General features: G+C 34.3%; 1 protein-coding gene across 1 annotated transcript; it reads right to left on the bottom strand.

Annotated features, from left to right (window-relative positions):
* Window positions 1–38,774: 38,774 nt before the first annotated feature.
* LOC128551795 (interferon-induced protein 44-like) lies at window positions 38,775–64,838 on the bottom strand. Its single transcript, XM_053532708.1, has 3 exons — window positions 64,643–64,838; window positions 63,066–63,241; window positions 38,775–38,990 (listed from the first exon to the last, which is right to left on the bottom strand). The coding sequence occupies exons 1-3, from the start codon at window positions 64,836–64,838 to the stop codon at window positions 38,775–38,777; spliced, it is 588 nt and encodes a 195-aa protein (XP_053388683.1).
* Between the last annotated feature and the right edge of the window lie 34 nt (window positions 64,839–64,872).

The following is a 64,872-nucleotide window of genomic DNA, read 5'->3' as shown; positions in this document are numbered from 1 at the left end:
CTAATACCAATAGCTCCTCAAATGCATTTGCAGCCTAGATAAAGGCTGTCGAGGAAGATGTAATTTGTCAAAAGTGTGAAATGCTCTGCACTGCCTTATGCAAGTTAACTAAAGTTGTCGACAATCTCGTGCTTGTGTGTTCTGAAATGAGTATCTGACATGTACATTATTTCAGATTTCAGCTCATTGTGCTGAGCTGAGTAATATATTTCACAGAATAGTTAAAAGCAACTTTAATATTTTCAGCCTTCCTATTCTTTGTTACACAGTTAGTATTTCATAATCAATTATTATGTGATCAATTTATTATGCAGATATTGTGACTGCGGGTGCATAATAAGGAACCTTGTTTCTTTTGATCCTACTATCCCGTCGCTAAATTCTATTCTTGCATTTCGAAGTCCTAAACCAAAGGGTAGTTGTCGTATTTGGTGTCATAGTAACTACAATCTTATATAGAAACTAAGTTAATTGACCTTTACATTCTCCATATTACCTACCATCTATAAACATGATTTCATAAAGAAGTCTTTAGAATTTGTATTTTTGAAGTTATTGAAGAATCCACCATTTGCGAATGATGGATGGACATACAGACGGACAAAATGATGTACAAAAGGAGAAAGTAAGATAACTTGAGCATGTTTTCAATTTTTCCTCCTCTCCTATCTATGTACAATTTATCAAGACACAATCTCTCCTAATTTTGAAGAAATGCAGGATGACACTTTTTGTCATATTTGTACACTATTTGTTGCCATAGCAACAACATTTGTTGTCATAGCAACACATTTAAATGACATTGGCATGGTCCACATTGCCATCTATCCATGTACCACGTACATTTTGTATCATGAAAAAATCTGCTGCAGTTTTAAAGTTATTGCAGTATCCCATTTTGCATGGCTGATGAATTGACATGCATATGGGTGCAACCCATAAGCCCCCTCTGGCTAAACACTGAATAACAATGTTTCAGTATGCTGCTGTGGAGGGAATGCAAGTAAAATAATGTTAATTACATATAGTAAAACATCCTTTAGAATATGAAAAATCACAATAATAATATTAAACTGAGTTTTAAAGGCTAGATTTTAGCCGTTACCATGGAAACAGAAAGAAATTAACATAATTTGAATGGTTATTTTTGGATTTGATGCAGAATTATGATTTATATCATCATATACGTTTATATTTGGGACATTCTGGTTATGAATGTAATACAATGACCTTTAATTAAAGTCTTGTGAGGTAAATATTGAGTTTTGGCGGCCATTTTGGAAAATGGCCGCCGTATCCGCCATCTTCACAGATATCAAATGGGTCCCATGAAAAAAATGTTTTTTATGCTTTCATGAAAAGCTGTGTTAATTTTGGTGCTTTTCCCATTTTCTGCAGTATTTACGAATTGATCGGACTATTAATGGAACGTAGCGCAAGATACTGTCATTAGAGGAGACGGGCATACAGCTATACAATCGAGAAATTTCTTTTGTCCGGGCCTTTTAGTACCGAAATTCAGATACACCCATCCCCATTTCCCAATTCAATGATGAACGTTATGACTATGCACATGCAGGAAGAAGTCAGTCTAGAGACTGAGAAGAAGAGAAGAAGAATCATTATAAGTAGAAAATAAGTCGGTACACCAAGGCTACGAAGAATATACCAAACAGTACCATAACACAGGCAGATCGTATGAGATTGGACAGTACATTGCAAACTTACCCTGGAAAGAAAATCATCCATTTTGCTCAGTAATGAGCTGATAAGCCGACGAAGAACTGTTTGTTTAGTCAACAAACTTGGAAAAGACCCGGAGCTACTTCAGAAGTGTAAAAAGATTTTAAGTGAACAGGAGGCTTCATAGAAAATGTTACAAACATTCACTCAACTCAGCGAAAATATAAATGTTCATTATTTTCCCCACCATCCGTAAAGAAAGACTCGGCGACCACACCCATACGTATTGTATACAACATGCACACCGTTACTTAAAGCACAGTCACGTATTTTCGACAGAAATTTTCGATTCCGATTATTCGCCAGCGTGTTCAGAAAATAATTCGACCGAGCGCTTCGTGCCGTAAGGTAACAGGAAGACCATATCGAGTACCTGACCCCCACCGTTAACTAACGAATGTTTTGAGATCTAGTCAAAACTCCATAAGGCTACACTAAGAGTGTTCATTCACCATATCATATTTAAACTGAAATACAAGACAAAATGCACATTTATATGTGCATAAATTGTTTTGTTTTCACCATTAGCTGATATACATAAATCTAAAATCCCTTATTATAGTTTCATGTTTCCTGTTTGTTGAAATAATAAAGTGCTAAATGTCACATTTATTTTCAAAATTACTGACATTTACCTTTATGAAAATGTTGTATACATAAGGCTTCTTCGTAAATATAGCATTCGTGGTCGCATATTTTTTCTTGGATCAATTTACATCTTCATCATGTTCATCTGAAATAAGTAAACTATTAAAAATTATGTGTATAAGGAAATTAACATTATCCTAGGAATTACTGTACAATCTTGATAAATCTGAATGGATGTATTTTAAAACTACCCTTGCCGCTTCGCGTTTTTAATTAAACAAGTTTATTCCGTAGGTCTACTGCAAAAGAATAAGTTGATGTACAAATGTAGTTTGAAAATTAATGTATATCAAGAAAAATGATTATTATACCGTTTATTATAGAAATCTGATGTAACATATGCATTGTCATTCAACTTGTATATGGTGATATTTTAGTGACATTGCTTCATTCAGACTCTTGTCAAGATGTTTTGAAGTTTTTTTTTATTTATAGCTGACCAGCTGGCACTATTCGTTTTTAGAAAAGAAATTTATTTCTTTTCAAATTCAATGTCAATTAGAATTAATGAATTATACATGTCCTAAACAAAAGTAAACTAATGAAATTTGCTATGGCAATGACCCATTTACTACATGTATGAAACAACCCGTCAATTCTCAATCTAAGATATGTCTTTTTTGACAGCACAGTTATATAAAGATTTGAAGAAAATAGTTAAAAATGGCTCCATTTACTTCCATATGCAATACTGTCGTGAATTATATCCATATGCATATTTTTTTTCTGGAAAGCCTGGAGCAAATTTTCAGTACGTGTTGTTGTTGTTCGGATAAGCGTAAGAACTGGCAGATTTATCGATCTGAGGATACATTTTGACAATGGTGGCAGCAGCCACAGGAAAAAGTAAGACATGAATGAGATAAAAAGAAAACAATTAGGTAGAAAATTAAAAAATCTTATGAAAATTAATTAATTAATAGGGACTACTTTTAAATCAGTCAGATATCAATGTATCATTATTTGTTTATTACTCAAATATTACTCAAATATCAATTTATGATTATATTGGTAAATATAGTACTTTTGAATTAAAACAAAACTGAGAGGACCTAACTGGGATACTACAGGTCAAGTTTAGCGATGATCAATCAAGCGGTTCCAGAGAAGAAAGGGTTTTATTTTCTTCTATTTTTGAAAATCATTCAAGTGAAACAATTTAAATAAATCTGATAGAGAACCTTACAAAATACTTCTGGCATAATTGGTGAATATGTCATTTAAAGATTGATCTGTTTTAGATCAGGCGGCACCATGAATCAACTAAGCTGAACATTTGGAACAAATGTGAGCGAGTACTTTACTACAATGCAACAGACCAAGTTTGGCGATCATATATAAGAATAAGTCGTATAATAGATGGACAGATTACTGAAACAATACTGCATTTGGTGATGCAAGCTTGAAATTTGGCATGTGTACCCGTCTGGGCCTACTTTTTTAAAAAAAAAAAACAACAACAACATAAGCCACTTGAAAATACAAAATGACGGCCGTTTTTCAAGATGGCCGCTACAGGAAGTCGATTTTTTTTACTTGAACAGATCTATACTGGGTCAGTCTTTGTCAGTTGGGAGAAAAAGATATCTTTTAAGATGTCTTGAGTGTGCAAAACCAAGTTTTGATACACAGAAGACTAGTTTCAAAATCCAATATGGCTTCTTTTTCCAAATGGCCGCCATTTCATGTAAAAAGTACGAATTTGCCATTAACACTGACGTTTCTAGTTAGATTGATTTTAATTTTATAGTCAAATAACATATTTAGAGTCTTGAAGGACATTTTTTGTCTCGCCTTCAACTTTAGGAACTGACGGATGACTCAGGCGTAACTTTTCAGGCGGCGATGACGACGGCAGCCTCAACATTAAGTTTACATGTTAAAACTCTTTTTCTCAGAAACTACTAAGATTATTGGGTTGAAACTTCACACATCCCCTAGTGGTCATATGATGCTGTACCAGGCCAGGTCAAAATAACTCAAACATACATTTTAACAAAAGTATTCCCCCTTTATAGAATTTGAAAATTCAACGTTATGGTTTCGCATTGATTTTCGTCTTTTCTTCTCAGAGACTACTAGGTTCAATGGGTTGAAACTTCACACATGATTGTCTTCATGGTCATTAGGCATTGTACCAGACCAAGTTTCATAACGTGACATGAATTTTTACAAAATTATACCCCTTTTAAAATCAAAGTTTTCGTGTTTCTACATGGAATATTCTTTAATTATGTCCTTTTATGACTGTCACTGTTTGATTGAACTTGTGGTCAAATTTTAATTAACACGGACATTTTTAATATTAAAGAGCATGTAGCAATTCACGTAGACACATCAATTTTGATAAACAAAAGACTTTCTTTGTGTCATAGGTAAAACAATGCAGATCTACTGCAGTTGTTTCCTCTGGAACGCATATCTCAAGACTTTATATTTTGGCATTGTCCAGTGTATCTTCCAGAGCTCACATTTTTTTCTCCCATCCCCATTCAGCAGGATATACGATTTCCATTTGGCAAAACAGTGACTGTCCCCATTTGCAACCAGCTTGGTATGCAGCACGCTTTGTGTGTTCGGTATAGGCTGCTTGAGTTGGAGGAAGATCATCATATGGCCTAGGAAATAAATATTCAGTCTGACGCCATAAATATTTGCTACAGAACTTGACCTGTCATATATAAAGATGACACAATTTTCAAAACCTCCCTTGTCCTCAATTAATTTAGATATCTTTGGCCGATATACACATAGATGTCTTATGACATATGTCACTTCTGGACAAACATTCCAAGATTTCCAAACTTTTTAACCTTTTCCCCGGAAACCAGACACTATGATCTCATCCTGTAACGGCATGAAAGAAAGCAATACCATTTGCTTTCTCATGGCCATTTGTTTGAATGACATCATGTATGGAAATCCATCTCAAATTTGTTCCCTGTCCGCAAACTACCCTGCTGTTCAAGGCCAAGATCTTTTAGCTCAGAAAATACATGAATAGTGACGACAGCAACATCTGTGTCTGTAGCTTTAATAACATGTTGTTTATGACCCTCCACAACAGCATGTCTTATATGCATGAACATCAGTGTATCGGCTTCCTCATGATTGCATGGCGTCAGAACTTCAAGACTGATTTCCTGATTGCATACAGCATTTTCCTCTCTGTGTGTGCATTTCAACATGTCTGTCGGCCAAAAAATTAAAAAGATCAGTCTTGTTATCGTTATCCCCCAGGAAACTGCACCAGTTATGTGGGATTTTTCCGTTGCTAGTAACCCTTTGTCTAGCGACATGACCTTGACAGTGTTTTGATCTGGTTTCACACTTCAGACTACATTACAAAACTACTGTAGAGGAAAATGTTGTATGCAATCAGTCTTGAACGTCCGATGCCATGCAATCATGAGGAAGCTGACACACGGATGTTCACGCATGCAAGACATGCTGTTGTGAATTGTCATATACAGCTTCTTATTAAAGCTACAAACACAGCTGTTGTTGTCATCGCTAAGATTTTGGCTTTGAAGAGCTGTGGGTATTCTGCAGACGGGATAGACTCTTTCACGCGTTTGTACTACATATTAACTGTATTCGCTAAGACATATCAGTGTAACAGACTACGGACGGGAAACACATTTCAGACATCCCAGACATGATGTCATTCAATCAATCGGCCATGGTACTGCTTTCTTCAATGCGTTTACTTGAAAAGATTGTTATCTTTCTGTATGACAGGTCAAGTTCTATAGCAAATATTTATGGCGTCAGACTGAACATGTTTGCCCGAAAACAGAGGCCATACAACCCCAACTTAAGAAGCATAGCAGAACTCACAAAGCGTGCTGCATGCCGAGATGTTTGCATATGGGGACAGACACTGTTTTGCTAAATGGAAATTGTTAATCCTGCTGAATGGGGATGGGAGAAACAAGGTGGTGACCACCTCTGGCAGATACACTAGACAACATTTCCACCAATTGCAGATAGTAAAGAACTGACCAGATGTGTATGTAAAACGGAATGTTGTGGTAGGTGTAAATGCTATCGTTTTGGACTCCCGTATCCAGATCTATGCAGCTGCAAATGGGACAATTAATTGGTCAAAATATAAAGTCTTGAGACATGCGTTCCAGAGGAAATACCTACAGTAGATCTTATCAAAATTGATGTGTCTACGTGGATTGCTACATGCAATTAAAAATTAAAATGTCCGTGTATAAAGTTTGACCACAAGTCAAACCACTCGGTATTGGTCTGTTTAAGTCAAAAATCAACTTCCTGCGGTGGCCATCTTGAAAAATGACCGCCATTTTGAATTTTCAAGTGTGTTTTATTTTGCGAACATTAGGCTCAGACAAGTAAACATGCCTTTCATTGATTTCAACTCATTTAGATTTGAAGATTGAATACTGCTAAAGCCGGTGCTAGGGGGCGTGGGCAGTGTTGCATTTTCCATTACTGCCCATGAACAGACTCAATCAAACCGAGTCTGCAATTTTCACTGTTTGCCTTGTTCTCGATGCTTTCGAGGGATCTAATTTCCAGATTTTATTTCATGCTTGCATCACCAAATGCAGTATTTTCCCGACTAAATGACTTAATCTGCCTAGCTATAAAGAAAGAAACCCTTGACACGATGCTTTTGACCAAGTTTGTTGTAGTTCTTGCAAGAAGTGTCAGGGAAGAAAATGTTTGAATAAATAGTTGACGCCGTCTACGACAGACGACGGACGACTGACGACAGATGATGAAAACAGAGAAATCACAAAGTCTCAACTGAGCAAGATGCTCAGGTGAGTTAAAAAAGATATGTAATTGAAAGACAAATGCAATGCAATTAATAATGCAAGATGAACTGACTTTTGATTGACATAAGTGGTAATTTCATTTTTATCCTACAACTATGCATTTATTATGTCGATATCAACCTGCAGTGTAAACTTGAGCTTTACACGGTCAATTCAGCTTGAAACCGTCAATGCAAATGCTCCCATTTAATTTTGATAAAGCTTAACATTGCTTAAACGTCGCATTTAATTCAGTAAATCAATACTAAAAATTAGATATTACAACTACAAACCCGTATTTTGTAAATTATATAGGAATGGACATTTTGTTTTACATTTGCAGTACGTGCAGAATTTAATTCAGGAACTTAAGCAGTTTGTGATAGATGAGAAAGAAGAAGAAGAGGTACAAAAAGAAGAAGAAAAAGTTACTCGAGCTAAATGTTTGCTACTTGGTCCAATTTCTGTTGGAAAGTCGACATTTGTCAATTCTGTAATTAGCATTTGCAAAGACCGATACTCAAATGTTACTTACACTGCCGGTGAAAGTTGGGGAGCTGTTACAACTGAGGTAGGTGCATAAGGTTAAATATTAATGTATGAATGTGTTTGGTCGAGACGGTGAGTATTTTCGCGTGAAGGAACGATTCTAGATATTTGTATTTTCTACATTTAAAAGAGGTATTTTCCGGGCAGAATAAAGTAAGCGGCAAAAATGTAACAACATTAGCATTAGTGATACTTGTATTACGGTTGATAATAACAGCAATGTTACTACCAATACTTCTTACAGTAACAGACATATAAAAAATATAACTGCTTAAAGGCTTGTCCCTCACTGTGAGATGGTTTCAGATTCTAATTTTTTTACGACGTTCAAATCAATAATAATATGAAAATGAGTCGAAGGAATCACAATCAAATTATATAACTAAATCTATTTCGAACAAATATTAAACTGAGATGTAACAGCATGTAAAATAAGGAAGAAAGGTGATTTCTAAAATATAACATTATGGCTTCTTATACAATCATTTTCGTAAAACTGGACATTCGGTTAAAGATGTTTCTGTTCAAGCTGTTGAACAATTAAAGTATGAGGTAAACATGCCTTCTGGCTTCAAGGCAAAACTCAGACATGTCTCTGAACTTAAATGGATTAAATTTCTACAAACACCCTTTCCATTCGGTTTAAATATTTTAATAACATTTATCAAAAGGGAAATATTTCAAAAGATTCCGGAATTCATATACATATATTCTCGAATTGATATATTCTCTGTCTATTCTCCAAGAAGACGCAGTACTCGTTCTCATGGTGTCCGACGAAATGGGAATATCAAACGTAAACTTCGCAAAAGAAGTGTTGCTGATTGTCATATGATACTAAAGCGCTCTGGTAGACATGCAATGTTATTGTGTTTAACCTCTTTACCTGTTTCTTCGTTGAGGCAAATTGATCAAGAAGCTGATAATATTTATATGCGTACACATCCATTTTACGACACTGCTTCATTGATACAAACTTATACACAACATTTTCTTAGAACCTATATTGATTATGAATCCGATCATAAACGAAACTTTCTAAGATTTATCTAGTATTTTGAGAGACCAATCTATAGTTAACTCTATTCCTAAATATTTCAAGAATTCAGAAACATCTTTTATCTGGTATAAATAAATGGGAATATCAAACGTAAACTTCGCAAAAGAAGTGTTGCTGATTGTCATATGATACTAAAGCGCTCTGGTAGACATGCTATGTTATTGTGTTTAACCTCTTTACCTGTTTCTTCGTTGAGGCAAATTGACCAAGAAGCTGATAATATTTATATGCGTACACATCCATTTTACGACACTGCTTCATTGATACAAACTTATACACAACATTTTCTTAGACCCTATATTGATTATGAATCCGATCATAAACGAAACTTTCTAAGATTTATCTAGTATTTTGAGAGACCAATCTATAGTTAACTCTATTCCTAAATATTTCAAGAATTCAGAAAAATCTTTTATATGGTATAAATATAATAAACCAGTTAGAAATGTTATATATAATTACAATAAAATTGTCTCGGATTTAGATATTGAACGTAATGTTTCAGATAGTTTTAACTGTAACGAATCTAAATACTGTTACCAACCAGCTGGCCATGTCATAATACGTGCCTGATTTTAATGATAAACGAATCAGAAGTATTTTCACCAAAGGTCCAAAATATAGAATTCCCTCGTCCATTAGCTTTGTAAAACGTCTCTCTGAAATAACTCGGTCTATTGATGACTATATTAAAAATGAGGTCGGAAGAAAAATGCAGAACAGAACGCTCTCACTGAATGGAAAAAGAGTATATTTTAAATCATTAAAACTCGAGTTAAATTTTATGACTCAAATCCTTCCTTATTACCTCCTTAACCCAACTTTTCACTTCGAAGTTTAAAAAAAGCTATAATCAAGGTACATACGAATTAAGTTTTCACTCCTGCAGACAAAGCTTCTAATAATAATATTATTATATGACGCATTTACTACACAGAAGTATTACAAAATGAACTGAAACATACACAAACTTACCAGTTATCACAACTTGATGAGGAAACTATTGCAAAAAGTCATCCAAATCATTGAATAAATTTTAATGTCGCACTTGACGACAGTCAAATGAAGCTCCCTACCTTTTATTGGATTCCTTAACTTTACAAAACTCCATATAAAACTCTATTCATTGCAAATTCACAAAAAAAAACAAAACAAAAAAAAAACATTTCTGTACATTTGACTTCTTGTTTTACTACAATTAAAGACCACGTACGGAAGAATTGCTCCAAGGTTTATGAGAACTCGGATGTTAATCTGTTTTAGTCCATCATGAACTCTTGAGATGTTATCAGAAAACTAAACAAGAGGGCCATGATGGTCCTATATCGCTCACCTGAGCATCTTGTTGATCAACTTTTGACATAGATCACATAGGTATACACACTAAATATAATCAGGATAAAAATATTCTCTTGTAAAATCTAAAACCAATTTTATTAGATGCTGCTGAAGTATATTCATTTACACAAAATAAAGGGAGGTAATTTGTCTTAAATTCGGTCAAACGTTTTCTACCCTGATTGTCCGAGTCCATCTGATAGCATAAATGACATTTCAAATCAGTATCTTCATTGGTTACTCAGATACACCTATCTTAATTTGAAACAAAGGGAGGTAATTTGACATAAAATTATTCCGTTGTTATCTACCCTGATTGTCTCAGTCCTACTTATGACTATAATGAAATTTCAAATGAAGCCTATCAATACTAACTGAGATAAATCCATTTGTATTACAATCAAGGGGGGTAATCATGCATATGTATACGCATATAGATGATACAGAGTACACGCCTTTACAACAAAATAATAGAAAAGTGTTTCTTTCGATAAAGGTTCAATAAAGAGTTATCTAACGTGATTATTTCTTACCATGGAACACATAAATAACGTTTCAAAATCAATCTCAGAAGCTGCTAGGTATATTCATTTACATACAAAATAAATGAAGGTAATTTGTCATAAAATGGAAATTTGTATCTTTGTTGATTGTCCAAGTCAATCTGATTGCATAAATGAAATTTCAGATCAATATCTTCATTAGTTCTGGAGATATACCAATTTTTGTATCACATCAAACCATAAACAAAGTCTCCATAAGGCTGCAAAAACACTAATAGCAAATTTTGGACATTTAAGGGGTCATAACTCTGGAACCCATGGTGGGATCTGGCCAATTTTTACATGGAACCTAGATATTATGCCTAGACATGTTGTGTGTCAGTTTATTTAAAGTTGATTGCAAAATGTGGTCTCTATCGTGTTCACAAGGCAAAAATTGCAAATTTTAAAGGGCCATAACTCTTGAACCCATGATTGGATCTGGCCAGTGTTCGAAAGGAACCTAGATATTTTGCCAATACAAGTTGTGTGCAAGTTTGATTAAAGTTGATTGCAAAATGTTGTATCTATCATGTTCACAAGCCAAAATATAGCAAATTATGGACCTTTAAGGGACCATAACTCTGGAACCCATGATGGGATCTGGCCAGTTTTCGAAAAGAACCGAGAAATTATGCCAATACAAGTTGTGTGCAAGTGTGATTAAAGTTGATTGCAAAATGTGGTGTCTATCATGTTCACAAACCAAAAATGGCAAATGTTGGCCCTTTAAGGGGCTATAACTCTAGGATCCATGACCAGTGTTCGAAAGTAAACGAGATATTATGCCTATAAAATTTGTGTGCAAGTTTGATTTAAATCAAAAACAAAATGTTGTCTCCATCGTGTTCACAAGGAAATTATGAACGGACGACGGACGACGGACGAATTGCGACAACAAAAGCTCATCATGTCACTACGTGACGGGTGGGCTAAAAACAAACACTTCAAATGTTTGAAGACAAGTACCTATGATTTTTCTGCTCTTTATACTAATTTACCACTTAATCTTATTAAAGACAAACTAGTAGCTTTAATTGAGAAAACATTTGCAAAAGAAAACGTTAATTATCTGGCTTGCATTGAAACTAGAGCATTCTTTTCTAACAGTGCATTTAAGAGATTCAACCTATGGAGTTGTGATCAGGTTTGTGAAGCTCTAAAGTTTCTACTTGATATTATATTTATCAAATTTGGCAATGAAACTTACAGGCAAGTTATCAATATCCCGATGGGAACCAACTGCGCCCCCACCACATCATTGCTGAATTATTTTTATACTGTTGTGAACGAGATTTCATGCTTAGTTTATCCACTGAAACACAATTTGAAATTATTGAAGCTTTTAATGGAACCTCAAGGTATCTTGATGATATTTTAAATATGGACAACCAATTTTTTTTGAGAAATATTGAAATATATTTACCCTAAAGAGTTACAGATTAACAAGACTAATACTCTAGATTTAGAAGCGTCAGTTTTGGATTTAAATATAAGAATTGTGAATAATAATCTAGAAACGAAAATATATGATAAAAGGGACGATTTTAACTTTGAAATTGTCAACTTTTCCAATCTTGAAGGAGATGTCCCTTGAGCAACATCATACTGTTTCTATATATCACAGCTTATTCATTTTGCAAGAGCATGCTCAAAGATGATTTTAATGACAAAATTCATCTTCATATCACCAAGAAATTGTTACAACAGGGTTACCGTTATCATAAGCTACGGAAAGCTTTTAGTAAATTTTACTACAGATCGAAAGAACTGTTAGAAAAACACAATACCACCCTGAAAAAACTTTTAAAACTTAGACTTACACACCCGGAATACTATGGAGATGTAGTTTATAAAATTCGGAAAATTAAACATACCCCTTATTTTAATCAAATATTCGTAAAATTGGTTAAAAAAATTATCAAAAGAGGATACGATGCGAAAATCGTGAAGCACGGTGCATGTTTAGTGATTAACTCCTCTAAAGTTAATTGCTACACATTCCTATTGGATAGTGCAATAACTAATAAAGTGTAGGACTCCATGATGCTTTTCTTCTAAATCCTACATATAACGGACGTAGGAAGTTGATTTTTGTCTTACAGTTTTTTTAGTCGTGCCCTTAAAAGTTAGGCTCTTGTTGCTCTGACTTCAGACAAGTTGTTGAGTACATATGTGTAATTATACCTTAAATGTACCTTAAGTTTATGTTTTGCTTCCTTTGTCTGTTATTTTAGCGCTAAAGTTAGAGCCTTTCTCAGCGGAGATTTTATCGTGTTGTTTAACTTGTTGAAAATAGGGTAAGTGCGAGGTTGGCATGCCATAAACGCGTTTTAACCCCCAGTTTCCATTATATAGGTTACTGACCGTTCCAAGGCGGTGCCCCTATTTTCAACTGGTTGTTTTGCTTGTCTTGTTTTGTCTGTTGTGTCCGTTTTCTTCCGCCTCACTCCCCCTATTGTCCTCTCTTTTTCCTTGCATTTGCGCTACTTTTTGCATCCCCTCCCTCTTTACTTTCAATAAGTTTTCGTGGCATTGCTTTGTTTTGGCAGGAGAATCCTAAAACGGTACTTCATTTTTTCCTCCTTGTGTGGGTGCGTTTGTTTGCTTGTGAGTCTATAACGGTGTCCTACTGTTTTCTTATATATTGCTTGTTTGTTTTTCTATGTTATTCAGTTAATCGTAGCTGTGTGTTTATCTTTGGTACATAAGTGTCTGGGCTATTGTTGTTTACATTGTAGTGCGACTGGTTTTGAAGAACATGACATACCCTTGTATATTCGTCCTTGTTCAACTTTCTCCTACATTTTTTTTCTGGCCGTAACAGCTTATTTTAAGTCAGGAGTTAAAAATGAATAGAAAAAGTAAATTTGTAAATTCAACTAGTATACGTTTTGTAAGAATAATATGCTGTCATTGAGGTAAAGTAGTTAAATCTAAATTGGGGCAAGTTATGCAAAAAATCTACGTATTTTGGTATTTAACGGTTGATTTGGGTTAAAAACAGACGTTATTCAGTGAAAATTGGGATTTGTACGTGAAATATATGCTTTGTGCATATTATATATAATACTAAATTAAAAAGTACATGTGTACGCAATAACACTGCCTGTATTAATGTGGTATGTAAAACGTTTAAAGACATTATCGACATTATACTTGTTTAACAGTCCGTCATTGCATTAATAGGAATTAACTATGGGAATACATTTATCAAAAAACCTGCTATTTGATTATCTATTCCATAAGACGACTTTGAGTTGTCTTTTCGTTCATATTAGACAGTATCATTGCTATCATGATAGTTTAAAGTGTTGCTCAAACTTTTTAAGTTCATTTATGATTAATAACTCGATGAATAGAATTTATCGACATAAAATGAATTTGACTTCGGACAGTTTTAGCTAAACATTTGTATTTGTTTTTCAAAAATACAGAGTTGCTTCCAGTTTGTTGATGCCGGATTATTCGAAATTAGTTGACATTTATCTTTACTATTACATACGCTTGTGAAGTTAAACGGAAAAGAAGAATACTGCTACATTCTGTAGCTACATGGCGACCATTTGCATAATATGACAGATAAAGGTTTTTATCAATGTCACTTTATAAAGTATATTACAATATATAGAGTATTTTTCTTTTATTGCTTTTGAAATATGTTTGTTACATTTCAGTTCAAATATTTGGTGCTAATAAGGATCTTGGTAGAAAGCTGAGCCTTTGTGACGTACCGGGATTGTTTGGTATAACAGGTAGTGGCTTTAACGTCGATAACATTATTGATCTGATAAATGGAAACGTGATGTACGGTTACCAGGTAAGTATGTTTTCTGCCAAAAAAGTATAGATTATGTTAAATCCGTATCTAGCATACTACAATTTGATAAATATTATTTTATTATCCCCCGCCGATGAAATCGGGAGCGGGGTATTGAAATGACGTTGTCCGTCCGTAATGTCAGCGCGTCTGTCCGTTGTTCCGTCTGCAGCCATTTCTCAGTAACTAGCAGGTAGAATTTCATGAAATTTGAAATAAACATGAACCAACACACTGAGATGATGCCCGTCAAGTTTTCTTTTGATTGGTCAATTTTCCTTAGAGTTATTGCCCTTGATTTAATGAAAATGCCCAAAAATGTCCGTCCACAGTCATTTCTCAGTAACTATCAGGTAGACTGTTGTTGACATTTTTAAAATGTCAAAATAATTTGCAATTAAAGTCGTTCTTAATTTAGATCTTTGCGACAAGTACAAGTGAAAAATAAGTGTTCAGTTAACTTAACTCTATTTTGCGACTAAACCAGGTGGCTTCTGCGTTGCTTCCTGTTGTGTAATTTGACATATAAGAAAACTAGTTTTCTGACAAGTGTCAATTTCAGTTATATAGTACCAGTAACCTAACTGAAAAACCAAACTTTTGATCTGTTTTTTATAGTTGGAGCTTTCTTTCTATTTTATAAATATTTAGTGAAAAAGTGCTAGTAAACTACACACTAACGATGTTGAATATATCTCACATCTGGCATATAAAGGACTTCGGACACTTTCTCTATCAATTTGCCTTCTCCAAGAAATAACTAATCAGAACTACTCAGAAATATAATATTTAATTACAAATACCATCAGATTATGTTAAATCCGTATCTAGCATACTACAATTTGATAAATATTATTTTATTATCCCCCGCCGATGAAATCGGGAGCGGGATATTGAAATGACGTTGTCTCCAAGAAATAACTAATCAGAACTACTCAGAAATATAATATTTAATTACAAATACCATCAAAATATATACTTATTTTTAAAGTCAAATTTCCAGTATTTGTTCCATAAAACGGTGATTTTTTGCTCTAAATAGAATTACGTACCCTGTTATATACATATAATTATACATATAAAAGCTGTTTTTCTTTTTATAACATTGCCCCCCTCTCCCGTGCATCAAAACCATATTTGGCCAGCACATGTAGATACTAATTATACACATTTTCTGTAACTATTATGTTGATGCAAGAGGGGGAACATATTTTTAAACCAAAACTAGAATGTGTCTGTAGGACACAGGGTGTGCCCCCCACTGGTACATTTGTCACAAATAAGGGGCAATAATTCAAATGTTTGTAGTCTCAGTTTGAGGGTATAGCCTCAACAAACATTTTATGAAAAGGATTCATTATTCTAGGCCATATACTTTTTGAGCTATGTGCATCACAAACAAAGAATCCACTATTTTGGCTATTTCAAGGGCCATAACTCTGTAATAAGAGCTAAGATTCTTAAGAAGAATGCCAAGTGTGCAAGGTCACACCACGATAAAGACTCCAGCAAGGTTTTCTGAATTTACATCAAATACTTTTTGAACTTGGTACATAATTAGGTGAAAAATGCATTTTTTGCTATTTCAGGGGCCATAACTTTAAAAATAGGGGGTGGAGCCAGCCAAAAAATTAGAGGTGTGCAAGTTTATATCATGATTAAGACTTATGCAAGTTTTCACCCATTTATATTAAATACTTTTTGAGCTAGGTGCGTCACAAAGTGAAAATGTACATTTTTGGCTATTTCAGGGGCCATAACTCTAAAAATAGGGGGCGGAACTAAATGAAAAATAGGAGGTGCGCAAATTCATATCATGATTAAGACTCATGCAAGGTTTCATGAATTTATATCAAATACTTTTTGAGCTAGGCATGTCACAAGGTGAAAATGTGCATTTTTGACTATTTCAGGGGCCATAACTCTGAAAATAGGGGGCGGAGCCAGACAAAAAATAGGAGGTGCGCAAGTTCATATCATGATTAAGACTCATGCAAGATTTCATGAATCTATATCAAATACTTTTTCGCATTCATTACTTCATTTTTTTCCTTTTGTGAAAACTGAACTGAAGATTGTTCTTTGTGGTGGACTAGGCCTAAACACCACAACAAAGTGGCAATATGTACGACAGTTAATCTGAGCCTGACTGTAGTCTATCCAACAGAAATAACGCTTGGCATTGATTTGCCTGTGATGCATAGGTCAAAAACAGTAGCTTCTTGGCAGGTTATATGGGTGACGGTTTCACATTCAGTATGGTAGCAAGAAAGTGATGTTTTCCATGCAGACGGCATAATAGGGTTATTATAACAGTAGCTCGATCTAGGATGCTGTATTCGGCTCGAGTGGATTTTTGCCAGATCGGATCTCATAAGACGCGCAAGTGCAGAGTGTGATCCGTCTTTGCAAAATCCACGAGAGCCGAATACTAAATCCTAGATCTAGCTACTGTTACAATGACCCTTTTATTATATTCCTCTACCTTTTGTTTGTTGTTTTGTCATTGAGAGAACTCTTCAATATTTATCGATAGTAAAATAAACTAAGAAAAAAAATTATGTTCATTATTTATTGAATGTTGTCAGGTTATGCATATTAATTAAAGTAGTTCGACCGCATACAATACGGAAGGTACAATACGGATTTAAAAAGGTACATTAAGGTACTATTTTCGGACTGTTCAAATCTAATTGTGAAATACAAGTCGACATGTTTACAGAATTTATATAGGTATATAATTAAAGCAAATACGGTTAGACTCGAAATTGAACTTAAAGGTCCAGCCGAGCTCCAGGTGAAATTTTTATACAGCGACCTGCTTCTACGTTTAGCCCTACAAATAACACATTTCGAATGTGTTTTGCCCACAACTTCAGCCCTGATTTGCACAAAATTATCTTTAACAGGGTTGAAGTTAGACTCATCTTGAGTTATATCTTTCGGATACATTTTTCTTACATATTTTAGCCAAATATTGTCTATGCCACTGGTACTTATCTCCAGCGAGAACCCACCCTACGGCCTTGATACGATGACTCAGTCTGTATTTTCGTAGTATTTATGTTATACATCACACACAAACCTGCCATAACTTATAACACAGCTATACAGACATGTACATGTACTTATAGGTACCAAGTACAGACAAATATAAAAGCGTAAATCTTAAAAAACGGCTTAACATTTTGAAATATACATCTAAACATTACGATAGCCGTGCAAAATTCCCTTTAAGTCAAAACATATGCATACAAACCAATCATTTTTTTTTCTTTTACTGACATGGTTGGTCATCTTGTCCTACTTTCATGTTTTTCATTTTTCCGAAACCGATCGGGAATTCTTCGGGATCACGTGATTTTATAATTAATTCAAACGAATGTCCGTTTAAAAACGCTCCACAAAATAACTGTATTTTTGTTTATTTCCATGATAGTAATTATACATGATTTGCATGAAAAATATGAGATACACTTGTAAGCTTTTATTTTTAAATTAACAGTGACATATATAAGAACAAAACGCTGTAGTTAATGTATAAAATGTCATTGTATTAATGTAGCAATATGTACATGAATCAGTGTATGTAGTTAAATTTCAATCACATTTTGTTTCTAGAGTGTAAGATATAGCTATTCATCTTTATACGACTATACCCCTGGCAGAGCTATTGTAAAAGTGTCTTCTTACGGTTGTACGCGGACACTTTATAAAAAGAACTGTCTTGAATGAACGCACTCTATCAGTTAACTACCTGCACGTGAAGTTCGTAAACGAAGTCATAAAATGTGCCTGATGTAAAGAATGTCTATTTTCAAGGTGATTCTGGCTATATTCTGTTGAATGTATCCATATTTAAGAATTGCAACGTAAATAAAGCTTTTTAAACAACACAAGAAAGAATTATTAATTTCCACTAATAAACAGAACGGCAATGGTAGCTTTATACAGCAGTCAGAACAGAACATCTGCAATACCTGACAAATTAAAAATTAAGTGGACCGAGCCATGTGAAAATTACGGTTTTCCTTTAGGACCAGCGCTTGCTCTATATAAAGGCGAAGGTACAAGTGTACGATGACGAAGCGCGAAAGTACGACAGTACGATAGCAATAACACGACAGTCCGATGGCGAAGCGCGACAGTGCTTCACCATCGTACTGTTGCCTTCCTGTCAATCATGCGCAGAACACGGAGGAACGTGCTTTACTTAAGAAATAATTTATCTCATCCGGTGTTTGTCGTTGTATAAATTATTGTTAAGAGTTCAGATGCGAAAGAATTATATCACGAGGGCGCAGCCCGAGTAATATAATAATACGCATCTGAACGACAAACAATGATTTATTCAAGAGCAAATCAATAAAATTTAATGACATACATTATTTTGATTCTAACACGATACAAATGATTTTTAATTACATCCTTGATCATCAAATATTTGCCCGTTTTCAATCGGTTTCTTTTCTAACGCGACACTATGCCGTTTGACGCCATGACGTAATAATTGTGACGTCAGAACAGTGACTTGTTGTATAATAATTCACTGTTTTCTGCCTTCTTTGTTTAACAAGAACAAAAAAGAAAGAGAAAAACAATAAATAGGGTCGTTCAGATTAGCGAAAATAAAAACTGTTTTTTAAACCTAATCAACTTTTTTGTACACAATTACACAAAAGCTTTGATATAAGCAACAGTAAAAAAATAGTGCATTGTTTTATTTTTTAAGCTGATAATAAAGTTAACATTTTTAATTTCTCACGAGCAGAGTAAACAATTTGTTATTTGTTTATAAATAACACTCTGTCTTGTGATATCCGTTTGAATATTGTGTTCAAGTTAGATACACAATGATTTAAATTTGAATGATTTAGCAAGGGTAACATTAGATTGTAATCAATGTTAATGTGAACAGACATTCATCGATTCTTAAAGAGCATTATATGCTCAGGTGAGCTTAGTAACCATTCTTTTTGTGAGCCGACATAGCTCACTTTACCTCTTGTGACACTTTTCCGTTTAACAGACTGTTTTTTTTTAACATTTAAGGCGAGTGTATTGCTAACAGCTATTATAGACACCTTTTACGAAGTCCAAGATTAAAACAACAAACCTCAATTAACCCTTTCGCTGCCAACGGAAAATTCAAAAGATGCCAAAGTGACGCCGATGACGTCGAAAGTCGTTAGAGAATCCTGACGTCAGCGGTTATGTTCATGCTAATTAATTTAACTGTTTTGCACTTAATATAATGAGTATTTTTTGTTAGTAAATGTAGCTTTTATACATCCAATCATATAGAAGATATTTTGTTTGTGTATGATTAAAATATCTTTCACGAGTGAACACCAGATGCAATATTTTCATAAGTGGCTTAGGCGCGGGTGAAAATGCAAGAAATGGTGTCTATAAGTGAAAGATATTTTTGATATTACAATCAGGTAAAACAAAAAAGTTTCTTTTTATTCTATGTTTTTATTAACTTTACCTATTTTATAGTTTCTTACCAGTGGTAAACATTTTTTCAGTGTGAAAATACCAGATATATTTCATTCTACTATTTCGGTAAATCACTGAAACACATTTAATATAAGCTTGCAATTCTAAATGTCTAGCATTTAATGAATACTAAAAAAATGAATACTGTGGCAAGACTCTGTACTTGATTCTCGGGACGTGGGTTCGTTCTTGGGTCAATCATATATATAACTGTCAGCTTCAACATGCATATTCCGATCACTCTTAAATATAGATCATCTTAGGGATAAGGACAGACAGCTTTTCTCTTTTGTGAAATATCCGAGAGAAATTTCGTTGACATAAAACTATGAAAATACTTTATTATGATGTTACATATGACAACCGTTGAGTAACCTGTGAATCAAGATATTTTTAAGTTGCGTCAAAAAGTATATTTCGTATACATATATGGTCGTATGGCAATTCGCATCGTACGCTGATCGGATTTTACGTTCGATATATGATAAACCAGTTTTAATATTCATTATGCGAAATAGTTGAGCAAATCCAGTTTTAAGAAAAAATAACAAAATAGTAAAAAAATGATATATTGAAAAACACCGAGAGACCTTAAGACCAGATCAAAGCTGTTTGGAACGTTTCAATTAATTTTAAACTTAGAACATATTATTTCTTTCACAAAATTGTGTAATTCTCATTAATATTCATCAATATGCAAATTAGTAAATTATACTAAACTGCTGCTATATAATTGCCAATGTCTTAGATTTATTTTGACAACATTTTTATTGTTTTATCACCAAACCTGACCAACATATGACTATTATCATCTATATGGTTGAAATCGTATATAGTTCAAAAGAGGGTTTTTCTTTGGAACATTTTGGTGCCTATAAAAAATGTCTAGAGGTGGGGGTGCATGGTAGATCTTATTGCCCCCCCCCCCCCCAACTATACTAATATTTTGAAGTTCTAGAAATCAGAGTTTCATAACATTCTATACATGACTGTAGAATATATTTTGTCCGAAAGTACAGAACTAATTTCATTACTTCTTCACTGGCAAAGCCAGTTATAATAATTATAATGATTGATAATTTCTAAGAAACATGCCAGAAATTATTAGAAATCCTAAATTATGAACAATGTTTGTACATTGCTGTGTATTTCACTAACGCTATATATCATGATTATGTATATATTTCTGAACACAGATTGATGTTAGGCGAAATACACTGAATTTAATCAGAAAGTCCCTATAGTTAATAAGTCTCAGATATTGTGTAATCAGTAATCATAACTAATTGTTTTCAAAAACGTTTTGCAAAAGAGTAGGAAAAAAAACATTTTTAAAAACTTTCGATAACATTGATATTTAAAAGTCTAAAATGTTCAAGAAAAGTTATTTGATGAATAGATATATTAAAATGAAAATGGCGAATTGTTTCCGCTTTCATCAAATTATGCTATGAAGCTTATTATCTTATAAACAACATAGTCGTTATAGTCTATTTCAATTATCATCTATGAGTTCAAGAATAATCATTTATCATTTATAATTTTAGGTGTTTGCTGCAATTAATGTTTTCTAGTGTTATTGATCTGCATTTGAAAGTTTTAAGATCACAAAGAAAATGTTGGAACCAAATTTGTATAATTAGGTTTTGAATCATTTCACTTCCTTTATTATAAGATTCTAACAAAAAATCAATGATGTTCGGCCCTTTGCTCTTATATCAGTTCTACAAGAAAATTATCTTAATAAATTAAATGTATTAATTTTGTGATCACTGAACATTCTCGGCAGTTCATAGAAGTTTGCAAAAGGCGAAGTATGATAGTTAAAATTACTATGACACGATAAAAGAAGTGTTAGCTAAAATAGGGATGGTTTTATTTTACTGGCATAATCACCCAGTCTTTCGAAAACTAGATTAAAATGACACTGTGCGCATCTACTACTGCATATAGCGTGTTTTGGGTGAGTGTTCTATAAAAGCAACTTTCGGTTGCTGTGCATTTAGATGTGTTAAATTAACGATAATGCCGCATTAGTATTTGAAGTTGATGCTTTAAAAATAAAGAAATCGAATGGATAAAGTAATAGATATTTTTTCAATCTTATGCGCAATGATCTCCCTTACCTGAAAATGGAAATTTCTGAAGTATAAGGGAAGCAGCTCCTGCTTGCAGTTTGACGTTTTTTAAAAAGACTGCCCCAGTGAAAATAAGAAAAGTCATATTTGGAAACTTATTATTTTGTACTGGTAACAGGAAGAGGTTGGTATTTTGGGTTAAAAGCTAAAATGTCCTCCATCCTTTTTACATGCATATCTATTTAAGCTTGATTTTTACTTGAAAAATGCATATAATTCCACTTTAAACAAGCGGCATCCGTTCAACATAAACGTTTTTCTCAATATGTGGATGACATTACCTTTCAGAAAACCGGGTTTAAGCGTTACACTTGCATTCATTTACTCTTGGATATGTACAAAACATAGCAGTTTCAGTAATGAAAGATTTAGAAGTGGGCTCGATTTGTATTTGTGGTTGTACATAAAGCTATAAAGGTAATAAAACAGTTAAATAGAAGGTTTTGATTGATTTAAAAGTGGGTAATTGAATGTAATCATGATTCCCTACAGTAAAAGTAATCAAATGATTAGTCTGGCCAAAACAATAGATTAATAATCAATTACACATGCCAATAATAGATCTTTTCACTGCAAAAAATATGTGCATATACGGGAGTATACGGTCCTGTATATGTCTAATATACGAATGTGAATGCGTACACTCCCGTATAAGGAACTATTTTCCGCAGTGAGATCGCCATGTCTGATAAGTCTGTATTACTAGTATTAGCACGATTGCTTCTCTGTTCACGATACTTAACGGTAACAGCGCTACATGTACATTAGTGTGAATTTAAAATATGTTAAAGGTATTGTCTCTATATTATGTAGGAAGTAAGACAAATCTTGCTACGTTATCTCGAGAGTAGAACTTACTTTTGGCTAGACTAATGTCACTACATAAAGAAATACATCTTAAATGTAAACATACAAATATGTCCTGTTACGCAAATGGTCAGTTGTTATCATTTAGAAGGCTACAATTAATTCATGCAGCGTAGTTTACACAACTAATTTAAAATAGTAAAGTACAATTAATTCAAATAATAATACCTTCACCAACCCATGTGATATTCTTTAAGACCTTTTCCAAAATGTGCCATTTGACTCAAAGTAATTATGGAGATCTACTTCTTTATACTGAGTTGTTATTCATTTTATTATTGATGCTTTAAATGTTGTGTGAAACATATGCATCAGTCGTGCAAAGGCAGTTCATAATCACACATATATATCCATTTACCTTACTTGAGAAAACTAACATTTTTAACGAAATGCATTAATTTGTGAAATAAGTTTTGGTAATTTGAATGACTTAGAAATCAGCTTGTTGTCATCTATTTTTTCTAAGTTTGAAACTTACTCTCATAACAAAACTTTGCAATATAGATAATGGTCTACTCACAAAGTTAGAAATTGCTATGTTTCTGCCATCTGTATAAAGGCCATAGCTTTTGCATCTGTCTTAATTTGTTTTGAACTACATATTTAGATATACATGTACTATTTCAGTCGAAATATCTAGTGTTGGATGTGGCATTGTCCGATATCTTATATTATCTTTACAAGTTAAATTTGATCACAGATTTATTGTTTAGTTAAAAGTTTCAGTATCTAATCTTATCAATGTAAAAATTGTCTTTCTTCAGTTTAACCCCACCAATGCCATATCAGAAGGTGACCGCTACTTCAGACCTAATCCAACGCTTCAAGATAAGGTGCACTGTGCAGTTTTTGTTATTGGTGCCAACAATTTATCAAATGTGAGTGGTGCATACAAAGGTAAAATCGACAGATTGCAAACTGAATTAAGGAAAAAAGGTATAAAAAATGACAAACGTTGCAATATTTTACAAATTTAACCTAACTGAACAATAATGAAATATATCTTACCTTTCGTTCCTTCCAATTATATATATATATCTGTTAATACTGTATATACGCAAATTTAGGGGGGCCTCCGTGGCCGAGTGGTTAAGGTCGCCGTGGCCGAGTGGTTAAGGTCGCAGACTTCAAATAACTTGCCCCTCATCGATGTGGGTTCGAGCCTCACTCAGGGCGTTGAATTCTTCATGTGAGGAAGCCATCCAGCTGGCTTACGGAAGGTCGGTGGTTCTACCCAGGTGCCCGCTCGTGATTAAATAATGCACGGAGGGGCACCTGGGGTCTTCCTCCACCATTAAAGCTGGTAAGTCGCCATATGACCTATCATATGTCGGTGCGACGTTAAATCCAAAAAAAAAAAAAAATCTAAAGCAAAAGTATTTAAAAAGTTCAACATTATCTCATTTAATGTTTCATTTTAAGTAAGAATATAAAACAAATGTTGAATGCTTTTAATTTAATGTTTTAGGTTGTTGATACATGTACAATGGCAAATGTTTCCATTTTGATGCGATATACTTTCAAATTCAGATGTCTTAACATTATTCCATTAAATGTGTGTAATATTCAGAGATATCTGTTTTACCATCTAGTAATAGATTTGAAAATTAAAATTCATAAGCATGAATTATACTATTGTTCGTTCTAATCAACCTGGCGGGGCGGGGTTTTGCGACGGACCTCTGCGTAATTTTGCAGGATATATATTATATTCGGCAACCTGACTTCTTATTCAGTAGCCATCTCCCTTACATTTTTACCAATGTAAAGTTGAATTTCAGTCTTTGGTTACTGAAAGATTACAGAATTAAAAATGTTGCTATTTTGCTCGATCTTTGAAATTACCATTACTTTCATCTGTCAGAGATTAACTCCGCCCCGCCAGGTCGAATATAACACAAAATAACTTATTAATAAGGAAACCATTTATGTAGTTAGTTGCATTGTTTTAGAATAAGATATCTATGATAACAAAGTTACTGTAACACACACTTAATTAATTTCTGTTGCCCTAATGAAGACAACCCAGATTTCTGATTGGAGATAAAATGTTGAATATCGTTAATGAAATATATATTTTTCGCTGCAATTACAATATAGCTATTGACTCGTCTTCAAACTATTCTGAACTACGTCATCGTCATCAGTGTTTAACTTGGGCCCGCAACAATCGCGGTCAGCGTTGGCAAAACATTTTAGGTTTTAGATAAGAGTCGCGTTTCAACCAGTGGAATGCCAACTTATATTTGTCTACATTCTACGTCATGAGCGCTACGCTAACAATTGCGTTTTGCAGCACAATCTTTACAGTGGAGGCGGAATTATGGTTTGGGCAGCCGTCAACCATAGGTTTAAGTCCGAACTCGTCGTTTGTCGATGTAATCTCGCAGCCAGGCATTTCATCGACAAGATATTTCGTCCTGTGGTTGTCCCTATATTCCGTAGTGTAAAGACAGGACAAAGTGCTACCTCTCGTTGCACGTGTCACAAGGAACGTTTTACAGACGTGCAACATTGACATTTTGCCTCGGCCGGCGTGCTCACCGGACTGCAGTTGATTGGACATGCCTGGGATTACCTTGGATGACGGTTACGTCAACGTCCACATCGATTGCAGCCTACCAGCGTCCGGGAACTAGTCACAACGCTCCGCAAGGAGTGGACATGAATCCCGCAGTATCTACTACGTAATTACTGCGGGTCTGTGGGGCGACGTCTTGCTGTTATTGTTGCGAACCAAATTGTGATTTTCTGATTTTGAATCACGGTTTAAAATATATTGTACAATGAGTTTGAATGAGGTGTTTTTTTCCTGTCTGTGTACATATATGTTAATATTCAGAAGTGATAAAAATGACAATCAATTTGAAACAAAGTTGTAGCGCGTTAAATAACTAAACTGGAAAAAAACTGATTTATAAATAATGGGATACATTCCAGCCATTGCAAATATTATCAATATCAGTGTTCTTTTATCTTTTAAAAGAGTATAAGTAATCAATCGAAAGATATTTTAATCGTCACATACCAAATCACTAAAAGTGAAACAACAAAACTATAAATTCAGAAGGCAACTTTTATATTTAATAACCGGCGCTCAAATTCCCGTATATATTATATAAACAAACCGTTTAAAAGGATTTTAGACAAAATCATAAGGGATTATCAGAAGGATTTATTGCAAGTATTATTGATGAAAAAGTATGGAATATTTATTTTATTCTCCGGTGATGAGAATCGGACGACAAAAGCGGAATCAATTAATCAGTCCGATTCTCAGACCAAAAATAGACCATGAATTATATAATGTAGCAATATGGTAGTAACAGCAAATCGTTCCCAAGACTTTCATATCAATATATGACTACTTTTATTCATTTTGATGAAGAATTCAATGACAAAGCAGCTGTAGTATGTAGCCTTCAGCAATTGCAGTGTAGTCAGAGCAGTTGGAACAAATAAAAAACTGAAATTCATTTGTTCTCCATGTCCAAGGATCTGTGATATGTCATGCTAGACGAACTGGAAATATGTTAGGGACATTCCTGGCTGATCTGAAATATGTTCTATCATCGTTTTGGATAACCTGGCTCCCTAGCTGCATGGTTTTTTTCTTTATAAATACTGCAAACATTTAAGAAGTAAATTTTAAGTCTCTAAAATAACACAAATTTATCTGATGGCTAAATTATACCGCCTGGTGAAAGTTGGTAAATGTAACCTGATATTACCCTTGTAAACAGTTAACAACTGGGAGCCCTATCAATTGTAAGGCAATTAACTATCCTACCTAATGACACGTTCTCCTTACCTATTTCATAAGATTAAGTGTCATTTGAGTGAAAGATAATTTAAAAGATGTTTTTATTTTCTAGAAGAGTATGATAGTCCATTTATGATTCAACATTTTATGTAGCTGGGGAAATGTAATATGAATATAATTGTTTCGAAGTAACCGCAAATCATGCAGAATCTTTTTGTGAATTTGAAATTTAAAAATTCATTCTCACATCAAACAGTTAAAGTGTATTTCAATTGGAGAATTGAAAGATAATAGAAAAAGGGCAGAATTTGTTTCCTGGCGAAGGAAAACATATTTGCGCATCTTTTGAGCATCAACATTTTGAAAGAAAACCAGCAAAAACTGTGCAAATAAAGATCTGAACCACTGATAAAAGTTCCAATAATACAACCTCAAGCTTTTAGATGTCGGTCAAACAAAGAAATGATTTCGGGCACCAATTTGTTTGTTTTTCCATACATGTCTAAACCGCAGAAGTATTACATTTACACACGTAATGTCACTACAAAATTAGTTTCAAAAAGTTTGCATAAATTATGTATAAGAGATATAAGTTAGAACTTGAGAAAGTATTAGAATACTAGTAAAGCTATGGTGGAAATTAATACGAGGGACGTTTGAAAAGTAGTGCAAACAGTGGCTATACATTCCTCAGTCACTTTCCAAGAAGTTATATGAGAGCTTCATAGTACTCGACACCAAACTGTACACACTTTTCAGGCACAAAAGCCACTCAGAAATTGCATTCTGGAATCGCTCTTTAGGTATTATACTGTTTATACACTGGTAATGAGCGCTTTCAACTGCGCTGCGTGAAAACGGCAACCCCTTAAACACACCCTATTACCTGATATCCACCACGCTGAGGGATGCGGCTGCCACAGAAGTCAGAAATCTATAACGTTGAGTAGTGGTGTTAGTTTTTTTAGCTGTATTTTTTCACTTCGACTTTCCATGAAGGTATTTTGGTGCACGCATACGTGTAAATGCCTAAACATATCATATAATTAATCCTGGTCGCCAACTTTGCGAAATAAAGAAGTATTCAGCTGCTTAAATTGGACGTTAATTAAAATTAATGCGAAACTCATAACCAACGGCCAAATTCGAACTGTTTACAAAATAATTTGATCGGGTTTACCTCACACGTCAAACGATCAATCATCTGGGGATAATCCTGGCAAGTCTCAAGTCTGTCCGTACGTCTACACCGACGTTCCTGCTCTCCAAAGGGACCCGGGTATAGTCACGCATGATAAACTTTACCGCAGAGGGAATTTCGAAATGATGCCTATCCCGCCGAGGAGACAAAGTCTAAGATATCGTTTACGGCTGAGTGAAATTTTCTGTAAAAACGTCTATACTGGCTGTTTGTTTTGCTTATAAGACCTGGGAGGTCATGGAATTATTAGCAGAATGCATTGCTGTTACTTATGTTTAATAATTGGCATTTTTCAATGGCGAACACCGCTGAAATAGGGTGATTGTATTTCTATCTATCTCCGACATTGAATACAATCTGCTACATAAATTTGTTTTGCCCACTGTAAATGTTCATTTTGTTTCAATTTCCTTTATCGTGAAATATAAAGAAATAATGATATTGTAAGTCCTGATAGTATCGGTACTTGCGTTCTTGCCGGATTCAGTGTTGAATTTACGGTTAATATTTGATATTAAATCGCTTTGCATTTATCATATACAGCTTTCATTTAAATACACATCAGATATTTAGTTTAACACAGTTTGTCGACTAGTATATTTAAGCATATTTATTTGAAATATATCAGACTTGTTTAAAAGAAAGCAGTGATTTGCAGCTTAATCTAGAGTGATTGACCATGTAGTTACAGGGAACTGGAAACAGATGAACGCATTTGGAATACTGGATATAGGACAAAAACATATACTAACGTGATTCATATCGAAGGTGAAATGCTTATTTCTAGCGACCAGTGTATGGGCATTTATCGAAGTTGCAGGGCAAAATATAAAAATTGAATACACCTTTAAAGTTGTCAAGAGAGATCGATCAGAATGAAATCTTTATTTCAGATAGTAACTTGGTAATATCATTTTTATTAGCAGTGGTTTAGTTATGTCCATTTCATTCTGATAAATCTATCTTGACAATTAAATAAATGGTCAATCACTCCAGTGTTAATCATGTTTGGTTCAGAAAATGGATGCAAGATAAATTGTTCAAATTAGAACATTTCTACAAACAATTAATGAATAACAGCTTTATTTAGAACCGATCACTTGACTTATGCCACTGACAACAAATATATTTAAATTTTCTAGCCTAACTGATCTTTTATGTAGAACTATGTTACTATCAGTGACCTCTTAGTATGAAAGCTTAATAATGCAAAGCAATTTGATATTTAATATTAACCGTATATTCAACACTGAATCCAGCAAGTACGCAAGTACCAGGACTTAAGATATCATTGCTGGCAGCAAATTTCTGTATATTATGATAAAAAAGAATCAAAAAATGATCCTACAAAACGGAGACTTTCAGTGGCAAAACAACTCTATACATATAGCAAATTATATGCAATGTAGAAGATAAATATAAATACAATCTAGACTGCTTGCAAAACGATTTAACATCCAGTATCACTGAATCCAGCAAGAACGCAAGTACCGATACCAGCATGACTTACGATATCATTAATTATGTATATTTCATGATAACGGAAATTGAAACAAAATTGAATTTACAAAACGAAGACTTATAGTAGCAAAAAACGTCGAAGGTATATAGAAATTCAATCTAGACTGATTAACACCGTGTTACAGCGGTATTCCCCACTGAAAATCGCCCATTATTAAACACAAGTATAAACAATGCATAGTGCTAATAATTCCATGATCTCCCAGATCTTAAAAGCAAAACAAACAGCCAGAATAGACGTTTTTACACTAACTTTCACTCTGCCGTAAACGATATCTTATATTTTGACTCCTCGGCGGGATGGGAATCATTTAAAAATGCCATCTGCGGTAAAGTTTATCATACGTGACTATACCCGGGTCCCTTTGGAGGGTCAGAACGTCGGTGTAGACGTACGGACAGACTTGAGACTTGCCAGGATTATCCCCAGATGACTGACGTTTGAGGTAAGCTGAACTATCAAATTGTTTTGTAAACAGTTCGAATTGGGCCGTTGAAAATGATTTTCGCATTCATTTTAATAAACGTCCGATTTAAATAGCTGAATACTTCTTTATTTCGCAAAGTTGGCGACCAGGATTAATTACATGATATGTTTAGGCATTCAAACGTATACCTGCACCAGAATATCTTCATGGAACGTCGAAATGAAAAAAAAAAATACAGCTAAAAAAACTAACACCACTACTCACCGTTACTGATTTCCTACCTCTGTGGCAGCCGCATCCCTCGGCGTGGTGGACATCAGGTAATAGGGTGTGTTAAACACGATTTAGTGTATGGTTTCAACCAAAAGTCACAAGGGGATAGATCGGGAGTATATGGTGGGTGTGGTAAGACCTCAGTTATTATTCGCCTGGAGGTATTCCTGTACTTCAGCTAAACGTCATGTAGCAGCTTGGTGCCAAGTGCCCCTGTCTTTTGTCGTTTTGGTGTGAAGTGGTCGGGAACAGCAGAGGAAATTTTCTTTGTAAGATGTACATGTAACACTACAGGGGCCCGAGCCATAATTCCAATAGGAGTCGAAGAACAGGGCATACACAACCCGCCTGACGCTTATACTCCACCGATCAATAACAGGCCTCTCGTTATTTTCACCTACCGACATTTTATTATGTTCTTTATTGTCAGGCTTAAAATAATTGAAGCCACGTTTAATCAACTTTAACAATTTCTTTGATACGCCTAGATACCTTGTTTTATATTTGACGAGTAGGGTGGAAGCTCTTTCTGTCCTCTCTCCCTTTTGCTCAGGGGTCAATCAGTGAGAAGTCAAGCGTGCACCAAACCTAACATAGGTTTAGCCTGTCTTTTAAAATCAGAAACACTGCTGACGAATTAAGGCCCGACATTTCCCATATTTGCTCCACTGTGCATCTTGCAGGCTTCTCGATTATTACTTTTACAGCATCAATGTTTTTGTCAAACATCGCAGCCAGAGGGCGCCCAGGACGGGTCTCATCTCTGATGCAAGTTCCATACTCTTTAAAGAGGGATACCCATCGGGCAATAACATGTTATGGCAGCGCACTGTCCCCGTACATTTTGTCCAAGCCGGCTTTAATTTTTGGTGGGCCCGCATATCGTATAATACGCTCTCTGCTCTTCGCGAAATTTGCATCTAAACTAAGATAGGCTGTATGCTTATACTATATGCATTTCAACTGCTAATTAAAAAAATGCTTTTAAGTGACATTCCAGTCATTTGGGCATAAAAATCAATACTCTCTACCTTGATATGCCACATTTGTGGGTGCACGAGAAAATGATGAAAATGCTGGACTGTTGCTACTACATTTCAATTGCTTTTCGTACTGTCATTATGTAAAACATCTTTGTTTGGTGTAGGGAGTTAGTGTGATGAATCACAGGATCAAATTCTTATGGCTAATAATCTATTTTGATGTATGCCTATATAAATTATGTCAGAAATTCTACTTGTATTTCACAAGTAAATCAGAACCGACAGAAAATGTCCGTATTGTACCTTTTGTATTGTACTTTACCGGACTATTTTCATTATCATGCTTGATCTGACATAGTTCTATAAATAGCGCAGATAAATTTCTCACCAAGTTCCATTTCTACATCAATAAACATTGAAGATTTCGTTCAATAACAAAACAATAAACACAATGATGGAGGTGTATAATAAAAGGGTCATTACAAAAGGAGCTAGATCTTGGATTCTGTATACGGCTCTCGTGGATTTTGCAATTTCATATCACACTCGACGCTTCGTCGCTTCATGAGATCACATCTTGCAAAAATCCAATCAAGCCGAATACTGCATCACAGACCGAGCTACTATTATAATAACGCTATTGAACTGATAACATATATTTTCTGAAGACTTCTTCACAGCCAAAAAAGATGCAAACATTTAATGCAGTAGCTATGGTTCCGGTAACTGGACCTTTCTATGTCTACAGGTCATTGACCGACCTCTTCACAACAAGTATAATACTTCAAGATGTCTCGTAATAAATATGAATACTGTAAATAACATTTAAATAGAGTGAACTATAATATATCAATAAAAAACTTCCTCTCATATTTTCTTTGTTTTCAATTCATTGCCAAAGACAGGACTTAACGCAATTCCAACTACCGTCCATGAACAGACTCAATCAAATCAAACCGAGCCTGCAACATTTTCGTTTTTGTTGTGTGGAGTTTCCACTTTTGCTATTTATTGTCACAGCAGCGTTGTTTGTGCCGTGTGGCGGCCGTAAAAAATTCTCCCCGTATATTCAGTTAGGGCTGTTATATTTAGATCTTCTCAGATTGTTCAGCACGACTTTTATGTCGTGTTATTGCTACTGTTTAGTTTCTGAACATGAGTATTTCAGCCTAGATGGTTCCGATACTCTCGCTTTTATAGCTTTGGGTATTGTATAATCATCTCTTGGATGTAGTGCCTGCTTTTAAATTTTGTCTTTTGGCAGTTAATGTGATATGCAGGCTCCATAACCTCAGATCCCCTTTCCAAATTCCAGTTTATGTAGTTCTGCTTATTGTTTTCTCGTTTAGGGCAAACCCATTATTTTAACTGGGGACCATATGCCGCTTTTCTTGGAATTACACGCTAGTGCAGCATTGAAGGTTCCATGTGCACCGCCGGATGAACACATCTGCGGATGTCTCTAAATTGTTTTTTGTACTTTTAGCATGTGTAAATGTTAAGTTCTGCTCAACCTGGGCCTAGAGGGTGTGAACGGTAGCATGCATTTCCACTACCGTCCATGAAGAGGCTCAATTAAACCGAGCCTGCAACATTTTCGTTTTTGTTGTGTTGAGCGTTTCACTTTTTCTATTTATATTCCTTGAAGATGTAATTCAATAAATTATCAATTATAATTAGCAATTTGTTTGCCAAAATTATAATGAAAGTTTCTTTTCATTTTTTTTTTTTTTGTTTGATTTATGTTTTTCGTTTCTATTTTTGACTTTGACTGTGTTAAATTGGTAAATTTATTTTTACTAATTGAATAAATAATGGTAACTTACAGAAATGCCTGTTAACAACGAGTGAAAGCTATTAATTAAAAATATTTACAAGAAAGAATGCCAGAATGTCACAACATACGCTATGACGAATATGACTCTAGAGATACTGGTTTAAACTGGCTGGTTATTGAAATTAAACTAAATTTTATAGAGATACACTTTTGATGTAAGTTATGTTTAGGTCTGATACAACATAATCTAGTTATTGAGCGGACACTGTCAATTTTGCCAGTTTTAACGAGTTCAAGGGCCAAAAATCTTAGACTTAGATATTGGTCCAGACTGGCTGGCTATCGGAATTTGGCCTCGATTTTAAAGAGATGAACTTCGTAGAAGATAGTTAAGTTCTGAGCGCGGCCGGCCTGTAAAGTGTGTGTGTCCGGTTTCAACGTCCTTTTAAACAAGTTTAAATCATATAAACGACTGTGTTTGCTTGTAGCTATGAGCACAATGCTCAAATTTATAGTGCTGTCTCACATGAATATCACGCCATAGACACGTGACATGATCTCCCACTAAGTCACATTATACTGACACCGGGCTGACCTGTCCAAACACTGTCTTCTTAACGTTGAGCGCCAAGACAGAAAGCTACCAGTACTACTCTTTACGTCCTTGGCATGACGGGGCCAAGGATCGAACCCACGACCTCCTGCACTCGAAGTGGGCGCTCTGCCTCTAGGCTACTGAGGTGGTTAACCTCCAGTAAAGGGTGAAAACATAATACGTCCTAATTTTCCAAACAGAGTAATAAAACGTGACGTAATAATAGAAACTTTATGACAAGCTATTATAACTTTTCCCCAGCAGTTAGTAGCAGAATTAAACATCTTCCTTCTGGATATTCTTAAAAACACTGTTTTGAATTGATGTCATAAATGTTTTAGACTTTAAAGTATAGATTCATCCATTTCTCCTTTACAAGTGTAATTTGAGACAAATCTTGTTTTTTGTAAAAGATAACATCACAATCCTCTGTTAAAAATTAACACTTTGTATAAAAGCACATTCATGTTTTCTGATAAACCAATACAGGCTCAGAGCACACGGGTGGCAGATACGTATCTAGGATACAGTATGGGTTAATGAATAATTTTTACACTTAGATATATTACATTTATAATGTTTCCTAGGGCCAAAATGCCAAAATGAAATTTTGATTTTTTTCACCTGTGACAATGAGCCGTCATAACAAAACATCATACTTTACACGCCTAAATTCGAATCATCATACAATTATAATATATTGAACTACGTACTGATGTATATTTGAATGTTCTTTTAGTTTTTTGTCTCTGTTCACTGATCTATTCAGAAGTATGTATCTAGATATGTATATATATGTTATGTGTGTCTAAAGTTTTGAATAAACGAGCTATATTCTTTGTAGCTCAAAAAAAAAAAAACAATGAGCCGTTAGAAAGGTGATCATGAGCATTTTGACATGTTCATGGCTTCCAGGTCCGTTTTTTTTTTTAAATTCTATATCAAAGATTGGCCGTCTTTTGGCCAAGTGAATAATCTTTCAGAAAACCTTACTTCATAGTCTAGTTCCAAACCATTAACGTACAACGAGCAAGCAACGGCGTATAAAACGCTACCTTTCGTACGCCGTTACTCGCTTGGTGTGCGTAAACGGTTTGGAACTGACATTCGGTGCGCCCTGAATAAAGCAAATATTTCTCTTTACAGTGAGGATTTCTGCAAATATACAGATATGTCTAATATAAAAATGTCAGAGAAATAACCAAAGTCGTCGTTTCGACTTATTTATTCAACTCTGTTCAGCATAGATAGAACTTAGTCTATCAGTTTTAACGCATGAGTATATTTGATCGTTTGTTGTAAAGGCGATTCTTACAAAATAAAAAAAAAAATAAAACATTCGAATGATTTCAGTTACTCTGCACTCAGACAGGATCACGTTTACTCTCAGAATTTCCTTTCATTTTTGACAATACCGCAGCTTTTGATTAAGACGTGCATTATAATGGTATTTATTTTCATTTGATTTATATGGAAATACGTTGAAGAAAAGAATAAAACAGTATTGGATAAACACCGAGTCAGGTAAAATATATTGAATAACTTCAACATGTCCGGGGTTCTTCAAATGCATTTTTGCTTGGCCGCAGTGTGTAAGTGAAAATGTATCTACTTCAAAAGCGTGTAATGTCATCGACCTCTATCACATCAAAATTGCCAGCTATATACTGTGGGTAACTATACAAAACAAGACAAGCTCAGGATCGTTTAACGTTAGTACAAGTATTGCTCTAGATCATTAGTTTCATCACTTTTACAAACATGATATATTGATATATTTCGATTTCATCATTAAATTGAGAAACGATTTGATTTCTTTAACTGATGTTGTTCACTATATCAAAAATTAGGAATAATCCTTCTTTACATACACGAGCTGTCATATTGATTTCTTTCGAACAAATACTTCGATAGCATCTCATGATAGTATGTCGGAAGTTCATGTCTTATTTATAAATAAGGACTTAAATATGCTTTAGGATAGAGGAAATGCTTTTAGTTATTGATTATTTTCCGCATCTTAATTTAAAAAAAAATGAATGCAAAATAAAGCATGAAGTAGAAAATTGCAACGGTTGTCATGCAATAATCAAAGTGTTTTTAAATGTATGCGTTCAAATATTTCAATGCTTAGCTATTTTTTTTTGACATAATTGTAAGTAATCAAAAGCTCTGCATGTGTTTATGCTTCCTAGGCATTTTACTTGACAATGTCTGAAAGCAACATCAACAGTAGTATGGAATCCTGATTGGACATTTTGCAATTGTCGCTTTTTTTGCAATCACCAATTATTTGTCAGATGGACAGATCGATACGTAATCATTATGGAAAGTGCCGACACCATGATCATAGTGCCTATAGCTGTAACAAAGTGATAAAAATGCGAACGAGTTTAAACTGGGGACCGTCCGACGCATTGCATGGCCTAAATATATTTTCAAGAAGGCACTGTGCTTAAACGGATTTCGATACACTAAACACCATACCGGTGTAATTTACTGTTCCTGTTAGTTCTTGTTAGTTTATAATATTCCGTTCTTAAAGCCGTTTATGGATACGATAATCAACGCAGAATGTCTTTCAATTGCAGATGTTCCCCGAATTTTGTTGCTGACTAAGTGTGACCACTTGTGCGAGGAGGTTCATATAGATGTGAAAAATATATTCAAAAGCAACAAAGTCAAACGGGCGGTCGAAAAAGCTTCAACGATATTTGGCATACCAAAGAGTAACATTCATCCGATTGTCAACTATGGAGAGGGTCAGGTATATTTGGATGCTGCGATGTCTATCCCCATTCTGCTCGCGGTTAGGCAGATGATGCATTTTGCAAATGATTTCATACATAACGAAGCCATGAGGAAATATCATGAGACAGAGGTGATTTACACCAGACTTATTTAAGTTATTCGAAACATTGTCAAATGATACCGTCAGTGTTTATTTCTTTCTTTGTTTACCTAATTTTGCATTGCTAGTAAGTCATATACTACTGTCCAGTGAGGTAAATGGGGCACCAGTGTCTTAAGAACACAAATCGTTTTCGTCGTATTTTACATCTAATGGGTGTTTGGGTATTTTTACTTTACATTGTCTTCTCATAGTATATGTTGAAATTAATATTGTAATAACATTACTCGACGTCGTGTGCGACTTTGTAACGACTCAAGAGGCCAGATACCATTTTCTTTCGTTTCCCGCGCAGAGACTGAATGTTTTACAAAAAGTGTATTTCAACATTTTTAAGAATAAAATAAAATGCAAATGAGATTATTGTCATGGATTGCAGTGAATACTTTGTACGCCTTTGATCTCCATGTACGACCTTGATTTTGGCGGTTGGGATCTTGGTCCTAAGCGCGACGCTGTCGTTATGGAGAACGTTTTGCCAAGTAGTATTAAAATCCTGGATTGAAGTAGTATTAAAATCTTGAATGGAGGATAGAGTAATGGACCTTCAAAGATTTCCATGTGCTGGGGACTTTAAATGAAAATGTTAATATAAGATACTATCGTTGAGATATTAAACTCAAATAGGATTAAGTAGTCATTATAATTTATCTATACTAGTTACTGATACAATGAGAATACTTACGAGATATACTGTGGAACAATATTGAGGCAAAAATTGTATGTTGCTTTTGTACTCATGTTAGCCTATATTTGATAAAGTAACATCAACTTTCTGACAAATGGAAATGCATTTTGCATTCTTATTTCTAGAACAATATCAAAGCAAAAATTGTATCTTGTTTCATTGCGTAAGCATGTCTCTGTTTGACAAGTTAACTGTTTGATTTTGATATTCGGAAAAAATCTTGCTTCCTTACATTTCCATACCTCTATTTTGTATTCAATGGCTTGATCGTGCTTGCTTCATTTTAATCAGATATTCGTCTAGCTTTCGGACATGCTGTAATCTGACATACTACATTGATCATATTGACTAGTATAGTGTCCTTCTTTGGGCGTGAATTGTGTATATTTACTGATGACAATAACAAAAATGTTTTCTTAAATGTGTGATTGCAAGACGCTCTGATGCTAACACTTCGATTTTGCTGTGAGTTATGATGCGTTTGACAATTTTATTTTAACATACGTTTTTAAATTCTTGTTCAAGTGGAGACAACCCTTTGTACTGAATCATTGAAATAGACTAACTGTTCTTAGAGTGATAAGGCTAGACGCCCGGTAACCGGACCAACAACATATATTCCTATTTAAATCCAAACTAAAAAGTGATTTACCTGTTTGACAGCACGGCCTATCCGTTCTTCGATGGTCTTATACAATAAATGTTTCTTGACTTCGTAAAGAAATGTATAACCACTCTTCGTCTTCATTGTCTTCTTATCCAAGGTATATGTCCACTGCCTCCTGTAGGTATTGTCCTCCTACTGAGCTTTAATTTGTTTATCGCCAGACATTTGTCTTTTGTTTTTCTTTCTCAGTCTTTGCTTTTGTTACAGCAGGAGCAATAATTTTTGATTAATGAAGGCAGTATTTCGCCACTGCTTCTCTGGTTGTCTAATCCTTTCTTCAACTTCCTTTCACCGGTTGCGGAATTTATTGTACATGTGGTTGCTATGATATAAATTGAGTTTCTATCTGCTAACATAAGCCTTTAATCTTGTATGTAGTCTTTTAACTGCTCGTAATCTAATGATACAGCTTTGCATGAGGCTAACATTTTCCTGTCATCAGACTGTCTGTCTTTATTCTCCTGATCTTTCTTTCTCCATTCTTTGGGTGTAGACGTTTGTATTCCATGCCTGTCTTTCCCGATACCTGTCTTTATTCTTCTGGTATTTCTTTCTCCATTCTTTAGGTGTAGAATCCTGTATTCCATGCCTATCTCTTCTAATAGGCTCCTCTACTGGTAGACACGCTTATCTTCCACCTATTTTTGTCTCGACATGCTCGTGGTATATGACCATCCTTATTACATAAGAAACATACAGACTTTTTACAAGATGGCCTTTCTCTTTGTTGTGGCTGAGATGAAAATGCCATACTGGGCGTTGTGGTGGCCTTTTGTGTAAGGAATTATTTTTCATAACCCTAATGACCTAAGGTTTAGAGCCCATTTCTCTTTTTTCCATTCCTGGCTTTAAGCAACTGTTCAAATCGTTTCGGGGTATGCATCCAAAGCATCTTTACTTTCCTCGAACTTCGGTAGCTTTGGTCCTACTGTTTTTCTGCTCAGATGCTCAGTTCCTTTATCAATGACTAAATCTCGGATTCAGACTTTATTTTCAAGAGTCCCAACTCCTTCTTTTTTAAGACTCTGTCTTCTTTCAAGCGTTCATGTTTGTTTAACATTTTCTTGTCAGCTTGCATAAGTTCAAATGATCGTATCTTCTCTGCTTCTTGAGTCTCAAACCTATGTTTGTCTTTCTCTCGTCTAAACATCTGCCTATCACATTCAGTGTATTCCTTCTCTATCTAAACAACAAATTGTATGTGCTGTGAACCTGACAATTCATGCGTTTGCACATCGTATTTCGCCTTGAAGCCATCAGCTGGAACTATGTCTCGAACCGTTTCTGAAGCTCAAACTATCTTCAGTCACAGCGTCTTCTGATACAGCAAGAGAACGTTCAAACCACTAGTCTCTGTACCTCCTTGTATATATGACCCCCAAATTGTCAGGCTACGAGTTACATGACACAGGGGAAGTGCCCGTTCTCTTTCTCGTAAAAGTTTAACTTCTATGCGCTGGTCCTAAAGCTTAAAATCTTTTTACAATACAGCAACTCTTCTTTAGTCTATGAATGTAAAACGTCTTCTTTTCAATAATTTATATCTGTCAGCGTACTTGCAATTATAGCTTTCTAATCAAGGTTATTTGAATCCTCAATGTGTCTTCATCAATCGTTGGATACAAAATGAATTCATTCTAACAGTAATTCAACTATAATTGTAGCAATGGTAGCATGAAAAGGGATTCAAGTACTTAGTCTATCTATGCTTATTTGTTAAATTATCAATATATACAAATGATTCTAACATGGCTTTTTTTGGGACTTTGAAATATTGGTACGACTTTATTGTATATTCTTACGTCAAGCAGTAAGTCTATCAATATGAGGGAGATTTACTGATCCTTTCCGTTTAGTTTGTCCATTCTTCAGTTTAAAAATTTGTCATACTTGGTGTTCTCTTTCACGTTCATGTTTCTGTTTTCAGTTGACCGACTTGAATTTGTGTTTTGCATGATTGTATCAATGTTTATTCCCTCCAATGAAAAGCGGGAAGGAGATAAAGAAATCCAGTCCTCCAGATAATACTTACCACTAGAACCACGACTCCGTTTTAAGTGTCTTTAAAAAAATTCACGTTTTTACTGTTCAGCCCGATAGAATAATTTGCAACGAATATAGGGAATTAAAACAAAACTACATATAATGTGCGAAAGTGCTGAACATGTGAACCAGACCTCTTTGATAATGTTTGAATGATCTCCAATTCTGTATTTATATTTCGTGTAATAATTGCGGCATTTGAAGGGAATTTCAAGAAAGATTCTGTAATTATCTTTTTTAATTACCTCCATTGTTTTGACTTTATAGTTGTTATTATTGATCAACTGTTTATTCAGAAGAAATTGTGAACAATTTGTTATAATGTGGATAAGGGTAACCTGCGCTGAAACCATACCACTTTTGAATTATATCCCGTCTCTGTACTTGTTCATACTTTTCATCTGTTGAAGAACTTATAACAAGTGTCCTTACACAATGATAAATAGTAAACAGAGGAAGCACAGATAACTGCAACCCTAGCTTGAATAGTTATCAATTTAACACTCTCACGTCTGTGAAATCATTTACTTTTATTTTGTTGTCATTTACCGGCTTCTTTTCAATGATTGGAGATTACCGCAATGCAGGTTCCCCACCAGACAGTCTCTCGGGTATGGGGGTCGTTAACCATCTATAGGTAATCTGGATGGCAACCTTAGAGCTGTAAGAAGCAACTCATCTAATTTGCTTCGTCATAGCCAAATGAAATTTAAAGGTAAAAGTGTGTATGTGCGTGTGTTCGTATGTTTGCGTGTTCCTGTGTGCATTTTTCAATATAAAATCCACATTATCAACATTAAAAATACATGTTTAGGGAGAAATGTATGTAGGCAAAAGCATTCCCATTAAATGAGTAATAATTTAGTTCTCTATATTCAATATATAGCCCATGAAGATAAAAGTACCCTCTGCTACCATAAAGGGAGCTGCACATTGGTAACCTCATTTTATTTAGTGATATGCCGCACTCTGCATAATAACTAGGAAAAGTGTATACATGTGCTCGCATGTCTTAAACTTTTGAGAATATAATTATGTGTCAACTGTTCATGAGTTCGAGTGTGCATATTCACACTGTCAAGGGACAAGTTGTATTCCTATCATCAGTGAGTATATAACATAGATACATGGTGAAGGAACTAAGTAAGTTTACCACACGCGATACGACGAATGTAGCTTGTCGCATAGCTTGACCGAAAGCAAGATAAATCCATGACTAAGCACGATGTAACCATGCGAGTAGTAGTCTGGATATAGTAGACAAATAACAAGGAATTATGTAAACATATGAATGTCACATAGAGACATAAGCATGTAGGAATGCAAGATGAATTTTCAGTTGTGAAATTGTTTTTTTTTAGTTTGTCCGATAGTACTAACTCGGGGCATTGAATTCTTCAGGTGAGGAAGCCATCCAGCTGGCTTACTGAAGGTCGGTGGTTCTACTCAGGTGACCGCTTGTGATGAAATAATGTATGGAGGAGCACCTGGGGTCTTCCTTCACCATCAAAAGCTGGAAAGTCGCCATATGACCTATAATTGTGTCGATGCGATGTTAACCCCCCTTCCCTCGCAAAAAATGTCCGACGATAGTAGCGTGTGCCCTAATAAAATATGCAATTTTTACCTCAGTAATGTTCCATAACATACAGTTCGAACATTACGTATTTTTGGAATTTTTATTAAAATTTCAGCTTGTACGGGCACGAAATCCATAAAACGGAATTGGTTGGTAAGTCTGCTTTTTTACAAGCATTAATTTATATAATCATAAATTATTATATACATCGTCTACTACATTGTCAATTAACAGGAACGGCAATATCTTTTGATGACTTTGATCTGAAATTTGTGTTACGTTTTTAAAAGCATGCATAACGATATTAAATTTTACAGAACTTCTTATAGTAAGTATATTTTACAAAACTGCGACTTAGCATGAAGCTTACCGTTGTTAAAATTTGAAGTGTATAATTAATACTATTGTTCCCATATTTTGCTGACTGCTTCAGTGTGGCATACTTTGATCTCTACAACAGAATGGATTAACTCTCGGAATAAACAAATTAAAACTTCTGTATTAAATGCTTGTACCAGGAAAAACAATCTCAACAAGAATATTATTGTGGCTATTTATTCTGTTTTTCAAAGTGCTGTGTCGATCATATGGACTTCTGGAGAGTGTTTTGTACGTGGTTATTGATGTTTATAAACTTATTAGAGCGATTCTCCATCGCAGCAATCACCACCACATATTAAACATGTTTATACATGTTTCAGTGCTTTGCTTAGATAAACTGATGTATCATACCATCTTAAAGTTACGTTTATCTAGTCGTCAAGCTTTTAGAAACATAAATATTACTGTTTGCAAGCACACATTTTGAGGAATAAATCACTGCTAGTAATGAAATTGTATTTCGTTGTATTTCGATATCATCCCTTAGCTTATAAAATATTTGGAGTTTAATAATTTGGAACAGTTTACCCAGTGAAATTGTGATTTCAAAAATGTGTCTTTGTGTGATTTTTCTTCTACATCACATTTTACATTTTTATTTGTAGTTTATTTTATTAGTGAGTGAACATTTTGTTTTTATATACGATATATAGTTTGTATCAAGATTATTTTAAAACGTATACAGCTGTGTTTCGTTTTTTTAAAGTTATATACGTAATTTTAGCGAAATAAATTTGCACACGTTGACAAGATTCCAGGAAGCAGTACATGAATTCAATAGCCGAAAGTGTCTAGCGCGGAAATGCGGACAGTTTCTTTCCTTATCACCACTTTTCAGTGGTGGTGCTAGGGTTTAGTAGCATAATATTGTTTATTGTTAATCATAATTGTAACTTGTAAACCTTGCTTTCAGTGTTTTTGTTTGGTTTATGCACGCCAATTCAAATGGGGTCGAATCCGACGGCAATGCACTTGCATTTCTGTTGCAGACGTAAACGATCGATCATGACAGTTGTCATTTTGCGTTTTTAGAGTTTTGATATTTGCACTCCATGATAAAAATGTTCAACAGGGTAATTTTTACATAAATATTTGCACAAATGTATACTCTATTGATTTATATACAAAATATGCGAAAAATATATGTTTTTACTGCAAAAATTGCCTCATATCATCGGCACCATTGGTGTTGCCACTGTAAATAGTAGCCCGCACCGCGAATGTGCCACACCCGCACCCTGCGTTAAGTTTAACTATTTGCTTTTCATTTAAATTCACACATTTAAAAAAAATTCTTATTGTATTAATGTTGATAACTGTTGTAAAGTGTTTTAGAGTGACTGAAAGAAAACTGTAAGAATTGAAATACGTGTAGGTTTTCTATGTGTAATAAACTATATCAAAAATACCGAAATAATGATTTTTTATTCATAATTTGTTCTAAAAATATGTTTAATAGCATGAAAACATAATAAAAACAAAATAATTAACTTTAACAAGGTTTATAAATGGGTGGCCGAGCATTGTATCGTATCTAGTGAAATTAGTGACGTTTGACATAATTTAGTTACACCGCGCAAATTTTACTCCAACATCTATGATGAGTCAGACGCTTTATTACTCGACCTACTTTCTACAGTTGTATACTGTTTAACACTCGAATCTGATCAAAACTGAAGAACTTAAGTAAAACAGTATTAGCAATAATGTGATGAAAATGGTCAAGCATTATTTCATCACGAGCGGGTACCTGGGTAAAACCACCGACCTTCCGTAAGCCAGCTGGATGGCTTCCTCACATGAAGAATTCAACGCCCCTAGTGAGGCTCGAACCCACAAGGCATATGTTAATTCTTATGAACATAAACTAAACATGCTGTATGAATACAGATTTAAATTCCATATTGCATCACCTTTGGATAAACAATTCGTTGTTCAGGATACAATATTTCTCGCTACTAGAAACTTGTTTAAAAGTGTGCAATTTAATTCGAAATATAGGGACAACAAAACACGGGCTGTATGATTTGTGTTACCGCATCATGTAGTTTTGTTATTTGCAATTCAAGCTGTGTACATTAATCATTAAAAGCACAATGTTTTGTTTGATATATTAGGGTGCAATCTTCAGAAAGTTCCATAGACAATTTTTTAATAAATTATCATATGACTTGAGATCTAAAAAGAAAGAATATTAAAAATGTTATGTTAAAATTTGAAAATGTTTTAATATAACAAAATATTGTTACAGTTGATTAAATATACACGTGCCATACCTTTTTGATTTCAATCGACTTGCCGTATCTACACTGTATAATCATTTTTTAAAATATAGTTTCGAGAAGTATTAATATTAAATCAGATCATCTTTATAAAAAATGATCAAAATAAATACTGGTGTGAAACAGTTAGGGAACCTGTTTCCAAACTAACTTAAATCATATTTCACAAGCAAAGAATTTACGTTTGGTAAAATACACTTAGCTTTCTAATGCATACTTACGATTTGTTACATTCTGAAAAATGACAGAAAAACGCTCGTTATAAATTTGGACTTACTATAACCGAAGGGTCAAAAGGGTCTCGGATAGTGCACGTTCTAGTCTTAAGGCATAACTTTTTTGTCCTTACTTATAAATATTAATGACAATGTCGTGATGCTTAGAATTCATCTTCCTATATTTAGATCAAGGTTACGTATGATAGGACAGCTAATATATTGAAATGTTTGTTTCGTTCATGTTAGTTTTGCTCGAGTTTTCAACATGAAATACACACACACATATTGTCAGGACTTTCATAGTATTTCCGAGTATTTCTGCTTGGTTGCATTCTTTGTTTTTAAAGAATCATTTTAAAGGTTTTATTACCTACCACAACAGCAATTTTTAAGTGCCGTGTGGCAGCTGTAAGAGATCTTCCTGTACTTGAATTCAGTGTTGTTATAGTTCCTGGTTCTTTGGAAACATGGAGTTAATTCAATTGATGTGTAATAGAGCTTCGCTTAAGGTGTTTCATTACCCGTCATGGACAAACTCAAACACACCGAGTCTGCTATTATTCTGCCTGGTTGCATTCTTTGCTTCCAAAGAATTTTTTTTTCGGACTTGTTAATATCATATCAGCAAGTTGTGAAATCAACTTCTCAATTTAGTAAATATTATCAACCTCAACATATGTACACATGCCCATTTTAGTTGCAGTTTCTTGTCTAACTTTTTTTTAAAGCTATCCCCTTTTTTTTGATTTTTATAATATTATTCTTCAAGTATCTTTTGGGGAAAGTTTCGTAAACTGTTGACATCATTCATATAATTTCCCATATGCGTATAGTGGAAGCTCTCAGAGACTGATTTTAAGATATCACTGTTTACACAAATGTTCCTTAGATGACCGTCAATCACGATTGTTCAGAATATTCTGATATGTTACATTTTTTATGAATTATATCATTTTACTCCTTTTTGAAAAAAATATTTTATGCTAAAAGAGTTAAGCTTTGATCTAAACAATGGAATAATATCTATAATGTCTTTCAAATGCATGAGTTGTATAATCTGTGTAATAATATGTGACTGGGAAACATGTACATGTTTTTGTTCTTTATCTTCTTTATTATTTTTAAAATAATGCTATGGTAGTAATAGTGTTCATGTTTCTTATTAAAACATTGAATGTCACCTTAACTGATTAAAAGGGTTTTTAGCATCACTAGTCATTTATTATTTTCTAAAGGGCGTTTGGCGGCGCTAAGGATCGAAAATGAAACATACCGAAACTGGCTATGACCAGCTTAAAGGCCCTCTCGTGAATAACAAAAATGTCCTGTTATAAAAACATTGACTAACACGTTCACAAACTAACTATCTATCCTACCAAACTAAGGGCCAGGTAACTTTCCCCATCCAATCCCCAAGCCCTTTAGTGTTTCATGTTACTGTGAGTCTAACAGACTAACAGAATGTCCCATAGAAAAAATAAACACGAATATTTAAACGGATGCCTTTCCCGCTTCATCCCGCGCACAGGATTCCTCCAAAAAGAGAGTTTATACCAGAATGACATCCCAAACTCAGCGCAGGCTACGCCCAAAATTAACTAAATAAAAAAATCCCCAAAACCTCCTCCGCCCACTATTGAGACCCGCTTGAGTTTAAACAAGAGATTTTTCGGGATAGTCACTATGGTGCCCATTTATTAATCAACCTCTAAAACGGCCACACGGTCTTACCACAAGCTAGAGTCCTGTAAGGCATAGCTATCGATTTCTGTAAATCTTAAAGGCAATATATGCCCCATCCCTAGTGCATGTTTCTTTCCAAACATGCATTTCCCAAGAAATGCGCCTGATGGAGGGAATCCTTTTCACAACGTCCCGCCCCATGTTTGACCTTACATGCGGTAATTTATCTTCCATCGAGCACCAGTCGCTCAACTTTTCACATTGCAGAGATACTCCGCATATTTAATGCTTTCGTCAACTTTTTACAAAAATCTTTCGTGAACTTCCATATTGAACATCCGGTCTAGATGTCACAGTAGTGAGCACATGTTAAGAGAAATATTCACAGCTATACAATAAAAGTCGAAATGATGAATGAAATTGAAGCCATACGTCGATACATATTTGATTTGTTTATTTAATTCACATTACACACGTTTGCTGCATAATATACACATTTTAGCGTACACGTGTAGTTAAATTACGACCAACATTTATTTTCACATCAGCTAATCAGAATGGTTTTGTAATCTAGACAGGAACTTTATTACGAAAGTTTTTTTTTTCTGTAACGTTGATGTAACTATGAACTACGCGTAATTTCTCCGAGATAAAAAATATTGGAGGAATATGACCGGTACACAATGGAAGATAAATTACCCCTTGCTCAATATCCTTTGTACACATTTTACCGAACTGCGCGTTTTGGGTTAGAAATGCACTTTTGATATGGGTTAGTATACATTCCCGTTCATAACCATGGTTCATATAATATACCTTGGACTAGGGTATAACTTGTACAGTAGGCTTTTTTTTTGGCCTGGTGCCAGTTGACCATACTGGCCTCTTAGAGTCAAACATCTGTTGTCAGTCACCAGGTCTTAGGGTCTTGTACGGTTTGCGCACTACTACTGTAAAGCCAAAAGGCCTCATCCCTTTTATTCTATCTATGTGTCTTCCGTAAGCGTCCAACCCCTTGCGGGGACGTTATCCCTCCCAAACAAGCGTATTTCAAGAATGAAAACCCTCTAGTCTGGTAGTGGACAACCCTATATACGACAACCATTCAACCAGACAAAGACCTTTGTGGCAGCGCTGTGGGCACACTATCTGAAAATTGAAACAATAAGAAACCTCCAGTCCAGCTCCAATCTTAAGATGTCATATTACCCGCTTTTCTACTGGTATAAGGTTAATGGTCACCCAGACAACGTCACGGTATGAGTAAAGTCGAAACAAGTGTTGTACTAGAATGACTCCCCATGCCTGGTTAAAGGCAACCCTCTATACATTGGCCGCCAAGTCCTAGTCAAAATTAGGGATAAGGCAGCGTTTGGGTGCACTGTCTGAAAATAGTCAAATAACCGCCTCCACAAGATTTAAACATCGTTGACCTGTAGAAAAGATCTTTTCAGAAATAGCAACAATCTTTGCTCTGTAAGATCGATATACTCATAGACCCGTAGGGCTCTTTTATCAACATCTGAATACGAGCTAGTCTATTCGCAAATTTAGTGTTCCGAAGGGCTCTGCTAACTAGTGCAAACGAGAGTTTTCCCTGTCAGAATCCAAACTAGTGATCTGTCTCGATGCTGCGGCGTCTATTAAACGTAATTTATCAAATAGTCTTAAGTTAAAGTCACAATAGCGATTGGGTTCATTTCATTGCTCAAGATATAAAAGACATAGGTCATATAACTCACCGGATTCCCTCCAAACGAGTGTCCCAGAATGTCGGTCCCTTGTCCGCTGGCAGACTGTTCTCTCTACAATGGCCAAATTTAGTATCGAGAACAGTATTATTGACATGTGACCAAACTGATAGAATAAATTATTGTCTCACTTTAGTATACATGGTGCCAAAAAAGAATATGTAGAAACATAATATCATTTTCAAGAAATATGAGTACATTATTTTATATTTGACAGATGAAATCACGATTTTATCACGTTCTTGCATCTGTCGTTGTCTTTAATTTAATTTTCCATGTCACTCTTATTCAAACTAGAACTGTCACAGGAGTGACTCATACCCCCACCATACGGTCTTGTCACAGAAAAATGGCAACCATAAGAAATCTTAAAAATACATTGGAGTACTTCATCCTGGGCTTCCACATATAAGAATTACTAGTATAGTAATACTAGTAAATATATTAAATCTCTAATATTAGAGATACACTAAAAGTGAATACAAAAAAGTGTCTTACCGACACATGTTACCACTGAAAAATGTTTTTACTTTTTACATAGGACTTATAATAAAAAAGTTAGAAAAATACCTAAAATATTGAAAATCTAAAAATAGGATTTCTAAAAATAGACTAATTCCTGGAATTTAAGGGGAAGAAACTCAGTACAAAAGTTAAAAAAAGGTTACTTCCCTTTGGCTCTAAGCCAATCAGAATGAGATATAGTGAAAATACATCAAAATTAACCTTAAATTCTAGGTAAAAGGGGACACAATTCAAGAAAAATTAGTGTCAGAGTTATGCACCTTGTGTCACATGATGTGGGTGATGAGGTGGAACATCTATTTTAAGTCTGAATCAAATCCATTCAGTAGTAACTGAGATATAGTGAAAATACATCAAAATTAACCTTAAATTCTAAGTAAAAAGGGGCATAATTCATGAAAAATTGGTGTCAGAGTTATGCACCTTGTGTCACATGATGTGGGTGATGAGGTGGAACATCTATTTTAAGTTTGAATCAAATCCATTTTGTAATAATTGAGATATAGTGAAAATACATCAAAATCAACCTTAAATTTAAAGTAAAAGGGGACATAATTCATAAAAAATTTATGTCAGAGTTAAGCACCTTATGTCACATCATCTGGGTGATGAGGTGGAACAAATATTTTAAGTTTTAATCAAATCCATTTAGTAATAACTGAGATATAGTGAAAATACAACAAAATTAACCTTAAATTCTAAGTAAAAGGGGACATAATTCATGTAAACTTGGTGTCAGAGTTATGCACCTTGTGTCACATGATGTGGGCGCATGATGTGGGTGATGAGGTGGAACATCTATTTTAAGTTTGAATCAAATCCATTCAGTAGTAACTGAGATATAGTGAAAATACATCAAAATCAACCTTAAATTCTAAGTAAAAAGAGGCATAATTCATAAAAAAAATGGTGTCAGAGTTATGCACATTGTGTCACATGATATGGGTGATGAGGTGGAACATCTATTTTAAGTTTGAATCAAATCCATTTAGTAATAACTGAGATATAATGAAAATACAACAAAATTAACCTTAAATTCTAAGTAAAAGGGGACATAATTCATGAAAGCTTGGTGTCAAGAGTTATGCACCTTGTGTCACATGATGTGGGTGATAAGGTGGAGCATGTATTTTAAGTTTGAATCAAATCCATTTGGTAATAACTGAGATAATAGATTTCGGGACGCGACGGGACGGGACGCGACGGGACGCGACAAAACTGACTCCTATATACCCCACTCAAACATGTTTGGTGGGGGTATAAAAAGAAAGGGGGCCTCCGTGCCCGAGTGGTTAAGATCGCTGAATTCCAATCACTTACTCCTCATCGATATAGGTTCGAGTCTCACTCGGGGCTTTGAATTCCTCGTGCGAGGAAGCCATCCAGCTGGCTTACGGAAGGTCAGTGGTTCTACCCAGGTGCCCGCTCGTGATGAAATAATAACGAAAGGGTAGCTAGGGTCTTCCTCCACCAACAAAAAGCTTGAAGTCACCATATTGACCAGTAATTGTGTCGATGCGACGTTAAACCGAGCAAAATAAAAATAAAAAAAAAAATTTAAAAAAAATGTGCTTTCAATTCAGGTTCTTGATAAACGAAGATAAAATATGTGCGAAAATTGTAAATTTAACAACAATTGTTGTTGTGTTTGTTGGTCCTTATGAGATCATGGAGTTCTGCAAAAGATTTGTATAATTAGGCTGGTAGAAGTGCCTCTTAGCCTCTTATGAACAGACTCAGTCAAACTGAGTAACTATGTTACTATTTCGCTTGCAGACGTTTAATGATTTCATTGTATCTGTTTATGCAGCCAAATATGCTGTTTCTTAGCTCGGTATTGGTTGTTAAGATAATCTGTTCTGACTCAGAGTAGTAACGGTTAATCTCGTTATTTTATTTCGACCGAATGCTGGAAGTGTAGTTACTTGTTTCTCCTATATTTGCAAATTAATATCTGAAAAAAAAAAACGATTGAGTTAGTCAAGAACCTGCCTTTCATGTCGAACAAATATGTCTATGACTATAAGACTCCATGAACACCATGCTGATTAGCCAACTTTTGGATCATTTTAGCTTTTTAAACGAAATCGAGTTTATATTCATAAGAGAAGATGATTAACACGTTTCATTAAACTCAATACGAGTTTTCACTGAGCCAGTGCTCTTTGATTATTGAATTGTTTCATTAGTAGAACCATTACTTGCCCGGAGTATTCCACGGCAACCATTGAATGGAATTCAGCGAACGTTCACATAAAGCTTTACTCCCAAGAGGAGATGTGCATATTGTATTCTAAGACGAGGTAAGTGCTGAATCGGTAAAATTCTGCTTTTGGGCTTTGAATATGCAATAATCATAATTTGAGAAGCATCCATCGGTTTTACCGTTATTAGTTTGTTGATTTTTTCTTTACTAAAGCAAGGCATCACTACAAATCTTCCAGGATCATTGTGAAATTCCTAAACAATGTGGCATTCTTCAAATTCGTCTCTTTCTTTATGGATCACATTCCCATATCAATCGGGTTTACCAATCAGTTACATATCATTTTCACCCATCATCAAATCATTTCATATAAGTTCCTTTTTAGTTTGTTATGCTTTTATATTTTGATCAAAATTCAGGGTAAATCGGAAAACCCTAGCCAACTCGGAAACGAATAAAATAAAAAAGTAAAATAAATAAAACGGTTCGGTGTTTACAAAATGACCTTTCATAGTGGATTTCTTCGTTGCATCAATTCACGAATATAAATCGCAACAAACAACACGTTTTGATCAAAACCGTGAATTTTTACATGCAAGAAATTATTTTTTTTACAATGAGTGATCTTATATAATTTACCAAAAAATACCAAACTATGCTTAGGTAATTATATTTCGCCGAAATTGTGATAAATGAGCTAGTGATTGAACCTTATTCCTACTGATATACTGATATATCTGTCTGGCAACCAGGGGCGGATCCTGGATTTTGCTGTAAAGTTTAACCGTTCAAAGCACTTAAACAATTATGAATACCCCTACAACCCCACTACATCACACACACTCCCACTCCTTGAATCCACCCTTTAGAACGAAATTAATAGTTTACTCAGCAGACGGTTAGAAGTGCTGTTTTTCATGTTCTGTCATTTATCAAACAAAGAACAAACAAAAAGAAATGGCCAGATCTCCGACTGTAGATATATTAGCGTAATTTGTCTATCATAGAATTATATTTTAGCTTTTATTATTTCTAGGCCAAATTGTATAGGAAAGCGTACAAAGCTATTTAATGCCTGTTAGCCTTTAAATATTTAAGTAGCAAGTCTTACCATACAAGAGGACAATATATGGAAGTGAGAAGTAAAATGAGTAATACTATAGATATTACGCGTTTTTATCCTTCAACAAAGTACGTCCAACTTTGTAAACGGCTTTAAAATACATATGCCCAACCTTCCTTACTTCAGCCTCAAGTATTCTTTCACCTAATTACTGGAAAATAAAGCGAAAAGGGCTACTGAGGAAGTTGAATGGAAATATGCCACATGTTATAAATCCTTTTCCGTTGTAGCCTCTGTGTCATTGTGACCTCTTGATCTCGAAAAGATAGGGGTCATCTATTGACAATAATGTTATTAGGTTGAAAGCCTAATCCACCAGAACCCTACAACAATCGGTCATCTATCAATCACAAACAATCATCCAAAGCAATTAGGCAGTAGTATGCCACAATATTCTCCACAGATGGATCAGAAACTGTTTTCAATCTCGAGTTCATCTTAGAGTTATATGTAAAGTCCAATAGCAATAGCTGTTGACAATTATCCTATGGAGTTTGACCACTCTAAACCTTAGCATTTTCACGTTATCGGTCAGAAAGCGTTTTCAGTTTTACGGCCACTTTGACCTTAACCAACAAAAAAACTGCCCGAAAGAATCATTACATGGAGCTGGTGTGTTCTCTATTTATGGTGTCTACCGTCCCAACAAAAGGCAATTAAAACTTTTGGTATACACAATTTAAGGTCTGAAGTCAAAATACTTCAATGCACAGCAAAACAAACTAAAATATAATAAGCTCAACCTAAAGAAACAAATGAGAATAAAATAATACACATTTATGTTTGCTGTACGAACATAAAATTAGAATTCATCATTCAATTATGTTCTAAAGAAATTTACTACAATGCAATCAAATTGTCCTGTCAAAAATTCAATTCATTTGTGTGTTCTTTTGACATTTAGACATCTTTGAGATGTTGTCCTGAAATGGGTAAAATTATAAGATATAATTCATAATATACCGGTACATAGTCTAAATTTCGGGATTGTACATCAGGTAACATTTATGATATTACTAGTACTAAGTACTGCGTTAGAAAATGTGTTAAGTGTTAAATGGTAATATCATCTTATACAGCAAATTTCTACATTTTCTACATAAAAAAATCCAATACATGTAAGTAAATCATTGACCTTGAGATAAACGTACCCAGACAGTACCACTATATCGAATCAAACATTAATAAGATTCATTGATAACAGCAAAACGTCTTAAAATGACAATTTTTAGTCCGTTTAAACTTCATATTCTAAAAAACAATTTTAACCAAGAACGATATCAGTATGATACATGTTTTTAGAATATATTTACAAAAAGCAAGATCAAAAATCGCATTCAAAGAACATAGGAAATATGTATTACACAACAGACTGCAATAATGATAACATAGATCTAACAAACAGACAGCAACACAGCAGCTGCAATATGCTTCATTTTAAATTGTTAAGTGCGGAATCTAACTAATTCGCGACAAACTCTAATCTATATATTTTCCATTTATATAGACATAGTGCTAAGACCACCATTGTTATCCGGATAATACGAAATGTTGTGATAATTCCAAAATGTTACAAAATGACAGATGAATTCTTTTGAAGATTTAGGTTTTTCGGAGGAAGCCAGTGGAGTTCTCGCAACATAAGAATTATAAAAAAAATGATCTAAGTTACAATTTATAACATCAACTTAATGTATTGAACTTACAGAAGAAGAGGGAAGAGGATATTGAACAAATATTAAGTTAATGAACGTAGATCTTCCTGTACACTGGGACCAACTCTTTGTATTTCAGTACAGAAATGTATGAGTCTTGTATTATAGATGAAATTATGGTAGGGTAAACATTCTATGGGGGAAAACTTTGTATGGAAAAGTTTACAAGTGTACTAAATTATTAAGAACAATATCAAACTATTATAAGTTAAGTGAATGTACTTCTTCAATGAATTCACAGCAGTATTCAACATAGTCCAGCAAAACTGACCTCTTAAATTGCCATAATTTTCACACTCTTAAAATGCTAACTGAACCCTAGCATACTTATTTTTTAAATATGGGTGTACCCACTCCCCCTGTGGAATCTCAGCACATTTAGATTCAGGTGTTGTTAAATTCACCTGGTCTGGCTTGTTTATTTTTTTACCAAACTCTAGCAGAAAAGATACAGGCGTGTGAGCGTATGAACCTTCTGGCAGAGGAATTGAGTTTTTAAACAGAATTTTACAAAGATATAGACATTTACCCTTTAGATAAAATGTTTCAGAAAGATCTGGTACTGACCTTGTGTATAAGCAGTACTTGGGCATGCTACAGCCATTAATTACCACATTTCATGAATATATTTCTTCAACATACAACAATCGGTACCTTTAGAACAGCATATGCAAAATTACAAACTACAATATTGGTTATTATTCTCATAGCATTTCGGAATTTATCTCCGAAATTTCTTTGAACACATGGGTCAGTATCCATCGACTACTACATATGCTGATATATTTGTCAATGTGGGTTATTTGATCTAAAATAAGACTTTTGAACATGTTCATGTCATTGTTTATATAATATCTGAATAATATTAAGTAATTTTCATTACCGGAAGTTCATTAAATGAGGTTGACAACGCTTTGAATCGCCAAGCTCATTCTCAAAATCAAAATGTACACATTGTTTGGGGCTCTCCATACTGAACAATAGCTCCCATATGCAAATTGCTTAGTGCAAATGGTACAGCTTCTAAACCATGTTGAATCAGTTATAATACTTTTAACAATCAGAATGAGTAATTAGAAAATATTGACAAAAACAATGTCCATACCAAGTTTGACATTTCCAGTTAGTAGCATTTTGGAATTATCACAGAACTTCGTATTATCCGAATAACAAGGGTGAAGACCAAAATGATGATATTTTTACTTAACGATATTTGACGTACACGATCACCTCTTTATAAAAAGCAGTTGAGCCTTGGTAGTGCGTCAAAATTATTTCTTTATGAATGTATTTCACTTGTGTAAGTCACTGTGACTCTGGTTCTGTTGAAGTAAATTTTACGTCCCGTCTGTGAAATTCTTATGTAATTACCTCAAAAGTTTGTGCCTACACAATGGCTGGACCGTGCGTTGCAAATATACAGTAATAAACGAACGGCTTTTGCCTAAAATATATATGCAATGTATATATTTTAAGCGAAAACAACCGCACCAAGTGTCTTGACAAAGTCGAATTTAATGCAAAACGCCCAATCCATTGGAAAACGAGTTTCAACTGTAAGAGCAATAATGTCTTAACTGCATGGTAATTACCAAGTGATATGTCAGTTTTATTAAATATGATCGCAAAAACAATCAAAATCTCACAAAAAGCATCATTGATGGGATGAAAATTTCAAAACTGTGTCGTTAAACCACTGATCAAAATTTACGAATCAAACACGAACTTACTATAATACATGTACATAAATATTCTCCGTATTTAAAAGTTAACATCTGCATGCTGTACTGCAGAATAATTATATCCAACTAATTATCATATATAAAAAATCTTGATAGACAATTGTATATGAAATCTGATATCACCTTGACCTGTTTTTAGTTACTTAACATTAAGTAATGCATGCAGCAATTTCTTACAATATGAAATACAAGGAAAGATGAGGAATCAAGCATTAACCAGGACAGACGACGGACCTTTCGTGCGAACTCTGAAGCTTTAGTACATATTCTGCTGACTAACTTCTAGATCATCTTTTTATATTTTCAATTAGGTACGGTCTCAAATGACTCTTTGTTGAGTATACAAGGTCTAATTCTTTTACTTTAGAATAATAAACAATGCTTACCTCGAACAGAATGGTTTGAACAAATGAAATTAATGATAGATATACTAATAATATTCCATTTGGATAAAAAAGTTATGACATTATGTCAATTGTCTATAGTATTATTACAGAAATTAAATCAAGATGTAAGCTAATTTTCAATTGATGAAACTCGCGGATAAATACCATTTTCTTGTGTTGCTTCGTTTTAAATACAACAACAACAACAATAATAACAACAAAAACATCAAAGATTACACATTCATAATCAGAAAGACAACAATACATTTACAATCACCAACTTGCATCAAAATGATGTACCTCATATGATATTAATCTTGTGACATTCTCGCAAAATAAATTTCGCTGTGTCGTCTTTTACTGCTTGGTAACAATAAAATGTCAAGTTCTGACGTCAAGAGTGTCAGTGACATGCGGCGATCATAGCTGCTATGCTTTCTTTCCATGTTAATATATTTGTTTGTAAGCAATAAATCTATGTTATGTTTTCAACAGACATTGCAAGTGTATCAATGTACCTAGGTATTTTTTTGATAATTTCGTTTTTATACATCTTCTCAGGCACGGTAGACATTACTTCTGGACTGACCATCGTACAAATTTAATTTGAATTGTCACAAATCTATTTCTTTTATATCCACAATGCTCCTGTTTAAAAAAACTGCATGTTTAAGTCAATTCACCCTGATAAAGGTCGTTGTAGAATTTTCTTCATCAACATGGTACGTTTTGTATTTTAAGGAAAATTCGGAGAATGTCAATGTTGGAGTCGAACTCTGGATTGCAATATCTTTCTTTTGCTACCTAGAATTATAGTAATACAGTTAAATGTGAGAAAAGAACTCAAAATAAAATGAACTTTTAACACACTTTAGCGGAACAAAACAAAAGAAAACCCTAAATCCCCGAAAATGTCATGTATGCAGTTATTCTATAGTCATCTGTGATGGTAATGCTCGTTTGACGCATATTTGGCATTATTTGCATGGTTTGTTTGTCAGATGTATGCATATGATTTAGTTTCTTTAGATATTTCTAATCATATATAAAATATACTTTATTTTATTATATACTTATATAAATTCTGTCAAAAAAAAAAAAATACCTAACTAAATATGAACAGGCAGAAAAAACATCCGTATTATACCTATTGTTTTGTTATTACCGCACTACTTTCATTCGATATGTATGACCCGACACAGTTCTATATCGTACGCAACAATTGCACTTCATTCTATTTTAACATCGATAAACGTTGAAAATTTCGTTCGATATCAAAACAATAGGTATAAGGGTCATTATAACTGTAGCTAGATCTTTTTATACTGAGCTATCGTGGATTTTGTCAGGACGGATCACACCCAGCGGTTGCGCGCCTCTTGCAATCCGACCTAGCAAAATCTACTCGAGACGAATACAGAATCCCAGATTAAGCTACTATTATAATAATTACTGATGGTAGCATTTGTTTGTAACAATGTAATATCATCTCCAAACTATTCTGTCGGCTTCATTACTGGAGCATGCATCATTCTTTAAAATGTAGTGTTTCTCTAGTTTCATGAAAATTTGTTAAAGGTTGAGTGGCAGGAAATGGAATTCTTAGAACAAAAAAGTAATGGAATGAAATGTGATATTGTATTTAGACAAAAATATTTTAAGTTGGATTGTTTATTGTGTTTTTTATTTAATAAATGAATAACAAGTCAGTTCCAATGTGGAGAGATACAAATTATGTAGAAACCAATTAAATAATCCCACAGAGGTACGTTTGTATTTTAATGCAATCTTTTGGCTATAAACGTAACGTTTGAAGTTGCACCTCGTGTGTATATCATAGAAAGACGACAATGATGACGCTAGATCGCTCCCCTGAGTTCCACGGCTTGCTAGAACAGTTTTGATAGAGGGTCATGCAAGGAAAATATCTGTAGAATTATTTTGAAATAGGGCCAGCGTTTTCTGACAGGAATATTTTAATGTTTCCACTTAAGAAATACGGATTGGTATTTACATTGTTTGTTTGTTGGGGTAGGGTAGGGGTTGGGATGGAAGAGGTTCAAGTATGACACAAGAGAAAAAGATACAACACCAAAAATTAGTAAAAAAGTCATTTTGTTTTGGGGTGCGGTGTGGAGTAGTTAAGATAATGAGGGCAAGGGTCAATGATATGATATATCAAGAAACAAAAAAAACTAAATGTAAAAAAATGTGGAGTTGGGCTTGAGGCGAGGTTTGGGGGTAAAGTGGGTGGAGTTTGAAGGAATATGGTAGTGTATCAGTCAAGAAACATCTGTGTGAAAATGTGTTACAACTGAGCCAGTGGTTTCATATCAAGCTACATGTATATAGGAAAACCTAGCTTCGTTACCCTACAGATATTGCTTTAAAACCAAACAATGTTTTAAGAAATTTGGTAAGGGAACATTACTGTGATAATATTTTGAAACCAAGCCAGCAGTTTCAGATCAGAAGAATTTCAAAGGTTATAGGAGAAATTAGCCCTGTCCCTGTCAATGACGCAAAATTATTTGAAGGATTTAGTAGAACAATGCTGAGAAATTATTTTAAAACTGGGCAAGCAGTTTCAGCGAAGAGTTTTTCATAAAGGCATTTAAAGAAAACTATTATATCTTTAACTCGTGTAAGCAGTTTGTGAGAAAATGGGTTTTGAAAGTTCTTTTTCTGTAGCCATGGTAATCTGAAATCTAAATGGATGACCTAGATTTGAAGGAATCTGAAAGGGGAGCATCCGTGGAACATTCTTGTGACGTTTGGTTAGTTTAGGAGGAGATGTTCTTTAAAATAAAGTGGATCACGGACATTCGAAGTCCTAATGGCTTACCATTATCATTTACACGACGTCAAAATCAAAGAATATGCGAAATGTGCTATGAAAGCTATATGGATAAAAGGCTTAACTTTGTGAAAACGAAATAATTATGAAACTTTTATGTTGCATGTCGGAGTCAGATTATCACAGGGAACAAATGTATGAAGTTTCAATCCATTCCCATTTTCTAATTTACAATGTATACAAAAAAAGCAAAAGTAGCTACGTCGAAAAAAGGCATCAGTTTGTAATCACACAAAACAGAATTATGGAAGATGTGTACTGTATGTTAAGTTATCACAGTATACAAGTAAAGTTTTAATTATGTCCCATAGTGATTACTGAGATACTAGCTTACAAACAAAAACCAAATTAAGACGTGGACGGTGACACCAACGCCGACCCCGACGCCGTCGTACTGGTGAGTGCAATAGCTCTACACATTCTTAGATCAGTCGAGATATATTACAGGTTTACACTAGAATATTTTTGCAGCGGCGGAGGAGGTGAGAGTAAGAAGTACAGTTTTGCATTATATCAACATTATTATGTACATTTACATGTAAATACTCCTTAAATTCATTTTGTAAAGAAATCGCATTTTCATAAACGAGTACGTTTTTTTCTTCAGTTTGAACTAGCAATATACTTTTTTACAAACAGGAAACCTGGCTGGCCAAACACTGCGCAAGGATTATTCATGTGGCTACCAACTGGGCGTTTCGTTTGAAATGCCGAACATCATTTTGCAAAACAACATTTTCTTACATAAGCAACACCAAAATGCAAAACGCGTTAGCTTCTACGCTACAACTTGTCAAAATAACTAACACTGTACACTGTAGAACGCTAGTCATTCTTCAAAATTTGAACATTTTGAGATCGGATGGATGATGAATTACGCAAAATTTTGCATTTCCCTTTAACACAATATTACATGGAATGAAATATTGATCTTAATTTCTACTTTTAATCACTAGTTAAGATCTCCAAAATATCACCAAAATCTCATTTTTACATGCATCTCTTATATTAAATGTATAATTACATTATGCAAATTTTAGCTAAACATGACACGGCTCAGTGCAAGCTGTGTATAAAGAAGAAAGTTTTGATGTATGTCCAATCACAAAAAAAATGGTGAAATGTCTATCTGTGCAATTGTTTTACTAATGGAAGATTATAAAGGTGAAAATTTTGTTTGACAATTTTAAATGTTAGGGATAATTTGAGACATTTCAAATTACAAAAATAAGTTTATATGTCGCGAATTAATGCGCCATTAAAGAGAGACAGGACAGGGTACCTAAATTTAAATTTATTGGAGAGTAATCTAATAATCTCTATATGTGTTTTAACTTTATACTATAAAATCATTATGACTGTTGATATGCTTCTTTTGTTTAGGAGCCTTACTGGAATCTGGAATGTGTAAATGTTGTTTCATCATTCTATATAAGATTTTTTCCCATATAACTTGTGTGTAGTGAAATCTTCATAGTTATAATAATTCAATTATTTCGACGTTAAGGTAACGGGAACGTAGATTTATTCTAACTGGACAACTTTAAGTATTACATATCAGTGTAAATGATTGTACATATCGTCAAAATTTCAAAACGATGAGCAACATTTGCTGATGCAAATAAGCGATGTAAAATTACAGGGCAAAACAGTGATGACAAGGTGTTCGAGTAATGTTAAGTATTTTAACATCAAGTTTGAAAAATATACAAATTTAAGAACTTCAGTTGTTATCAATATATGAAAAAGGAAACACTTGATTAATGATTACAACTTATAAAGTAAGCGAACTTTAAAAAAAAAACAAACAAAAAAAAACTTCTAATACTTTTTCACGTTATTTCTAAAAAAGGTGCACACGATATACTCGGTTTTCATTCAGTATCATTCTTAAACTCTCTAAAATTATTCGTTTGTACTTCAATTGCAATTTAAGTTATGATAATATCAAGTTGTGTGTTCGTTTCCTATGAATCTTAGTTGGACAGTTTTCTGTCAAACTTTATTCCATAATTGTTATAGGTCTTACTAGATACCATGAAATTCTAACATAATTTGTTTTCTTAGATTTAAAGTTATACACTTACCCAAAAGTGGCATGCTTTTCTTACTTACGTCATTTTATCAGAGTAACTGAGTCGTTCAATTTGACCTGCTTCTTGTACTTATTTTCTTCAACTTGTGTATTGAATAATCGTATTTATATGTCAAAATTATAGTAGTCTTGTTAAGAAATCTTTGCTTATTTTTGATTTTTAGAACATACAAAATCATTAAAATTTAGATGGTTATTGCCAGACTCTTACGTGCAATGATCGCTAGTTATTTGATTAATTTAATACTATAAATGTTGTAAGTGGAAAGTAATGGTTATAACAAACTTACATATCACATTTATTGGGTCATTTTGTTTGCCACCTGAAAATAATAAGCAAGGTAATTTCAATAAAGCTGAAATATTCAAAAACATTTGCTTTAATGACACAATATATACCTACACTTTTGCTGTAAATTGCATAAGCAAAGCTTCATGCGACTTAAATATAACCCTATGATCTGATCATTGATTGTATGTGCAACGATTGTCTTTTGATGGGTAATATAAAATTGCACCATTACCCACTTTCCTCTGGAGAAACATTTTCCAAAGTTAAATGCTATGGTTAGCTCGCAACACGCAGATGCATCTTGACTTTCCAAACTCACCCCTTTGTTAATTATAGTCAGACATTATAGGGCAAATATTACTTTGATTTGCTAAAGCATTTTACATCGGTTGAGACAAAGAAAATGTTCAAGACAATGTAATTACCAGTGTGCAGTTTTAATACTTATAACATTTACATCAAACGCTGAATTTCAAAGAGCATTGGAGCATGGTCACAGAAATGTCGAACAGCTAATTTAAGAGTTATTTAGAATGCTACATAAATTCTTGTTCTATCATTGGTTATTTCTCATTTGGACTACTGTAATGTTGTATTGTATTGTACAGTAGAAATTGTGAGAAGCTAAATTATGTAGAATGTCTGTGCCAAAATCATTCTAAAAAGCTATATATGACTTGCATTGGTTACATATCAAAGCGAGAATAAAATCTAAATTGTTTTCTTTCATGTACAATTCAGTCTATTACACGAGGTATAAACATCTATTATGATAAATTTATGACCAAATAAAATATTATTTGAATGAAGAAATTACACTACTTTTGTAGAAATGTTGGTTTACCCCGGTCGAAAATGTAAACATGCGCCGTAAACAAGGCTTTAAAACTCCACCTCCGGTTCCCGGTGTTAGATCGTTTTACTCGAGCTACGACTCCGACTCGATTCAATTCCATCTGGGGAATAAGCGCCCAAGGACGCCCCCATAGTCTAGATTTAAATGTGGATACGGTTAAGTATAAAATAGAAAACGGCACGAGTTGTCTATCCGACTTCATTCTTGCGTTTTAGTCATTGAAAAAGTATGCAATGTGCCTACATTAACAGCTCGTCTGGTTTACGACACATATATGATGTAACGTATATGTATGGAAGCCCTGGAGGGACAATTGATTTCCGTACTTTCCCACTTCTGACTTCTAACTTTTGCACTTCTCCCTTTCCAAAGAGGGAAAGTTGGAAGTCAGAAGTGCGGAAGTTGGAAGTCGGAAGTCAGGAAGTTAGAAGTCCGAGATGTGGAAGTTAGAAGTCAGAAGTGCGGAAGTTAGAAGAGGAAAGTAAGAAGTCAAGAAGTCGGAAGTAAAAAGTATGGAAGTTGGAAATCAGATGTCGAAAGTCAGGACATTAGAAGTCAGAAGTGCGGAAGTTAGAAGAGGGAAGTAAGAAGTCAAAAAGTCGGAAGTAAGAAGTGTGGAAGTTGGAAATCAGAAGTCGAAAGTCAGAAAGTTGGAAGTCAGAAGTGCGGAAGTTAGAAGAAGGAAGTAAAAATTCAAGAAGTCGGAAGTAAAAAGTTTGAAATCAGAAGTCGAAAGTCAGAATGTTGGAAGTTAGAAGCGCGGAAGTTAGAAGTCAGAAGTGCGGAAGTTAGAAGAGGGAAGTAGGAAGTCAAAAAGTCGGAAGTGTGGAAGTTGGAAATCAGAAGTCGAAAGTCAGGATGTTGGAAGTCAGAAGCGTGGAAGTTAGAAGTCAGAAGTGCGGAAGTTAGAAGGAGGAAGTCAAGAAGTTGAAAGTGAGAAGTGCAAAAGTTAGAAGTCAGAAGTGGGAAGTACGGAAATCAATTGTCCCTCCATGGCTTCCATATATATGCGTTATCTATAATTCACGGGTTTCGCATGCGAAAGGCCGTTACTTCAAACCAAATTGAGGGTTTATACACTATATCAACGTTTATCAAATCATTTAATAATGTCTGAAAATTTTCGACGAGCGTGCACTTGTGTATCTGGAATAAACAGTGAGCAATTAAATATTAATATGAAAACTTTATGAAAAGTTCTATGTAGTACCAAGTACTAAACTAACAAACACGAAATATATACCAGAATAAAGGTCCAAAAAGCTAGTAAAATTCAGCTGTACAGTATGCTGAAAGTGAACGACATCAATGAAATAGAGCACAACTCTGCAGAAAGTAGGATGATTGAGAACGGAGAGGAGCAAGGCAAAATATAATTAACATATAAATAAAATATCTATTATTAATGACCTTTGGCTGGAGTCCTTCTCGCCTAGAAAACGTTCTGACGAAATCCTTAGAAAAATGCACCATCTGCCTCAGTGCTAGTAAGATCGGAATTGATGTCGAAGGTGTCAAATATACTTGTCCTTCTCCGTAGTTGACGATCGGGTGTATGTTACTGATCGGAATGCCAAATAATGCACTAGCTTGTTCGACTTTCTTCTTGACTTTGACGCTTTTATATAAATTACCCACATTTTTAGCAACATCTTCACATACAATATCACACCTTGTCAGCAACAGAATCCTTGGAACATCTAGAATTGTAATGATATATACATATATCATATTTTTTGATATTTTAGTCACTTTTACATTGATAAGGCTCAATATCCTATCCTTGATTTCTTTTATTCATTTGTCAGTATATTATCAGCATAGTACTGCATTAAACGAATCAAGATATGCCAAGAAGAATGTGTTACGTCGCTGAACAACTATTATGATGTTTTTCAAGTCTTTCTAAAGCTGATCTCTGTTTATCCACACTGACTGAACACCCCTCATAGAAGTCAGAATATAAAGGATATCAATAAAATCTGTAAAAAGATCCTTTTGAAGCAAAGAATGCAACCAAGCGGAATAATAGCAGACTAGGTTTGATTGAGTCTGTTCATGGTAACGGATCAAAAATGTTTTCATGCAAATATTTTTTTTTTGGATAATGAAAACATATAAACAATAACAATCGGACGTAAATTCGTACAGCCGTCACGGTTACTAGAAGGTAACTCTAAAATCAAAAGTAACAAAATCAGTAAATATTAAATGACAGAAGCAAATTGATGAAATTCAAATTATTATGTTCCCATTTTTAAACTCTGTTTAGACTGAATGAAATATCGGTCAATATATTCAATATCAACGTGTAAATATCATATTAGGTGTGTGACGTCGTTAATGACACCACATTAATGAATCAAGGGATTTTACAAATACACTAACATCGATAATTTTTATTTAAATGAACAAAATAAATATCTTTTTATAAGTTAAATGAATATTCAACCAAAAGTCTATTACCTTTACATTGCATTCTAATTTCTCCACTGTAGATCTCGCGCATATATTTTGATACAGATCAGATAAACTACTAAATAGATACACACTTGCAGAATGGTATCCGATGTCCGGATAAGGGCGTCCATTATTAGGCCTTTACGAGTGTAAACTGGACAGAAAAAATATAAAATCCCGCAGATGGCACTATTTGTCACATAGTTACCAGCACACGGTTGCACTCGTTTTGTGACCTTTTCTTCGGGTAACACTAATGTAATTGTCGTGGTTCAATAAATTTAGGTACAGTTGTTATCGTTGGTATGTAATATCAAACGAGACCAGATCATTAGACACTGTGTCCAAATTTCATTGAAATATGTCAATATTTGAAACAGATAACAACAAAAAAGTGGTATACCTAATTTGTTAAGTATATATTCCAGCGTTTCAAATCGAAATAATGTCCATTTGTGGAGGTACAATGCCGTATACACACCGGATGAAATGTATCTTCGGCGGGTGCAATCAAAATAAATTATATATCTTGGCTCTTGCTAGACAGTGAACTATTTCCTTTAAATATTGTTAAAGCTATATAATTTATAAGCACTTTACAAAGCATGTTACCTTTACACCAGATACCATGATATTCGTACCTTTATTCAATGTATCAGTCAGCAATTGTCTTAATTTCTTTTCGTACGCTGGTAGAAGATTATCCAGTTTATCTACCCTCATTACAAATACAGCACAATGAATCTTATCTGCCATTGTTGGGTTCTGTCTATAGTAGGTGTCATTTTCTTTTATGGCGTTGACGGGATTGAACTGTTGAAATTTAGATAAACGCATACTGTAAATATGAGATGAATAGTTAATCATGATC

Source organism: Mercenaria mercenaria, unplaced genomic scaffold, assembly GCF_021730395.1.
Source record: "Mercenaria mercenaria strain notata unplaced genomic scaffold, MADL_Memer_1 contig_1705, whole genome shotgun sequence".
Lineage (NCBI taxonomy): Eukaryota > Metazoa > Mollusca > Bivalvia > Venerida > Veneridae > Mercenaria > Mercenaria mercenaria.
This window is presented reverse-complemented; position numbering and strand designations above follow the sequence as displayed.

Bases quoted from the DNA above. Each gene is read 5' to 3' on its own strand.
- LOC128551795 (XM_053532708.1), bottom strand. From the start codon at position 64,838: ATGCGTTTATCTAAATTTCAACAGTTCAATCCCGTCAACGCCATAAAA. The intron at 63,242-64,642 runs GTACGAATATCA...TTACAATTCTAG, and splicing joins GACTGATACATTGAATAAAG to ATGTTCCAAGGATTCTGTTG. The intron at 38,991-63,065 runs GTATATTTGACA...TTTGTTGTTTAG, and splicing joins TCAACTACGGAGAAGGACAA to ATAGAGAAGGAATACACTGA.